The sequence below is a fragment of the Vigna angularis genome, chromosome 4 (genome assembly GCF_016808095.1).
Source record: "Vigna angularis cultivar LongXiaoDou No.4 chromosome 4, ASM1680809v1, whole genome shotgun sequence".
NCBI lineage: Eukaryota > Viridiplantae > Streptophyta > Magnoliopsida > Fabales > Fabaceae > Vigna > Vigna angularis.
Window position 1 is genome coordinate 2247108 of NC_068973.1, and position 72089 is coordinate 2319196.

General features: G+C 30.3%; 7 protein-coding genes and 1 pseudogene across 10 annotated transcripts; 2 read left to right on the forward strand and 6 right to left on the reverse strand.

Moving 5' to 3' along the window:
- Positions 1-3564: 3564 nt before the first annotated feature.
- On the forward strand, positions 3565-7097 carry LOC108330127 (uncharacterized; annotated as a pseudogene).
- An 11504-nt stretch (positions 7098-18601) lies between these two features.
- On the reverse strand, positions 18602-20411 carry LOC108331129 (uncharacterized). The gene is made up of 3 exons (XM_052876988.1): positions 19976-20411; positions 19441-19895; positions 18602-19263 (listed from the first exon to the last, which is right to left on the reverse strand). Exons 1-3 carry the CDS (start codon positions 20175-20177, stop codon positions 18646-18648), a joined length of 1275 nt encoding a protein of 424 aa, XP_052732948.1. The 5' UTR covers positions 20178-20411; the 3' UTR covers positions 18602-18645.
- A 243-nt stretch (positions 20412-20654) lies between these two features.
- Positions 20655-26379, forward strand: LOC108330149 (uncharacterized). The gene is made up of 11 exons (XM_052875971.1): positions 20655-20751; positions 22778-22869; positions 23953-24201; positions 24295-24643; positions 24712-25025; positions 25106-25326; positions 25409-25570; positions 25648-25752; positions 25821-25896; positions 25988-26083; positions 26167-26379. The coding sequence occupies exons 1-11, from the start codon at positions 20655-20657 to the stop codon at positions 26260-26262; spliced, it is 1857 nt and encodes a 618-aa protein (XP_052731931.1). The 3' UTR covers positions 26263-26379.
- Positions 26380-30421: 4042 nt separating this feature from the next.
- On the reverse strand, positions 30422-32860 carry LOC128196121 (uncharacterized). The gene is made up of 3 exons (XM_052875972.1): positions 32704-32860; positions 32463-32644; positions 30422-32330 (listed from the first exon to the last, which is right to left on the reverse strand). Exons 1-3 carry the CDS (start codon positions 32858-32860, stop codon positions 31701-31703), a joined length of 969 nt encoding a protein of 322 aa, XP_052731932.1. The 3' UTR covers positions 30422-31700.
- Positions 32287-36656, reverse strand: LOC128193301 (uncharacterized). Its single transcript, XM_052876989.1, has 6 exons — positions 36297-36656; positions 35031-35392; positions 34322-34428; positions 33302-33778; positions 33047-33202; positions 32287-32915 (listed from the first exon to the last, which is right to left on the reverse strand). The coding sequence occupies exons 3-6, from the start codon at positions 34422-34424 to the stop codon at positions 32905-32907; spliced, it is 747 nt and encodes a 248-aa protein (XP_052732949.1). The 5' UTR covers positions 34425-34428; positions 35031-35392; positions 36297-36656; the 3' UTR covers positions 32287-32904.
- A 4465-nt stretch (positions 36657-41121) lies between these two features.
- On the reverse strand, positions 41122-47551 carry LOC108330892 (ankyrin repeat-containing protein ITN1). 2 transcript variants are annotated; one of them, XM_052876712.1, is made up of 7 exons: positions 47395-47551; positions 46896-46984; positions 45599-45693; positions 43445-43921; positions 43165-43314; positions 42453-42871; positions 41122-41760 (listed from the first exon to the last, which is right to left on the reverse strand). In XM_052876712.1, the coding sequence occupies exons 2-7, from the start codon at positions 46904-46906 to the stop codon at positions 41146-41148; spliced, it is 1767 nt and encodes a 588-aa protein (XP_052732672.1). In that variant the 5' UTR covers positions 46907-46984; positions 47395-47551; the 3' UTR covers positions 41122-41145. The 2 variants fall into 2 exon arrangements, with proteins under 2 accessions (XP_052732672.1, XP_052732673.1); XM_052876713.1 differs by lacking the exons at positions 46896-46984; positions 47395-47551 and adding an exon at positions 45191-45290.
- A 4863-nt stretch (positions 47552-52414) lies between these two features.
- Positions 52415-56391, reverse strand: LOC108330891 (mediator of RNA polymerase II transcription subunit 18-like). Of its 3 annotated transcripts, XM_017565482.2 has the most exons (6): positions 56212-56391; positions 55750-55800; positions 54258-54357; positions 53391-53448; positions 52939-53295; positions 52415-52633 (listed from the first exon to the last, which is right to left on the reverse strand). In XM_017565482.2, exons 2-6 carry the CDS (start codon positions 55783-55785, stop codon positions 52531-52533), a joined length of 654 nt encoding a protein of 217 aa, XP_017420971.1. In that variant the 5' UTR covers positions 55786-55800; positions 56212-56391; the 3' UTR covers positions 52415-52530. The 3 variants fall into 3 exon arrangements, with proteins under 3 accessions (XP_017420971.1, XP_052732675.1, XP_052732676.1); XM_052876715.1 differs by lacking the exon at positions 56212-56391 and having other exon boundaries at positions 55750-55881; XM_052876716.1 differs by lacking the exon at positions 56212-56391 and having other exon boundaries at positions 53391-53444; positions 55750-55770.
- Positions 56392-56946: 555 nt separating this feature from the next.
- LOC108330128 (uncharacterized) lies at positions 56947-60190 on the reverse strand. Its single transcript, XM_017564639.2, has 5 exons — positions 60086-60190; positions 58761-59225; positions 58535-58681; positions 57923-58341; positions 56947-57626 (listed from the first exon to the last, which is right to left on the reverse strand). Exons 2-5 carry the CDS (start codon positions 59152-59154, stop codon positions 57015-57017), a joined length of 1572 nt encoding a protein of 523 aa, XP_017420128.2. The 5' UTR covers positions 59155-59225; positions 60086-60190; the 3' UTR covers positions 56947-57014.
- Between the last annotated feature and the right edge of the window lie 11899 nt (positions 60191-72089).

Consider the following 72089-nt stretch of genomic DNA (forward strand, 5'->3'; position numbering starts at 1 on the left):
CTTGTGTAATTGTTGAATGATTTGATTATATATATGCCTTTTCTATCAATTGCTAGTATTCTTGTTTCCAATCTTAAAGCTTGCATGTAATGGGAACGTTCATGGCTTGATTTTGGGGTTTTATGGATTATGGGAACGTAAGATGAAACCCGGAACTGAAATAGGAGTCCTTGTGGGTCATTGATTCTAGGAATGGAAGATGATTCACATGTTGTCTTAGATCCCAGCTCTTTAATGCGGGTTTTGCTTGTTAGATTGTCAAGGAATTGGGGTTTGATAAGGAAAACCTAGGCTCTTTCACCTAAGGAATTAGGGCTAGAGTGTTTTAGTGGATTGACTTTAGTAAATTGATAGAGAGGAGACGAAATTGGTCATACACAAGAGTGCATTGGTGAAAACTAGCCTTAACAATGTCATTTCATATCATTTCTAGTCTTTTCCATTTCCAAGTGCCTTCAATACCAAAGTCCAACCTTGTAATTACTTGTGAATTTATGTTTCTGCACTTGTTCTGTATATTGATGTTTTGTTCTTGAGTCTATATGAGTTGTTAATCGCACAATTCTCTAGTATTACGAGTCTCTTGGGAAAACGATACCCGGTCTTACCGGTTTATTACTTGAACGATTCGGTGCACTTGCCGAAATCGAGCCCAACAAGTCTTTTTGAGCTATCAAGTTTTTGGCGCCGTTGCCGGGGATTTAGGGATTGAACCCGAGTCCTAGCAACGGCTAACAAGTTAAATTGGGCCTCATCAGATCTTTCATGTGAAATGTTGCATGTAGATCAATGTGCAACTTCTTAATTAAGTCATGATTAATTCTCGTAATGATAAGATCATCAACATAAACCAAAAGAAGGATATACCAGTGGAAGACTTGTGAAATAAGAGAGAATAAGCATATTGACTTTGCTTGAAGAAGAACTGAAGTAAAGTAGTATGAAACTTCTCAAACCAAGATCGAGGAGTCTATTTAAGCCCATACAAGGAATGTAGTAGTTTACAAACATAAGTGGAGAAAGAAGTAAGCATACCAAAGGGAAGTTTTATGTAAATTTCTTCTTTAAGATTAGCGTGAAGAAAGACATTCTTCACATCCATTTGATACAATAGACAAGATTGAGAAGCAACCATAGCAAGGATTGTCCAAATTATATTAATCTTGGCAACATGAACAAATATCTCCTCATAATCAATCCCATACTCTTTATAGCAATCTAAAGAGCCATCAAATCGAAGCTTGACAGAGAAAACCCATTTACTCCCAATAGGTTTTATTGTGGGAGGACAAGACACAATGTCCCATGTGTGATTTTCTTGAAGTTCCTAGAGTTCTTCTTGCATTGCCTTTTTCCAACATTTATGTTCCATAGCTTAGGTATAACTAGAAGGAATAAAAATATAAGACAAGGTAGTTAATAAAGAAATAGGTGTAAAAACCCATACTAATCAAGGGGTTTCGAGGATCAAGTGGACCGACAAAGAGGTAAAACAAACAAACAAAGATCCAATGCAGGAGGTGGGTCAAGATCAAGTGTTAGAACATTATCATGAAAGGTACCATGAAGATGAGGATGACATCTTTCATACACAAAAACAAGCTTGAACCATTCCACAATTTGTGAAGATTCTAAAAATATGGCATAAGAGATAAAGATAGAGATGAAGGTGCAACGTATGAAGGAAATAAATATTGATTTTCAAAGAATATTACATTCTTGGAAACTCTAATGCGACAAAGTTGAGGATCATAGCAAACATAACCCTTTTGATTAAGAACATAGCTTAGAAATGCAAGCTTAATAAATTGATTAGTGAGTCCATGACGTTCATGAAGAGGAAAAATATTTTTACATTAATAGGTGATGACAAGAGATATAAAATAAAGGAATGAATTATAGGTGATTTCCTATTTAGAGAAAATAATCGTTGATAAATACTAACAACAATATATGAAAGGTAAAAAATAATCTAATAAAGACAAAAAAATATATTAAGAACCACGTCAAAAAAATTTAATAAAATTGAGTTTGAAAAACTCACTACTACAAATTCATTGATTACCGAAGGATTATTACCGAAGGCCTCTTACCCCTCGGTAAAAATGACAATACCGAAGGATTTACCGAAGGCTTTTGGCCGTCGGTATATGCATTCACTTGATAAAATCTGAATTTGGGATTTCCTCCTCCATTTTCCCAAATGCTTTTTGGGAAAGCTTCTCCCAAATTTTCACTCCCGTCCCCGCGCCACCGCCACCCTTCCTGGGATTTCCCTCTTCCATTCACCGGAACCGGACGTCCATGGTCGCAGGACGCCTACCGCAGTCCGCATCGCCGCTCCTGGGATTTTGCTCCAGCGTCCACCGCTCCTGCAGTCCGCACCGCCGCTCTTCAAGCAGCGATCATGGTCGCCGGACGCCTACCGTGATGAAGCCTGGCTCTGCCGCAAGGGAAACTGGAAGAACCGTCCCCAAGACCACGACCATCACGACCATGCCGTCTTCCTCTGCCGCATCTGACTGCGAAGACACTTCTTCCCCGCATGGCCCACTCTGCCATCTTCACCACAGGTACTTAACACTTAGCTGATCTCTTGTTTGCTTTCTATAATAATGGAAGAATTATAAAGTTTGCATAAATAAACTCAGGTTATCAAATTCTTTGAGAAATATAGATAAGGACATTTAAATCTTGGTCTTTCTATGCTTAATTTGTGTTGATTGTGATTGAAGTAGATTAAGATGTGATGATATTTTTTCTAAATTATTGGGTTGTTTGATGTGAATTAATTATGAAGGTGATAACCCCCAGACCGTGAAGACAAGACTAAGGCAGTGGGCTCAGGTTGTTGGATGTGCAGTGCGTCAAAGAAGCTGGGTTAGGATTAGAACTTGAACTTGAGTTTGCTGGGTTCTTAAATTCTTTAGAACTGAACAATGAAAAACTCACTGCTTGTACATGCCTTGGGGGTGGTTGTGAAATTTGTGAAGAAATCAGTTCTGCCATATGTTCTGCTTGTATTTGGTTATACATGATTTTGTTTTCTTTGCCATTTTGCAGGTTTTGGTGGGTATTATTATCTCTTGGAGCCACTCTGGTGTGTGGGAATGATCACAAGTAAGCTTTCAGTGTTGTTTTAATTTTGTTTTTATGCTTAAAACTTTGTTTTTTAGCATGCTTAAAACATCAAAGAAAGTTCAAAATCATTTCCTGCTTCGTATTAGATCATTGCTATGTTCATAGTGTCATCAATTCCAAGAGTCAATTATGTGTTGTTCTGTTCTGTTCTTTAAATCCAACTCTACAGAGTTAATGTTGGTTTGAAATCTGTTACTGCACTTTATTGTCAAAGGAAGAAAAGATTGTTTTGCTAACTTTGAATCTAACTTTGAACTTGATTATTGTGCAGAATTAAAGGAAGCAAAGAATGCTAAAAACACTAAGGCTTGCTAATTATTGTGCAGAATTAAAGGAAGCAAAGAAAAGTTTTCTGGTGTTGTTTCTGCTTTTCTATCATAGCATAGCATAATGTAAATTGCTTGCTTTTCTATCATAGCATAATGTAAATTGCTTACTTATGAAAAAATTATTTGGGCTAAGCATAATGAAATTCAGACTGTCAATATAAAAGGTGTAGGAGCAGATGTTGAGGTGTGAACTCTATAATAAAATTTTGGCTGATTAATTTGCTAGCATGAACTGTCAAGTTCTCTTTATTTTTAGTGACATGTGCAAGTACTATGCTTCTTAGATTGCTGAGGGAGAAAGGTTACCTTTAGCTGTTAAGGAGTTGGGCACATGTGATCTCTATCCCCAAGTGAGTTAATATGCTTTTTATATTTTGTTTCATTATATATATATATATATATATATATATATATATATATATATATTTCTTAAAAACTTTTGATTGTCCTATTTGAATACATTTTGAGTTAGAAAATTAAGAATGTTAGAAAACAAAGAAAAAAATGAAAGTGGTCCAATTTCATTACGGTATCATAATCCTAATCAAATCCATTTTATAAGTTATTAGAAAACTATGATTATCAGCAATTTCAGTCAAAATAATATTTTCAAAATTTTTGCAAACCAGGAGTATTGCAAAGAGATGGAGAAATATTCCAAGTACAAGTATTAAAGTCCCCATCGTGAGCAACCTTAGGAGTAAGTTTAACTCTTTTACTGTTAGGGACACCAACAAGCATAGAGATACATCTATCTTTCAAGAAACCAAATATCATTACAAAATATAATTTGGTCTGTCCGAAAACTATGTTCTTTTGCTGTTTTACTTTGTAGAGCTTTAGTTTAGATATATATGCATCACATTCTGCAGCACCCCAACGCTCTGTTTTTTTTTTCGCCCTTCGAAAATTACCGAAGGCTTTTGGCCCTCGGTAAATGTTAGCGACAAGGGATTTACCGAGGGCTTTTTGGCCGTCGATAAGCCTTCGGTAAATACCTTTTACCGACGGTTTTGGGCTGTTTCCGAGGACTTCTGGCCTTCGGTAATGCCCTTCTTTTTTGTAGTGACTACATCCATTCAGTTTTAAAGTTTAAAAACAAAAATGTATCAAAATTTAAAATAAGTATAAATTCTAATTTCACTTATATAAGTTGACGAACTAAAAATATTCTTAATCCAACTATTTTTTGTGCTGTAACGTGACAAACCAAAATATATTATACATTTTTTTGAGTTTGTGATATTTTTTATTCGTAACACACAGGAACGCAAGTGCATACTATCTCTGTTTCAGAGGAAGAAATGCACCCATTTTTTAAATTTTGCGCGCCCCTTTACAAATATGGTATGAAAGGTGATTGGGCAGCAGCTAAACGGATCTTAGAAAACAATGACAAACTGAAACATGCTGCAATAACAAAAGGTTGGAGTACACTGCTCCATGTTGCTGCAGGTGCTAACCATTCTCACTTTGTGGAAGAGCTGCTACGTATTCTCGACAATGAACACGTTTCACTGCAAGATAGCAAAGGCAACACTGCTTTTTGCTTTGCTGCATCATCTGGAAACATGAGAATTGCTAAATTATTAATAGAGAAAAGTCCACACTTGCCAACAGTCAGAGGTGGAGGTGGGTACCTCCCAATTCAATTTGCTGTCATGCAAGGAAAATGTGAAATGACATGGTTTCTGTATAGCGAAATCAACAGAGAAGAATTCGAAGAACCTGATAGGAAATCGTTGTTTTTCTCTAGTATAAAAACCGGCAATCATAGTAAGCATTATTTATTTTGAAGTCCCTGAACGGTTGATGTTCTTTATTAATTCTTTAAAATTTAAGACTAACATAAGCAGTGTGCTAAGTAATAAGTAGTTAAGAATTCATTTTCAAGATTTATTTGAGCGTACAATAACACAGTATGCATTCACTATTAAGGTCTGTTAAAATTTATGAAATTAGTATTGCTTTTAATTTAATTAATCTTACAAATAACTGCATATTTTTTAATCAATTTTACTAAGATATTTTAAGAATATGTTTCAGGACATAGTGATTAAATACTTATTCAAATACTTTCTAGGGTTTGCCTTACAAATGGCAGAAAAGTGGCCAGCTAGCTTGGGCACGTGATGAGAATGATGACACAGCTTTGCATATCTTGGCTTTCGATCAAACGCCCTTACATTCTTGTTCTCATTGTCGTGATATTGCAAATCCCATCAGCATCAACCCCGGTAAATTCTTACATTCACCAATAAGTGACTTTTGAATTTTTACATGTTTCGGTTAAGTAACAGATTTTTTTATGTTGCAGGAATGAAAAAGGTTGTGACTTTGCAATTGGTTAAATATCTCTGGGAAAAGATTCTTCTCAAAAAAAAGATCTCGGAAGTAACTCCAATCATAAGTGAACCTTACCAGGCATTATTTGATGCAGCAGTAGTTGGTAACTTTGGATTCTTATCAGAGCTTATCAGTGCTTACCCTAATTTGATATGGGAAGAGAACGAAGAAAAACACACTATAATTCACACGGCAGTTTCACATCGCCATGCTGATATCTTCAATCTAATACATGAGATAGATTCCCAAAAGGATCTCATAGTAACATGTATGGTCAATCTAAGTCATCCTTCACCTTCTTCACCTTCTGAAGCTGTAATGACAAATAACACTTTATTGCATTTGGCTGCAAAGTTAGCCCCCTCACGTCAAGAATTAGTTACTGGAGCAGCATTCCAGATGTGCCTCGAGAAAAGGTGGTTTGAGGTAACCAATCTTATATTTCATTAGCTTTGCATGCTTTACTTTTTCAAATGGAACTATTCTGTATACGTGTTTCAGCCCAACACCAACACATTTCAATCCTGTGTTATAAAATTCATTTATCATTTGAATTAAATTCATCACCATCTTCTATACTAACTCTTAACGTATATATGACAGGAGGTGAAGAAGATAATGCCTCCACATCTCATAATAAAGAAAAATTCTGCTTTGCTAACTTGCTAAGGATTTATTCACAAAGGAGCATGAAGGATTGCGAAAAGATGGAGCAGAGTGGATGAAACGTACTGCTGAGAATTGCATGCTCATCTCAACTGTTATTGCTACAGCAGTGTTCTCTGCTGCGATTAATATACCAGGTGGTATTGATGATGGAACAAACAAACCAAATTATTTGAACCAAACATCATTTTTGGTATTTGCAATATCAGCTGGAGCGGCTTTCATCTCATCTTCAACTGCAATATTAATATTCTTGTCTATTCTCATGTCACGTTATTCTGAAGATGACTTTTACCGGTCACTGCCCTTCAAGTTGATATTTGGACTTCTAACTCTATTCATCTCCATAGCATGTATGATGATAGCATTTGCCAGTGCTTTCTTTATAACGTACAACTATGGTTCGTGGGTTGTACCGAATTCAATTGCAGTACTTGTTTGTCTACCATTGCTTTTATATATATATCTGCAATATTCGTTATGGTCGGATATCATAAATTCAACCTTCAATTGTAGGTCTCTATTTCGTCCAACCAAATGTATGATCTATACATGATCTATATTATTAAAGTATGACATTTTAAAAAGCATATATATAAGAAACTTATTATTCAAGATGTGTATTCTTTTTATTGTGTTGTTTTATCATTATGCAAAACCTTTATGTTGTGGAGCAGACAGTACTTAATTAACGTTTGTGTTGAAATGAGGCAGAATGTGCCTATTAGAATAAAACTACAAGAAACTTTATTGTGGTGATATTTAAGCTTACATACTACTTGTTGATAGGTTTTGGCAACCATGCTTCTTCTGTTACACCACACCACCTGGTCACACTCTTCCTCTTTTCCACCTTCTCCACTCCACCACCTCACTTCACTCTTTCTCTTTCCCTCACCTTCTTCTCAACTTCCATCTAAATAACTCAACTTGCTATTTCAAACATTTCAGACGCAGCCCATAACATGATTTTAGAAAAAAGAGGTTTGCCCATGAAAATAGTAATGAAATAAGCAGTGAGTTTCGGAGCAAAGCATGGCGATTTACGAAAACATTTGTGTGTGAAAAGGAAACTCGTTGTTATGGTGCATGGCTTGTGCCACAAGGAGAGAAACCGTCAACGTATGGCGGCTTGTCAAATGCAAACGCAATGCGTGACTCCATTTAAATGATTTAGCAAACCTAAATATTTCAATTCAATTTTTAATTTAAAATCTTGACTTGAAACGTAGGTTTTACCATTTCATAAGGATTTCCTTTTGATTTCATTTAAGGTTTTTTCTTTCCATAAATTTTTCATTTTTTTATGTCTTTAAATGCATAATTTAAAGTTTCCACAAATTTGGCATCTTATGAGATTTTGGGGAAGTTGTTGAATTCAAAATTTGAAATTTGAATTCTAATAACTTGGACATTCGTAGCTGGTTTATATGTACATATATACCTTTTCTTATATATTTATGCATGTTGTAACCCTTTGGTTTTAGAATTTCTGTTGAATAAACAACTTTACTCTCTAGCAATACTGAGTCCTGAGATGGGGAATGTTGCATATATTATAATAATAGGTTTTGTCTATGTTAACTTCTTTTACTAATTTTATCTTTTTTCCTTTTGAAGCTCTTTGTTGGTTAAAGGTTCTAAAGTTCAAATGTTGTTACTATTGAAAAAAAAATGATCAAAGTAAAAGAAAAAAAACTACTTACTTACAAATATCAAAATGATTTTTATAAAGAATATTTATATATTATTTTACTAAATCATTTTTGTGTTCAAAACTTAAGATAATTTTTATGTAGTTAATATATATTAATTAAAAATATAATATAATGTACATAGATGAATTTTTTCTTACTATATATATAATACATATTATTTAATTCATATATATGATACTTTTTCTATTAAGTTTTAATGAAATATTTAAAATAATAAATTGTAATGAAATATTTATAATGCATTTGAATTTAAGTCAATATTATTAACTTTCCAAATTGAATTAACTACTATACAAGAAATATGGCTTTAATATTCTACTTGTTTTGTATGTAAAAAAATTAGCTTTTATAATAGAAGATAAACTTTGCTTTGAAGAAAAAAAAACGTGCTTAACTATTTTATTTCTAATTTATATTTTATTTCAATTATTTCTTTTAATGTACATATTCGTTTTTAAATTATTTTAATTCTATGCATTTTTCCAATGTATAAAATTGTCATTTAATTTATCAAAGTTTTAATCTAATTTAAATTATTGTGTTTATAAAAATTTTAATTTATTTTTTATCATTTTTTCTATGATATACTACACAAATATGAACTTTCTATCTCCATATATAAATATATTATTTAATTAATGGATGTGATTTTTTTTATTAAGTTGTAATGAAATATTTACAAGATAAATTATAAATAATTACAATACATTTGAATTTAAGTCAATACCCATTATCTTTGAAAATTAAATTAACTATGATGTGACATCAATATTACATTTTTTATGTAATCACAATTATTTTTAATAGTAAACAATAAACTTTTCTTTGATAGAAGAATCGTGCTTAATTATTTTACTTCAAATTTAATTTTATTTTAATTATATATTTTAGTGTAATTATTTTTATTTATTTTAATTCTATGGCTCTTAATTGGTTTATTTTATTTACATATAAAATAAAATATATAAAGATCATTTTTTATAATTTATAAAATTGTCATTCAATTTATTAAAATATATATATATAACTTCAATTAATATATTTAAGATAATATATATATATATATATATATATATATATATATATATATATATATATATATATATATAAGGATTTCTTAACGCGTGTACGTCGGTTTTTCAATTGGTACATGTTAGGAATGTGTACCAGGTTTTAGTAGACAAAAATATCCTTATATTTTAATAATTTTCATTCTCAAAACTAAAAAAAGAGAAACCCCCAAACCCTTACTCACCTCCCTTATTCCTCTCAACCCTTTGTCTTTCATCTCTCTCACTCCAACATTTTCTCTGTCATCCCTAGTAGCCTTAATTAAACACTTGCCCTTAAACAATTTGTCTTTGTAAAGAGTTGAGTCATTGACATATTCACCTTCAGGAAAAGGTTCATTCAAGATCTCTTCAATTTCACCATCTTCACTAATCTCTCTAATAATTTCATCATGTGCATATGTTGAATCATCATGTCTAAAAAAGGCCCTCCAAACCAATTACCAATTCCTTCGGATGTCATTATGCTTGTGGAAATTAGATAAAATTATATACGACAAATATTATAAAATGAAAACTCGTTATAAAATCATTTTTTGTAAGAAATTGTTTAACAATGAGTGTTTCTGATTTTTTTCAGGCCAATTTCCACCTTTGATGTCATTATGCTCATGAAAATTAGATAAAATTAGATAAGACAAAAATTATAAAATGAAAACTCATTATAAAATCATTTTTTGTTAAAAATTGTTTAACAACGAATATTTCTGATTTTTTTTAAGTCAATTACCAATTCCTTTATGCTTGTAAAAATTGGATAAAGTTAGAAAAGACAAAAATTATAAAATGAAAACTCATTATAAAATAATTTTTTGTAAGATTGTTTAACCGCCCGTGTTTCTGATTCTTTTTTTCAGTTGAAACTACCATACGATGACAGATAAGATAAAATGTTGGAGTGAGAGAGATGAAAAAGAAATGGTTAAGATGAATGAGGGAGGTAAGAAAGGGTTTCGGGGTTTCTTTTTTCTTTTTAGTTTTGAGAATGAAAATTATTAAAATACCCTTAACCTTAAAACTTAGAATTCATCCATGTTATATAAGGGTATTTTTGTCTACTAAAAGGATATTTTTGTCTACTAAAACCCGGAACACATTCCATATATACACACACACACACACACACACATATATATATATATATATATATATATATATATATATATATATATATATATATATATATATATATATATATATATATATATATATATATATATATATATATATATATATATATATATATATACATAAGCCTTAAAAATAACATTAATAAATATATTATAACATTTTTTAATATAACATTTTTTAAATTTACATTTAAGTAATGAATGATTATTTTACTTTTAATTATACTAATATTTCAATTAATATAAGAAAATTGAGTGAATAATTATAAAGATAATATAAAAAATTATTATATTTTCTAAAAATATATTTTAAACATATGAAGGAAAATGTTTTTATTAAAAAATAAAATTAAATACATTGAATATTGAATATGTAGATAAGTTCTTTCACTCTACCAAAATGTATTTAATATTTAGTAAAACAATAATTCCATCCTATATTTTATAATTTTAATTATAAATTTTAAGAAAATATTATTTGACATTTTTTATTACAACTTATTATATAACTGAAATTATATATATGAAATAAAACATCTGCATGAATTATATATAATATTTTTGTTATTTAATTAATAGAAAGACAAATTAATTCAAAGTGACATGGACAAATTCAAAGCATGAGTTTTTTTTATGTGTAAGACTTGTCAATATTTATTTTCTTCATTTATGTTTATTTCCTTTATCTCTTTCTTTATCTATTATAATTTATTTTTATATTTATTTTACTCATATTATTTGAATATGAAAGTATTATAATTTTTTTTAAGTTATGTGTTGATCAAACCCATGCCAATTTAGCATCTACCTAACTTAATCTATTAGCATTCACCAACCGTAGCTGACATTAATGTTTTAATATCTACACTTTTAGTGTCTTTATCTAACAAAATGCAAAGTTGACCTTTTAACATAGAATTTTCTCAATTTGTGTTGGGTCTTGACTGGTCCTAATAATTTATTTTCTTCTAAACTAATTTACTTATATTTGTATATCATTCAAACACTTATCTTATATAGAAATTTTTTTTATCAAGAAGGCTGAAGCATCAAGACTTGTAGTTAAGCATCCAAGAAAACCCTCTCAATAGGGAAATCTCAAGTGTCAAGCACCAAATCAAGGAACATAATTGATAAAGAAATCAACCTATGAAGAAACCTTTACGGTTGAGCGCAAAAAAGTGAGGTTGAGCACCGATCAAATTGTTTTATTAAAGCAAGGCTCTATCTCTAATTTAGGCATCAAATTTTGATAACATTAAGCCCTTCTCTCTCAATGAACACTTAGAACATATCTAAAGAGAAACATGGGAGGAGATCAACAACTCTTAGGCTTTGTTCTTTTAGAGGGATTTGGGGGAGATGATTTGAATGGATTTAAGGGTAATTTTTTTGTTGTTTTTTTTAGTGGATTTGTGGATAATTGAGAGTGGATTTGGAAGTAAAGTTTGTGAGAATTAGTGTAGGATTTGATTAATGTGATAGATTTAAAAAAATTGTTTAATTAGTAGAAATTGAAGATTACCAAAATGTCCCTAGTAATAAAAAATATTATTTGTTAATGTTATATTTAATTGTAAAAATGTTTATAAAAAGTAAAAAATTAAAAATAATAATTAAAATTAATTTTTTAAAAGTAAAAAAATTATAATTTAGTAAAATGAATTTATTAAAAAAATTATAATTTTTAGAAGTAAAATGAATTTAGTAAAAAAATTATAATGCTAAGAAGTAATTTGCAAACAACATCTATTAGAACATCAATTTTTGGAACTGCTTATCAATTATAATAATTAGTTTTAATTATATAGAAAAGCATTTGAATAAATTGATTTCATCATTTGATTATTGTGGTATAAATTACAAAATTGATAACCTAATTGAAAAGAGTAAAGGGGACAAACTCTACCAATTTAGCTCTAACAATTAACCTAAATAAAGGAAAAATAGATATACAACAATTTGCTAATAAAGACTAATTATTATAATTTAAAACTAATTATTATAATTGATACTACTGAATGTATAATTGGATTTATTCCTACGACACTACCACACCCAATAGAAAGAATAACATACCTTTAACTTAAAAATGTAATAAAAAAATGAGTTATCAAACAAGTATACATTTGGATTTAATTTCTATCATCCAAAACTTCTGTAGCTTACTAATATTTCTCAAACATACATCACCTTGTATAAGTCATCGAATCTTGAAACGAGAGAGGAGAACTCACTTATTTCCAATATCCCAACCACAGAGATTGGCCACTTCCGTCACAGCTTCTCTCCATCTCTTACCTTCCTCCATATTGCCTTTCATTTCTCTGAATCTGTATTCACCATTTTTCAAACTATGAAAACTCCAAAGTCAATGGCTTGCAGCAGCTCGGGTGCAATGGATTCACCATTTTTCACCACTTTATCATCTTTCACTGCATTGATGCTTTTTCTGCTTCCACCAGCTGCTCACATTTCAACCCAATATCCTTTCCCGTAACCAAAAAATAATGGTTTTGATATGTCTGTAACCGGTTACCCCTTTGAGGGAACCGAATACACATCTGCATACAATAATTCAGACTATTGTAACCGCATACCCAATGCCTGTAATCGATTACGCCACCTACTTTGGCACTGTTGATCATCTTCTTCGCCTGTCAAACCCGCGGATGCTTCTTCATCTTCAACCTGCAGTTTCTTCATCTCGCCACCCACATTGCATCATTGACTGGATTCTCTCCCAGCAGATCATCATCATATGATACTGGTATCCTCAACCTATCATGCACAGATATTGGTTCATGTATGAAACCACTGAATGTGAATTATAATTTCTCGTACAGGGCAATTCAGTCTTTCTATGATAAATCATCGCAAATCCTCGCATATTAGCGAGATGGCTTCAACAGTGTAATCCCGCAAATCGTTGGATTTCCATCTGAGCAAATAGTCGCAAATCCATGCAAAAGAACAACGCTGTTTTCTAAATCCATCTTCGCTTATTCGCGTGCACAGTACATTCACTCCAAACGAACACAGGCTAAAGGTTTCTTCATAGGTTGATTTCTTTATCAATTATGTTCCTTGATTTGGTGCTTGACACTTGAGATTTCCCTATTGAGAGAGTTTTCTTGGATGCTTAACTACAAGTCTTGATGCTTCAGCCTTCTTGATAAAAAAAATTTCTATATAAGATAAGTGTTTGAATGATATACAAATATAAGTAAATTAGTTTAGAAGAAAATAAATTATTAGGACCAGTCAAGACCCAACACAAATTGAGAAAATTCTATGTTAAAAGGTCAACTTTGCATTTTGATAGATAAAGACACTAAAAGTGTAGATATTAAAACATTAATGTCAGCTACGGTTGGTGAATGCTAATAGATTAAGTTAGGTAGATGCTAAATTGGCATGGGTTTGATCAACACATAACTTAAAAAAAATTATAATACTTTCATATTCAAATAATATGAGTAAAATAAATATAAAAATAAATTATAATAGATAAAGAAAGACATAAAGGAAATAAACATAAATGAAGAAAATAAATATTGACAAGTCTTACACATAAAAAAAACTCATGCTTTGAATTTGTCCATGTCACTTTGAATTAATTTGTCTTTCTATTAATTAAATAACAAAAATATTATATATAATTCATGCAGATGTTTTATTTCATATATATAATTTCAGTTATATAATAAGTTGTAATAAAAAATGTCAAATAATATTTTCTTAAAATTTATAATTAAAATTATAAAATATAGGATGGAATTATTCTTTTACTAAATATTAAATTCATTTTGGTAGAGTGAAAGAACTTATCTACATATTCAATATTCAATGTATTTAATTTTATTTTTTAATAAAAACATTTTCCTTCATATGTTTAAAATATATTTTTAGAAAATATAACAATTTTTTATATTATCTTTATAATTATTCACTCAATTTTCTTATATTAATTGAAATATTAGTATAATTAAAAGTAAAATAATCATTCATTACTTAAATGTAAATTTAAAAAATGTTATAATATATTTATTAATGTTATTTTTAAGGCTTATGTGTGTGTGTGTGTGTATATATATATGGAATGTGTTCCGAGTTTTAGTAGACAAAAATATCTTTTTAGTAGACAAAAATACCCTTATATAACATGGATGAATTCTAAGTTTTAAGGTTAAGGGTATTTTAATAATTTTCATTTTCAAAACTAAAAAGAAAAAATAAACCCCGAAACCCTTTCTTACCTCCCTCATTCATCTTTTCTTTTTCATCTCTCTCACTCCAACATTTTATCTTATCTGTCATCGTATGGTAGTTTCAACTGAAAAAAAAATCAGAAACACTGGCGGTTAAACAATTTTACAAAAAATTATTTTATAATGAGTTTTCATTTTATAATTTTTGTCTTTTCTAACTTTATCCAATTTTTACAAGCATAAAAGAATTGGTAATTGACTTAAAAAAAATCAGAAATATTCGTTGTTAAACAATTTTTAACAAAAAATGATTTTATAATGAGTTTTCATTTTATAATTTTTGTCTTATCTAATTTTATCTAATTTTCATGAGCATAATGACATCAAAGGTGGAAATTGGCCTGAAAAAAATCAGAAACACTCATTGTTAAACAATTTCTTACAAAAAATGATTTTATAACGAGTTTTTATTTTATAATATTTGTCGTATATAATTTTATCTAATTTCCACAAGCATAATGACATCCGAAGGAATTGGTAATTGGTTTGGAGGGCCTTTTTTAGACATGATGATTCAACATATGCACATGATGAAATTATTAGAGAGATTAGTGAAGATGGTGAAATTGAAGAGATCTTGAATGAACCTTTTCCTGAAGGTGAATATGTCAATGACTCAACTCTTTACAAAGATAAATTGTTTAAGGGCAAGTGTTTAATTAAGGCTACTAGGGATGAAAGAGAAAATGTTGGAGTGAGAGAGATGAAAGACAAAGGGTTGAGAGGAATAAGGGAGGTGAGTAAGGGTTTGTGGGTTTCTCTTTTTTTAGTTTTGAGAATAAAAATTATTAAAATATAAGGATATTTTTGTCTACTAAAACCTGGTACACATTCCTAACATGTACCAATTGAAAAACCGACGTACACGCGTTAAGAAATCCTTATATATATATATATATATATATATATATATATATATATATATATATATATATATATATATATATATATATATATATTATCTTAAATATATTAATTGAAGTTATATATATATTTTAATAAATTGAATGACAATTTTATAAATTATAAAAAATGATCTTTATATATTTTATTTTATATGTAAATAAAATAAACCAATTAAGAGCCATAGAATTAAAATAAATAAAAATAATTACACTAAAATATATAATTAAAATAAAATTAAATTTGAAGTAAAATAATTAAGCACGATTCTTCTATCAAAGAAAAGTTTATTGTTTACTATTAAAAATAATTGTGATTACATAAAAAAATGTAATATTGATGTCACATCATAGTTAATTTAATTTTCAAAGATAATGGGTATCGACTTAAATTCAAATGTATTGTAAATATTTATAATTTATCTTGTAAATATTTCATTACAACTTAATAAAAGAAATCACATCCATTAATTAAATAATATATTTATATATGGAGATAGAAAGTTCATATTTGTGTAGTATATCATAGAAAAAATGATAAAAAATAAATTAAAATTTTTATAAACACAATAATTTAAATTAGATTAAAACTTTGATAAATTAAATGACAATTTTATACATTGGAAAAATGCATAGAATTAAAATAATTTAAAAACGAATATGTACATTAAAAGAAATAATTGAAATAAAATATAAATTAGAAATAAAATAGTTAAGCACGTTTTTTTTTCTTCAAAGCAAAGTTTATCTTCTATTATAAAAGCTAATTTTTTTACATACAAAACAAGTAGAATATTAAAGCCATATTTCTTGTATAGTAGTTAATTCAATTTGGAAAGTTAATAATATTGACTTAAATTCAAATGCATTATAAATATTTCATTACAATTTATTATTTTAAATATTTCATTAAAACTTAATAGAAAAAGTATCATATATATGAATTAAATAATATGTATTATATATATAGTAAGAAAAAATTCATCTATGTACATTATATTATATTTTTTTAAGTAATTAATATATATTAACTACATAAAAATTATCTTAAGTTTTGAACACAAAAATGATTTAGTAAAATAATATATAAATATTCTTTATAAAAATCATTTTGATATTATACCTCCAGGACCAGATTTATCTTGACGGGAGTAAGAGTAATAATAATGTTTATAATGCTACAGCAGCACGTATAGTCAAAAAAATAATACGAAAAGAAAAAGGGGATACGAAATCACTATAGTAGATGCATTGGATGAGCGTGAAGTGATTGATATTATACCTCCAGGACCAGAACTTCTTGTTTCCTTTTTTAGAGATGATGATTCATCATATGCAGATAATGAAATTATTAGAGTAATTAGTGAAGATGGTGAAATTGAAAAGATCTTGAATGAATATTTGCCTGAAGGTGAATATGTCAATGACTTAACTCTTTACAAAGACAAATTGTTTAAGGGCAAGTGTTTATGATTTTTTCAATTAGAGCTACAATAGGGATGACAGAGAAAAGATTGGAGTAAGAGAGATGAAAAAGAAAGGGTTGAGAGGAATAAGGGAGATGAGTAAGGATTTTGGGGTTTCTTTTTTTTAGTTTTGAGAATGAAAATTATTAAGGATATTTTTTTCTACTAAAACCTGATACACATTGCTAAAATGTACCAACTGAAAAACAGTCGTACACACATTAGCAAACCCCTATATATATATATATATATATATATGAATTAAATAATATGTATTATATATATAGTAAGAAAAAATCATATATGTACATTATATTATATTTTTTTAAGTAATTAATATATATTAATTACATAAAAATTAATTTAAGTTTTGGACACAAAAATGATTTAGTAAAATAATATATAAATATTCTTATAAAAATCATTTTGATATTTGTAAGTAAGTAGTTTTTTTTTTCTTTTACTTTGATCTTCTTCTTTTTTCAATAGTAACAACATTTGAACTTTAGAACCTTTAACAAACAAAGAGCTTCAAAAGGAAAAAAGATAAAATTAGTAAAAGAAGTTAACATAGACAAAACCTATTATTATAATATATGCAACATTCTCCATCTCAGGACTCAGTATTGCTAGAGAGTAAAGTTGTTTATTCAACAGAAATTCTAAAGTTCAAGGGTTACAACATGCATAAATATATAAGAAAAGGTATATATGTACATATAAACCAGCGACGAATATCCAAGTTATTAGAATTCAAATTTCAAATTTCGAATTCAACAACTTCCCCAAAATCTCATAAGATGCCAAATTTGTGGAAACTCTAAATTATGCATTTAAAGACATAAAAAATGAGAAATTTATGGAAAGAAAAAACCTTAAATGAAATCAAAAGGAAATCCTTATGAAATGGTAAAACCCACTGTTTCGAGTCAAGATTTTAAATTAAAAATTGAATTGAAATATTTAGGTGAAGATCTTGCTAAATCATTTAAATGGAGTCACGCGTTGCGTTTGCATCTGACAAGCCGCCATATGTTGACGGTTTCTCTCCTTGTGGCACAAGCCATGCACCATAACAACGAGTTTCCTTTTCACACACAAATGTTTTCGTAAATCGCGATGTTTTGCTCCGAAACTCACTGCTTATTTCATTACTATTTTTATGGGCAAACCTCTTTTTTCTAAAATCATGTTATGGGCTGCGTCTGAAATGTTTGAAATAGCAAGTTGAGTTATTTAGATGGAAGTTGAGAAGAAGGTGAGGGAAAGAGAAAGAGTGAAGTGAGGTGGTGGAGTGGAGAAGGAGGAAAAGAGGAAGAGTGTGGCCAGGTGGTGTGGTGTAACAGAAGAAGCATGGTTGCCAAAACCTATCAACAAGTAGCATGTAAGTTTAAATATCACCATAATAATGTTTCTTGTAGTTTTATTCTAATAGGCACATTCTGCCTCATTTCAACACAAACGTTAATTAAGTACTGTCTGCTCCACAACATAAAGGTTTTGCATAATGATAAAACAACACAATAAAAAGAATACACATCTTGAATAATAAGTTTCTTATATATATATATATACTTTTTAAAATGTCATACTTTAATAATATAGATCATGTATAGATCATACATTTGGTTGGACGAAATAGAGACCTACAATTGAAGGTTGAATATATGATATCCGACCATAACGAATATTGCAGAAATATATATAAAAGCAATGGTAGACAAACAAGTACTGCAATTGAATTCGGTACAACCCACGAACCATAGTTGTACGTTATAAAGAAAGCACTGGCAAATGCTATCATCATACATGCTATGGAGATGAATAGAGTTAGAAGTCCAAATATCAACTTGAAGGGCAGTGACCGGTAAAAGTCATCTTCAGAATAACGTGACATGAGAATAGACAAGAATATTAATATTGCAGTTGAAGATGAGATGAAAGCCGCTCCAGCTGATATTGCAAATACCAAAAATGATGTTTGGTTCAAATAATTTGGTTTGTTTGTTCCATCATCAATACCACCTGGTATATTAATCGCAGCAGAGAACACTGCTGTAGCAATAACAGTTGAGATGAGCATGCAATTCTCAGCAGTACGTTTCATCCACTCTGCTCCATCTTTTCGCAATCCTTCATGCTCCTTTGTGAATAAATCCTTAGCAGTTAGCAAAGCAGAATTTTTCTTTATTATGAGATGTGGAGGCATTATCTTCTTCACCTCCTGTCATATATACGTTAAGAGTTAGTATAGAAGATGGTGATGAATTTAATTCAAATGATAAATGAATTTTATAACACAGGATTGAAATGTGTTGGTGTTGGGCTGAAACACGTATACAGAATAGTTCCATTTGAAAAAGTAAAGCATGCAAAGCTAATGAAATATAAGATTGGTTACCTCAAACCACCTTTTCTCGAGGCACATCTGGAATGCTGCTCCAGTAACTAATTCTTGACTTGAGGGGGCTAACTTTGCAGCCAAATGCAATAAAGTGTTATTTGTCATTTCAGCTTCAGAAGGTGAAGGATGACTTAGATTGACCCTGCATCTTACTATGTAATCTATGAAATCTTTTTGGGAATCTATCTCATGTATTAGATTGAAGATATCAGCATGGCGATGTGAAACTGCCGTGTGAATTATAGTGTGTTTTTTTTCGTCCTCTTCCCATATCAAATGAGGGAGAGCACTAATAAGCTCTGATAAGAATCCAAAGTTACCAACTTCTGCTGCATCAAATAATGCCTGGTAAGGTTCACTTATGATTCGAATTACTTCCGAGATCCTTTTTTTGAGAAGAATCTTTTTCCAGAGATATTTAACCAATTGCAAAGTCACAACCTTTTTCATTCCTGCAACATAAAAAAATCTGTTACTTAACCGAAACATGTAAAAATTCAAAAGCCACTTATTGGTGAATGTAAGAATTTACCGGGGTTGATGCTGATGGGATTTGCAATATCACGACAATGAGAACAAGAATGTAAGGGCGTTTGATCGAAAGCCAAGATATGCAAAGCTGTGTCATCATTCTCATCACGTGCCCAAGCTAGGTCTGGCCACTTTTCTGCAATTTGTAAGGCAAACCCTAGAAAGTATTTGAATAAGTATTTAATCACTATGTCCTGAAACATATTCTTAAAATATCTTAGTAAAATTGATTAAAAAATATGCAGTTATTTGTAAGATTAATTAAATTAAAAGTAATACTAATTTCATAAATTTTAACAGACCTTAATAGTGAATGCATACTGTGTTATTGTACGCTCAAATAAATCTTGAAAATGAATTCTTAACTACTTATTACTTAGCACACTGCTTATGTTAGTCTTAAATTTTAAAGAATTAATAAAGAACATCAACCGTTCAGGGACTTCAAAATAAATAATGCTTACTATGATTGCCGGTTTTTATACTAGAGAAAAACAACGATTTCCTATCAGGTTCTTCGAATTCTTCTCTGTTGATTTCGCTATACAGAAACCATGTCATTTCACATTTTCCTTGCATGACAGCAAATTGAATTGGGAGGTACCCACCTCCACCTCTGACTGTTGGCAAGTGTGGACTTTTCTCTATTAATAATTTAGCAATTCTCATGTTTCCAGATGATGCAGCAAAGCAAAAAGCAGTGTTGCCTTTGCTATCTTGCAGTGAAACGTGTTCATTGTCGAGAATACGTAGCAGCTCTTCCACAAAGTGAGAATGGTTAGCACCTGCAGCAACATGGAGCAGTGTACTCCAACCTTTTGTTATTGCAGCATGTTTCAGTTTGTCATTGTTTTCTAAGATCCGTTTAGCTGCTGCCCAATCACCTTTCATACCATATTTGTAAAGGGGCGCGCAAAATTTAAAAAATGGGTGCATTTCTTCCTCTGAAACAGAGATAGTATGCACTTGCGTTCCTGTGTGTTACGAATAAAAAAAAATCACAAACTAAAAAAATGTATAATATATTTTGGTTTGTCACGTTACAGCATAAAAAATAGTTGGATTAAGAATACTTTTAGTTCCTCAACTTATATAACTGAAATTAGAATTTATACTTATTTTAAATTTTGATACATTTTTGTTTTTAAACTTTAAAACTGAATGGACGTAGTTTTTCAAACTCAATTTTATTAAATTTTTTTGACGTGGTTGTTAATATATTTTTTTGTCTTTATTAGATTATTTTTTACTTTTCATATATTGTTGTTAGGATTTATCAACGATTATTTTCTCTAAATAGGAAATCACCTATAATTCATTCCTTTATTTCATATCTCTTGTCATCACCTATTAATGTAAAAATATTCTTCCTCTTCATGAACGTCATGGACTCACTAATCAATTTATTAAGCTTGCATTTCTAAGCTATGTTCTTAATCAAAAGGGTTATATTTGCTATGATCCTCAACTTTGTCGCATTAGAGTTTCCAAGAATGTAATATTCTTTGAAAATCAATATTTATTTCCTTCATACGTTGCACCTTCATCTTTATCTTTATCTCTTATGCCATATTTTTAGAATCTTCACAAATTGTGGAATGGTTCAAGCTTGTTTTTGTGTATGAAAGATGTCATCCTCATCTTCATGGTACCTTTCATGATAATGTTCTAACACTTGATCTTGACCCACCTCCTGCATTGGATCTTTGTTTGTTTGTTTGTTTTACCTCTTTGTCGGTCCACTTGATTCTCGAAACCCCTTGATTAGTATGGGTTTTTACACCTATTTCTTTATTAACTACCTTGTCTTATATTTTTATTCCTTCTAGTTATACCTAAGCTATGGAACATAAATGTTGGAAAAAGGCAATGCAAGAAGAACTCTAGGAACTTCCACTAGTAAAAAAAAGGCTTTCTACAGCGCACATTATGCCACGGTTCAACGAAAACCGCAGCATAATGGTGCGCGGTGGCAGTTCTGTAAATAAAACGAACATATATGCCGCGGTTCTACTGGGAACCGCGGCATATACCCCAGTCAACCATTGCCTTTGACGCCACGTATGAATAAAAAATTAAATAACAGAGTATATGCCGCGGTTCTCTGCACAACCGCGGCATATACCCTGCCAATTTATTGCAGGTGCTGACTGGGTCAGAGAATTTGAAAAGTTACAGGGGGTATATGCCGCGGTTCTCTGGGGAACCGCGGCATATACCCCTGTAACGTCTCAACTTCTCTGCCAGTCAGAGAATTTCAGAAGTTACAGGGGGTATATGCCGCGGTTCCCCAGAGAACCGCGGCATATACCCCCTGTAACTTTTCAAATTCTGTGAAAGGCAGTTGGGGAGACAGTTGTGTTGAACACGTTTCAGGGGTATATGCCGCGGTTCTCTGGGGAACCGCGGCATATTCTCCTATATGAAATTAATTTAATGTTCATTTGAAATATTTCGAGGTTTATGCCGCGGTTGCCCGCTGAACCGCGGCATATAGTTTGAATATAATTTCAAAAATGCCATTTCTGATAATTTTTTAAATTAGTATATGCCGCGGTTGGGGGTTAAACCGCGGCATATAACCCTTTTATACCGCGGTTAAGTAGTGAACCGCGGTAGATTCCCCCGTTCAGAGTTAAAAAACAAAACTTGGAACAGTGCATCGTCTTCCTCGCGTGTTCTCTCTGTTTTCGCGTTTCTTCTTCCTCCGAACCACCCTTCATCTCAGATTTTGCGTTTTTAACCGTTTAAACTCAAAATTGTTCGGTCATTATTCGTTTTTGACTTTAAAAACGAGTTTTAGCCGTTCAAAATCGTGATTTCCTGGCGTTTTTCACCCTCTCTGCCGCCGTTGTGTTGCGTTTTTCACCCTCTCCGCCGCCGTTCCTCTTCCAGGTATTTATGTCCATTTGCATTTTTAACGTGATTGCTTCATTAATTTTTGCATAATGCTATAGTTTTGGTAATGTATGAAGTTTCTATAGTTTTGGTATAATTTTTGCTTTAATTTTGATAGTGCATGAAATTGTTATAGTTTTGGTAATGTATGATATGGTTTTTGCTATAGTTTTGGTAATGTGTGTTGTAGTTCTTGTATTATTTATAAACCTTAAAATATTATTTATGTAATATTTAGGAATATGGATCGAAATTGGATTAATTTACCACGTATTAGTGCTGAGTACGAGAGAGGTGTAGAGGAATATACATATGATGAATCCATATCTTTATGTATGAATTTTCAATTTCTGTACTATTACATGTTTTGTTAATTTATATGATATTACATAAGTCTTGAAAGAAAATTTAATGTTGTTATTTATTTTGACAGATATATGGCTGATCATCCACATTCTTCAGGGGATGAGGCTCCCCCACCCAGATCCACTAGAGGACCCACTAGGATGAAACAACTATTAATCAGGAAAAATAGTGGTGAAAGAACTCCGGTGAATGTGAATGTCACCACGGGTGTGGCAACTGGCCCCCATGCAGATGACTTCCGATCATACCTTGGAGTAGTGGCACGTAATAAGATTAGCATTCTCATTCCATCTTTTGATCATGTGTCCGAGGGTGATCGGAACATTATTTGGCAAGATATATTGGTAAGTTAGTTAATAGCATTTGAATTATAATTTGTTTATATTGATAATTTTGTACTAATACAACTTTATTATGTTTTTTTCAGATGACATTTGACATTCCAAATGTCCCAACACTTAGAAATAAGTGTTTGTCAACTGTTGCAGAAAATTTCAGAAACTTTAAAAGCAAGTTGACATCAAGGTACATCTTTGGACACCTTAAACATAAAACTCCATGTAATGCATATAAGTCCATTGATGAGGAGACTTGGCGGGTTTTTAAAGAGAGTCGGATGTCAGAGGAATGGCATGTTAGTGTAGTTCATATTATTCAATTCCTCATTAACAAATATATATCATATGAACTCATTAATTAATGTGTATGTGACAGGCAATTAGAAGCAAAGCACAAGGAACAAGTGCTAAGAACAAAAACCCCCACCTATTATCTCGTGGTGGGTATAGGAAGCTTGAGGAGAAAATCCTCAAGCAAAAGGCAGATGCTATACCACCATCTCAGAGTGGTAGCCCTCCTCAGCCTCCTTCTCCACCGTCTAGACATGAGAAATGGAAGTTGGCCCGTATGCGACCATCGGGCACCTACTCTTCCGACACTGCACGAGAGATTTCTGAAAAAATTGTAAGTTATCACTGTTCCTAAAATAATGAATATTGTCATTATACATACTACATTAAACTATTTAAAGAATAATGGTGTTTTGTAATGTTACAGGACGCCTTGGTTGAGCAGAGCTCCCAAGGCCAATTCACTCCAGAGGGTCGCCAGGATATTCTTGCTGCTGCAATTGGACGACCTGAGCACCCTGGACGTGTACGTGCTGCAGGTCCTGGAGTAGGCATTACGGATTATTTTGGGAGCTCTTCTCGTCAGCCTTCATATTCGTACAGCGATACACAAAAGATGACAGAAGAGATCACAAAAAAGGTCCGACAAGACCTTATGCAGGAGATCAGGGCCGAGGTGAGGGCTGAATTCCAGATGCTCTACCAGGAGCAGTTTCAGAGCATGCGCCCGATGCAGTCTCCTATAGAGGAACATGTGGTCCCTCCCCCTCCCACAGGTAAACTTAATAAACATTTATGTGCAATTATTTCTATCTCTTGTATAATCTAACATTTACTCTGACAGGGAGAAGCGGCAAAGGAAGTTGTTCCGCATCAGCCATCCCAGAGGATGACATGGACGATGGTAGTCCATGTCTGCTATACATTTTAGAAGAAGATGAGATGGTGCTGGTAGCTCGTGGAACAGAGTTTAGGTCAGCGACTGTATGTCATGGTATGCAACTATTAGAGGATGAGGTGAAGGTATCAGTGGATGAAATGATCATGCCAGATGCCTCGGTTCCACTGTCCACGGAAGAGATTTTCACTGTGGAACAAGCATATAAGTCGTTTATCACTTGGCCTAAATTTTTGGTTAAACCAGTTTCTGACCCCTCGGTATGAAATTCTTCTTTACACTTCTCAATTTTAAAGGTTTTTGATGTCAAAACTTATCTTATCTTTTCATGTAACAACAGACGCAGGAACAACAGAAGATTCCTCTATCTGAGGATGACCCTCTTTCTTCATTGCATCTACTTGCTGACATCCTTGATGATAAGCCTTTGGAGGTTCAGTATGATGCTAATGTATTTGGGCATGGCTCTGAGGTCCCAATATACCTTAATAGCCAAGATGTCCGTGAGCTTGCGTCGGGAACACAAGAGTTGAATATTTCAATTATTCAACTATGGACGATGTAAGTCTATGACCAATTATTTATATATAAAATTGATTTATATATCAAGTATCCTTATATCAAAGTTAATTTTTGATTTCAGGTATATGTCTGGGGTCACTAATAAGTTGGGGCGTTCTGATGATTATGGATTCATTGATCCCCAAGACATTCATGAATCAAATGATTTTGATCATATCAACATGAGAATGATAAGCAGTTTTCGAAGGGGCAAGAAAATATACTTTTTGCCTTATATATCCGGGTAAGTGAACTTTGTTAACATAATAATGTTCCATATGTGATTTTAATATTTAATAGTTACGTTATTATGAATTTCAGGCGCCATTGGCAACTTCTTGTTATGTCTGTGCAAGACAACTATGCTTTGTGGTTCTGCTCATTGCACAGGCCTCCTCCCACACAACTCAGACAAGCAATTGATTGGTAAGAACCTCAATGTTTGGACTTTCTTTGTTATATAACTGAATGCTAAAACATTTTTTTATATCCAGTTCTATTCCAGCAAGTATGATGATGGACGGGAGATCAATTGTTAAGAGTAGAAAGATTGCTTGGATTTCTCTCAAGGTTTGACATATGCTAAAGTCATACTTTGTTATAATTGTTTTATAACAAATGTTATTCACTAACTATTATCAACTGTGATGATATATTGTAGTGTAACAGACAAAATGGGTCATATGAGTGTGGATACTATGTAATGTATTGGATGACCCATATTGTTCGTTCTCACATCACAAGAAGCTGGGAAACGGTAATATTTAACTTTAACAAATTTTGATTTTTTAACAAATGTTGAATTCATATACACTAATTAAAATGAATTGTCTTTTGCAGAGATTCAAGACTACTACACCAGTTCCTGAGAAGTCACTACTATTCATTAGGAACGCTGCTGCGAAGTATATAGTTAGATTATACAATAGCTCTTAGATTTAGATTTAAACAATGCATTTGATTAGATAGAATTTTCTTAGACTCTCTACTTTATTTGATGTTGAAATACATTTGAACATGTGTTTGTTATGTTGAAATTGAATTTCTGTAAATGTTTTTATATGCAGGTATGTTTTTGTGGTAGTGGATATCACAAAAACAGACCTGCAATTTTAAAAAACTGCAGGGGAATATGCCGCGGTTCTAACCACAACCGCGGCATATAGTGCTTCTTTTTTTTTTTTAAAACGAGACATATGGCCGCGGTTTTGACACTAACCGCGGCATACTCGTCGGCCTATATGCCGCGGTTGAACCGCGGCATATAGTGCATTTTTTAATTTTTTTTTAATTTTTTTTTTAAAAAAAAATGAATTTAGGCAGCGGTTCCCCAGACAACCGCGGCATATTCCGCAGCCTATATACCGCGGTTAGAACCGCGGCATAAAGTGTCTGCCTTACTATCGCGGCTGAATATGCCGCGGTTCATGAACCGCGACGTATAGTGAAAATCAACCGCGGTAAAAGCCCCTCGCTGCACTAGTGTTCAAGAAAATCACACATGGGACATTGTGTCTTGTCCTCCCACAATAAAACCTATTGGGAGTAAATGGGTTTTCTCTGTCAAGCTTCGATATGATGGCTCTTTAGATTGCTATAAAGAGTATGGGATTGATTATGAGGAGATATTTGTTCATGTTGCCAAGATTAATATAATTTGGACAATCCTTGCTATGGTTGCTTCTCAATCTTGTCTATTGTATCAAATGGATGTGAAGAATGTCTTTCTTCACGCTAATCTTAAAGAAGAAATTTACATAAAACTTCCCTTTGGTATGCTTACTTCTTTCTCCACTTATGTTTGTAAACTACTACATTCCTTGTATGGGCTTAAATAGACTCCTCGATCTTGGTTTGAGAAGTTTCATACTACTTTACTTCAGTTCTTCTTCAAGCAAAGTCAATATGATTATTCTCTCTTATTTCACAAGTCTTCCACTGGTATATCCTTCTTTTGGTTTATGTTGATGATCTTATCATTACGAGAATTAATCATGACTTAATTAAGAAGTTGCACATTGATCTACATGCAACATTTCACATGAAAGATCTTGGACAACTCACTTATTTTTTTATGATTGGAGGTACATCATCGATCTAATGGAATATTTTCAAACCAATAAAAGTACATTCAAGATCTGATTCAATTGGCGAGTTTAGACAGAACTATATTAGTTGATACTTCAATGGAAGTCAATGTCAAGTATCAGAAAGATAAAGAAGATATTTTACTAGATCCCACTCTTTATCGATATTTCATATGTTGTTCACCATATCAACCAGTTTATGTTTACTTTTCATCATCTTCATTTTGTTGTTGTTCGTCGCATTATTCGATACCTTAGAAAATCACCTACATGTGGTCCAAAGAGTCATCTTTACAACTTGTGACATACAATGATGCTGATTGGGCATGTTGTTCAGATACTACTTGGTCTACTACATGTTGGTGTATGTTTCTTAGTAGTGCCTTCATTTCTTGAAAAGTGTAAGAAGCAAGATCGTGTTTCCAAATTTTCTACTAACGTTCAATGTCATCTACTTATGCTGAAGTTGTGTGGTTATGTGGTCTTTTGGAACAACTTTAGTTTTCTGAAGGTATATATACACATTCGTTGATAATACAAATCTAATGTTTCATAAATGTACAAAGTATATTATTGTCATTATATTCGAGAATCCTTGACCAACACTGTCATCTCTCTACCTTACATTCCCACTAATATTCAAGTTGTTGATATATTTACCAAAGTCTTGTCTCGACAACGTTATCACTACTAGGATTTATCAGCCATTACTCTCTATGAATAGAAAATCTTCTATAATCTCTCTCTCCATTACTCTCTATAAATAGAAAATCTCTTATATTCTCTCTCTTTGTTGCATATTTCTTGCAATATCTAATATTAATATAAAAGTATTATATATTGCGTATTTAACAAAAGAGATTGCATAATACAAGTAAGCAACTCCAAACAAAGAGATCTTTCATATGTTCTCTCTTGCCTTGATATTTGACCAATGTTATATGTATTTTAGGTTTTGATACGTTCAAGTTCAAGTTCAAATGTTAATTTAGAGTCCCATTTAATATCTCAAAAAAAAAATAGTGTTATTAGATTAAAAGGTCTACATCCATTTATTTTTAAAGTTTAATAACGAAAATGTATCAAAATTTTAAAAAACAATTAATTTCACATATAAATTCAAAAACTAAAAACATAGTTAATCCAAAATAATTTTATCCAAGATGAACGAAGAAAATTATTTTTGAAAGATAAATTTTACCATTTTCTTGTAAAAATTCTTCTTGTAAAAAGGAAAGGTCAGGAGCATTCCGAGATTCTGCATTGGATATTACGGTATGGTTGGACTGTGATGTTGGAGTTGAAGAGTCCGCCATTTTCCTGTATAATTGTCTTTCTATATTGAGAGACTGTATTCACAACACAAGCATATACATTCTTAATATAAATAGAGAAAAAAAGAAAAGGAAGTAGACAGACGTAGAATAAATACAAATTTCATTATATAGTTTATTATTTTATTAATTTTTATTTAAATTATTTGTGTAGGCTGATATCATTTCCACATTATTTTATCAATTTATTAAATATGTAATAATTAATATATATATATAATGGAAAAAAATTAAAATGATAATCGTTGAATGATCAATTTTGTAAAATGATATCAATTTATATTTTAAATTATTTTAATGAATATATTGCTAAGCATTATAAAAAACATATATAACTAAAAAAAGTTATTTAGTAAAATATACGGAAAATTTAGTAGTGAATTTACGAAATAGTAATGGTTGGATAGCAAAATGTATATAAGTATGTGATGGAAAAATAAAAATTTATATAAACGTCTGTAATTCTTTTTAAACTTTTTATGTTACATCATTGTTGAGTAAACTATAAGTAATTGTACACGTTTAGAAATGGAAAATGATACTTGAACAACCATTTTTGACAACATTTAGACACGCGCACACGTGTCAAAATCTGAGTGATCCATTTTTATTTAATTTTTCCAACTAGACCACTCAGATTTTGACACGTGTGCGCGTGTCTAAATGTTGTCAAAAATGATTGTTCAATAAACATTTTCCTTTAGAAATATACAGACAACGCATGCTCTGGAAGGAGAAAAAGAACAAAAGACAAAATGTTCCGTAGCACCATCTTTATCTTTTTAGGTTAAAAAAACGTGATGAAAGTTGAATTGACTAGGTGGGTAAAAAGTTAATATACTAATGACAATTGTCCTGCCAATTGGGCAAATGTCCTGTAAATAATAACACGGCCAATGATATTTTAACATAAAGTTTTGGAAATAGTGTACCTTTCAATTTTTTAATGAGTCTAAAATACATTAACAGAATAATAAAATAATACGTGTATTTTGTATTCAAATATTTTTAAAAAAGTATGTGTGAAAATATTTTTTCCGCAAGAATTTGCCAAACAAAAGAGAGAAAAGAAAAAACTGTGAAATATATATATTTTATTTTAAAAAAAGTGAAAATATGAGAACTGTGAAATTTACCTAAAAAGAAGATAAGAATGAGTACAATAATTGAATGGTCGTATCTGACAACAATTCAAATTTGGTTTCCCACTTTCCCCACCCTTTGGCCCAATTATTGTACCACAAATCTTTCGTATATAACGACGTGTGACTGAAATTTCAACATACTTATTGATTTAAAACTCATATAAATGAGTAATTAATAGTATTTTAAATTTACACTAAAGTTACGTTTATAAAAATATACTTCTTGACTTCTACATATAAAAAAATATATTAAAACTATGTTACAAAATTTCAACATGAAAATAATAAAAAATAATCAAAGCTGCATTTGAAAGCATAATCTCTTATCAAGGCATTCTTTTAAGTATGACTTAATCATTTACATTTCATATAAAAAATATAAAAAACAATATTTTTAAACTAAAATGTCTATCCTTGAGAAGAAGTATTTTTGTAGTTTTATAATCTCATCATTAATGTTTAAAAATAAAAGAACATGAATTAAAATGAAAAAAAGTTACTTAATTAAAAGGAAAATATCATAGATGCTCAAACAACCTCTATATATAAATCTTAAGTATAATAGTAGAACATAACACTATATTTACTGTATAAAATACTAGCATGCATCATCTAACCACAATGCAACAGAAGTTGAGAGCGGAGGTTAAAAGTAAAGAGCAGAATTAAGAGGAGGAGTAATGCAGAAATAGAAACCTGAAGAAGAAGATGATGATGAGAAATAAGAAGCCTGAAGAAGAAGATGATGATGGTGCTGCGGTGTGATGTTAAATGAAGGAGAACACGGTTTATATAGTAGGAAGAGAGGTAGCTCTATGTCAATTGAAGAAGTATTCTGGAATATTCCTTTTGTATTTGTTGCTCACTGTTACTCCATGGTTTTGGCATTTACACTTTCCAGGTAAGGGATGCCTCAACTCCAAGTTGCTTCTAGACGAATATGCATAATGTATAAGAGAAAGTCTTAGTCAGCGGACGTGAAAATAAAATCCAAAACAGAAAATACAATTCCAATATATGTTTTTTTAAAAATAATCTCAATAATTTATAATTAGTTTACGCATATAGGTTTCAGGTTGAATGGAGTAACTAACATTAATAAGGGAGCAAACATAAGCTCATTAGAGTTGTAAAGAGGTTGATATAGGCTCTCAGATAAATGTACTATACGATGAATACGGAGAATATTAGGAAATGATTGACTCAAAATGATAACGTATTGGGTGGGTGGAAAAGGATGTGAGCGACCGTTTATACTTAGTGACTAAGAATTGGAAGAATATTAACAAATATACGATAAAGTGATACCATAAGTATCGTGTTGTAAGTGAACAAAATGGAAAGTGTGGAAAGAAAATGCTGGAACAGATTAAGAAGAAATAATACATAAGAAAAAGATGTTTAAGAAGTAGTCATGGGGTTATATGGTTCTTGAGACCTCTTTGTATTGCTTGCTTCGGAGGCAGATGCAAGGGATTACATTTGTCAGTAAATTTTTGCCAAGATGATGTTAAAGCTCGGTCATTGGAAGTGGTGATTATTAAGTATTTATATCCTGATACCCACATAATTTCTATAATTTGTATATAGGAAGAAGTGGTGTTTATATATAATTTGGACATCACGATGATCTCCCATAATATAATTCTTTTAATAGACAAAAAAACATATATATAAAAAAATATAATATTATTCTTAGTTTTTTTTAACAGGCACAGTCTTATTTCAACACAAAAGTTTAGTGCAGTCTGCTGCATAATGATAAAACAGCACATTAAAATCAATATACACATCGAGTAAAGAATTTATTATATATCTTTAATAGTATAGATCATACGTTTGGTTGGTCGAAATAGAGTCCTACAATAGAAGGTTGAATATATGATATCTGACCATAAAGAAAATTGCAGAGCTATATACAAAAGCAAGGGTGGACAAACGAGTACTGCTATTGAATCGGGTATAACCCTCGAACCGTAGTTGTATGTTATGAAGAAGGCACTGCCAAATGCTACCATCATACATGCTATGGAGATGAATAGAGTTATGAGTCCAGTTATCAACTTCAAGGGTAGTGACTTGTAAAAGTCATACTCGGCATAACGTGACATGAGAATAGACAAGAATATTAATATTGCAGTCGAAGATGAGATGAAAGCAGCTCCATCTGATATTGCAAATAGCAAAAATGATGTTTGGTTCAAAAAATTTGGTTTTTTTGTTTCATCATCAATACCACCTGGTATATTAATCGCAGCAGAAAACACTGCTGTGGCAATAACAGTTGAGATGAGTATGCAAAACTCTGCAGTACGTTTCATCCACTCTTCTCCTTTTTTTCGCAATCCTTCATGTTCTGTTGTGAATAATTGCTGAGCAGTTAGGCCATCAGAATTTTTCATTATTGCGTACGATTGAGGCATTATTTTCTTCACCTCCTGCACACATTTAAAGATATAGTATAAAAAATTGTAAAATATAACTATAATACATTTTATACACATTCTGGATTTATAGAGGAATAGTATAATGTGAAAATGCAAAAGCATGCAGAGTAAAAGAAGTAGAACCTCAAACCATATTATCTCAAGGCACATTTGAAGTGCTGCTCCAGAAACTAATTCAAGTTGATCTGGTGGAGCTAACTTTGCAGCCAAATGCAACAAATTGTTGTTCTTTATTTTCGGTAAAGAAAATGAAGGTCGTCTTCTTTCACAATATAAGTTAGTATAAGATCCTTTTGGGACCCTATCTCATGTATTAGATTGAAGATGCTAGCACGACGAAACAAAACTGCGGTGTGAATTATACTTTGATCTTTGTTGTCAACTTCCCATATCAAACTGGGGTGAGCACTGATAAGTTCTGATAAGAATCCAAAATTACCAACTTCAGCAGCGTCGAACAATAGTTGATAAGGTTCACTTATGATTTCAATTGCCTCCGAGAGGGTTTTGTGGCGCAGCATGGTTTTCCAGAGATACTTAACCAATTGAAAGATCATAAGTTGGTTCATTCCTGCACTACAAAAAATCGGCCGCTATGCAATGAAACATATGTAAAAGAAAAAGGAAATTTTGAAAGCTCCACTGTATATAAAAATTCAAGTTACGTGTCCCAATTTTGCTTATGTGTTTTGAATATAAGAATTTACCTGGATTGATCTTGATGGGATTTGGAAGCTGTGGAGAATGACAGCAAGAATCCATAGGATTTTTGTTTAGAGCCAAGAGATGCAAAGCTGTATCATTATTCTGATCACGTTCCCAAGCTAGATTGGGCCACTCTCTTGCCATTTGTAAGGCCATGTCTGAAAAATGTTTGATAAATATTTAGCATGCTTTACTGTAAAACAAAGGAGTGTAATTTTCTAGACACTCTATTATTAAATTTCATTAAAATTGCATACGGTAATTTCCGGTCTCGACACAGGTGAAGAACAAGGATCTTCGGTCTAAATCCTCAAATATTTCTTTGGTTTTGTCATAGAGAAACTGTGCCATGTAGCATTTTCCTTGCATTAGAGCAAACTTTAGAGGGGTGTGTCCTCCTCCACCCCTGATTCTGGGTAGGTGGAGGTTTCTTTTCAGCAACAATTCAACAATGCGCATATTTCCAGAAGCAACAGCAAAGCAGAAGGCAGTATTGCCCTTGCTATCTTGCAAATCGATGTGTTTATCACTCAGCACTTGCAGTAGCTCCTCCACAAAGTGAACATGGTTTGCACCTGCAGCAACATGCAATAATGTACTCCAACCACTTGTTATTGCTGCATGTTCCAGTCTCTTATCTTTGTCTAAGATCCCTTTGGCTTCTGTCCAATTGCCTTCTAAACCATACTTGTGAAGTGGCACGCAAAACTTCAAAAACTTCTCCTGAGAATCTCCTGAAACATTACACTTACTCTATAAGATTTTGTTTGTTTTGAATTAATTGACAATATCCTTTTTGGTTATTAATTACTGCATAACTCAAAAAATATTATTACCATTTTTAATTCTTATTCCTTTAAAGACTTTTCCTTCAAACTAACACGATAAAATATTCAATTTTAACACATTTCTCATATCATGTCAGTTTTTATTTACATTTAACGAAAACAATGATAATTACATAACAAAATATACAATTAAATAATTTCTTATTACTACGAAAGATTCTAAAATAATTAATATATAATTAATGATATACATCATTTACCACTATTATTTGACTAGCAACACATTATAGGCTGATTGATAAATATTCCAGAAATAACATAAGTCAAAATTTTAATTAGGAATCATCCCAAAAAAATTAAAATATTTAGAGATGAAAAACATAAAAATTTACTATTATTTAGCGAAAATTTTAAAATATGAGAGTTATATAACTAAAATAATTAAAAGAATAGATAAGGCAAGAAAACAAAAAAACATTTTGATCTTACCTGTTCCGTTTATAAAGTATTGGTCAGGAGCTTTAAATGGATCCGGATTTGAGTCCGTTGTATTGTCGGACAGTTCTCTTGTAGGAGTTGGTGAACCTATCATTTGCCTGTACAAATAAATATACACGACATTTAATATAACAAAGGGGATAATTGGGAGAAAAATAATAGTAAAAAAATGTAGAATAAAAATAAAGATTGAATGTATATTTACTATTTAATTAATTTATTTTTGTGGATTTTATCATTTAAATGAAAGGTTACAGGGTACAAAGTCTAAAAAGCAAAATAACATTTTTATTTCATTTTGTTGTGAAAATGTGTCATTTTAACATTTTTTTTAAATTCTATAATTAGTTTTTTAGATATTTCACATAATAATAATAATAAAACGTTATTGAAGGATACAATGATAAAATACGTGGAAAAAGTTATTGATTAGATTATTGAAATGATAAAAAAAAGTAACACTATTACTAAAATTAATATACTATTAGCATAGAAAAAATATTATTATTATTTTTAAATTTTACTATAACAATATTAAGAATATAAAGTAGTTATGATATCTCAATAAGTAATGATATGAGTTTAGAAATCTACAAAACAATCAGTGCTCTAGTATAAAAAGACAAAACAAAAAGGTAAAAGTGATCATCAGCAGCAGCACTTATCAAATACCTTAAAAATAAATAAATAAATAAGATACCTTTGAAGACCATCCCATATTTGCTTGGTTGACTTTGAAAGTGTCTGAAAATATTTCAAAAAATTCTGGACTCAAGGCACAATATAAAATGTTTTTTGCTTTTGCTTCCAATTCCAAATTCTTCATATCTTCTTCATCGTATTCATCTTCACTCTTCTGCACTTCTTCATTATCTACTAACTTTGTTGGAATTGTGGGTCCATTTTTAATCACAAGCCAAAGCTTGTAGTCAATAGATTTAATGTATACTATCATTCGCTCCTTCCATTCATCGTATTTTCTGCCATTAAAATATGGTGGCTTCCAAATTGATTGTCCTTCACTCATCATATTACTCATTAAATTTCCACCACTTGATCAACCTACAATTATATGTGTTGGTTTTGATGGTTAGATTACTCAAAATTCACCCTGTTCATGAAAAAACTAAAACGTATATTGTCTACTGTAAAAATGTAAAATGTAAAATTTATTTATATTTTAAATCATTCAGATAAATAGATGATAACTTTATTCACTATCAAAATTTGCTGTACAAAATATGTCAAATAATTAATTATTTAAGCCACAAATATACAAGTATATATGTAAAACATTATCAAAATTAAAATAATACAATTACATATATCCACCTACAAGAACCCGTGTGTATTTTATTCTAATTTTTGACCATTCAAATGAAATTTAGTATTTTATATTGATAGTCACGTATACACTAAGAAAACTTAAACATCAAATTGAAAGTTCTGTTTTTTATCAGCACATCAAATTGAAAGTGAGGCAGCATGCAATTGGCTGGGATCGAACGGTACCTATTTTATATATATAAACATTGAAAAGAAATATGGGAACTATAACAATTTCTTTTGAGTGTTCTTTAGAATATAAAATCTCTATTAAAGTAAAAGGTCAAAGAAAGATGATTGATAGATGCGTATGGACGGTTTCTTTTATTTTTTGTTTTACTATTTGATCCACTTGCACGTTGAGGAAATGAAAAGATCTTTAAGTATACCACCAAAGTAAATCTAACAGTACAACTTCATATAAATAAATGAATTTTACCACGAGAAAGAAGAAAAAGTGATATACAGCACCTAAAAAGGAATGAACAAGTAGAGTAAAACATGATGGTGTCACAAAAAACCAGCCATCAGTGAGAATAATCCAAGTTTTCACGGGTGCACTTCTTCTAGCTTTTGGCCAATTATTGTACTAAACTGATACTGACAGTTCAACCTAATGAAGAACATGTTGAGTGCGTACCTGAAAAGTGAAATTCTAGGGGGAGCTTTTCCTCCTACCGTTAATTGTCTGCACTAAAATGATCACCAAGATGCAGAGGTAAGACAGTGAGAGGAAAAAAGTTGAGGGTATGAAGGAGGAAAAGTGATAATTGGAATTGGAGAAATATAGCAGAAGAGAAAGTTGGAAGAAGAAGAGGTGAAAAGGAGAAACAGAAGCCAGAAGAAGAAGATGGTGCAGGTGGTGGTGGTGGTGGTGGTTTGTGCTTCCGTGTTAAATGAAATGGATTTCTAGCATATGAATAAAAAGGTGGAGTCCTGACAAAAGAAGAAATGATGAAGAATCTTCCTTTAAATTCTGTGTTTATCTGGGTGCATTGCACTTTCCTCGTAATGAATCACTCAAACAAACCTTAATTTGCTTTGCTGACAGACATGTGCTTGTGATGTAATAGAGCTAGTCTTCTCTCAGTCAACGGATATAAAAAAAAATCCAAAATAGACAAATGCTTAACCTATCATGCTGTTTACAATATCATAACATTCTATTAAAAGGACAAAGTTTATAGTCACGCGTGCCTATTCTATACAACTGAAACAAAACCACATGAATTATCTAATATCTAAGAGAAATTATGGATTTGCTTAATCCAGTTTCTACATAATCATCTATTTTCATATTAAAACAAGACTATTGCCTCCAACAGAAACTAAAAGAGTGGACTAATAATTGGTTTAAACATAAAATCACAATAATTATTTATATTTAATCACACATAAAACCTCACTCATTACATTTACACCGGGTTTATTTTTATCAGCAAAGAAACATTATATATTTATAAAAGAGTACTTAAGTTGCCCTTTTATAATACGTACACAACCTGATCTATAGTAATTTACATTAGATTCATATTTTGCAAACATAAGTTCTTTTGCAACACTTAAGTTTAGAATCATAATTTGCCTCTAAAGAAGAACTACTACTTCTAAAAGACAACTCTTAAGTTCAAACTTGAGTATATGTAGTTTGAGCTATAACATCTTTATTGCTTAAGTGACATAACAGACTAATTAAATATATATATATATATATATATATATATATATATATATATATATATATATATATATACCTCATAAAAATAATATTTAATTAATATTCATGACGAAATTTTTTTTTGTTAATATTATTTTGAAAACAATCATATTTTGATAGAAAAATAACATTAACTAAAGTCAACTACAAATTATATGAATATTATATTTTTTAACTATTAATAATTACTTAAAATTTAAATAATTTTGGGTTAAAAGTAATGTTGCTTAGTAATATGAAGTTGTACGGAGAACTTAGGAACAAATGGAAATGGAAATGTTTGCCTAATTAAAGAAAAAATAACATTTACGATTTCTGGCATTTATAAAAGAAAGAAAATAGATGTATTGATAATGTTTATCAATGTTGGAATTGACTCAAGCTATGTTTACATCCTACTTATAGGAAAGACTTCTTTAAAAATATATATTTACTTCATGTTTGAATTTCTGGTATTACATGAACTTTTGACCAAGTATTCTCATAATTCTATATATATATATATATATATATATATATATATATATATATATATATATATATATATATATATATATATATCATTTCTTGAGTTCTAAACTCAAAGATTGAATTTAAAAAAATTGTTTTCAAATTTTGTTTTACTTATATTAAAACATATATACTTGTATCTTCAATAATTCTTTTAATTTTAACTATCCCCGAATATGGTGAAAACCCCTCTCTTTTTTTTCTCATGTTATGAAAATTTATCATATAAATTGTGTGGTCCAGTAAAAGAAACTTCTTAGAAGCATCCACAAATTAAGAGAATCTGCAAATCCATTGGCACCTCCAACTTCCTTCATAAATAAAGTCGATGGTCTTACTCAAAAAATTGAACACCCAATAAATTAAGAAAAGAAAGTCAAACTTTGAATCAAGCACCACAAAATTATTTAACCCTTCCAAGAGGAGGAGTTTCCAAGTAATTGTTAGAACCTGACCATGAGAACAAAACTAAAATAAGCTTTTCCAGGTATATATATATATTGAATTTTCATTATTTTAATATAATATTATTATGTTAATAGAAATATAATTATATCATCATATTTGTCGAAAAACTATTATATCTAAAATAAATGATAAAAAATATGTTGAAGAAAAAATGTTAAATATATTAGTTACGGCAACACAGAGAATGGATATGATATTATTGGATGCAGATTTTCTATAGTTAATTTTATTCCACGACCCAAATTATTTTTATTTTAAAAAAATAATCTTCTCTAGTGTTGTATATATTATTAATATCGATCTCTTATAGATTTAGATTTCAGTAGATCCTATATCTATATCCATCCATCCATTTCTTTATTTATATAATATTTTAAATTTAAATTTAATACGAAACTATGATAATATAGAATGAATTTAAATTCCAGTGTCTATACTATTAATACTAAGAGGAGTTAGGAAAAAAAAAGGGATATAGGTACAAAAAAAATTTGAATTAGAAAAATATATCTAAACAAAAGTAAAGGAAATAAAAGATGACGTTGTTGAGTTTAATGAAGTAAATTTAAGATTGCATGAGCAGAGTCATCCAGCACTACACTGAAAGCAACAAACACATAAAAAGTGACTGGCAGCATAAAAATGGAATTAGAATTGTGAAACTTTTGTGGAAAACTTCAGCAACAAGACATACTTGTCAGGCTTTTGTGGGGGTCACAATGTTGTTGGTGGAAAATTAGGAAAGGTTAACTTTCCAAAGAAAAAGCATTTTCCCTTCTCATACTTCTCAAAATCAGCAGTGTAGAATTGCAATCAAGGGTCTTTATTTTGCAAGTTATATCAATTTAACCAATATAAATTATAATTTATAAGCTTTATAATAAAAAAAACGTGAGCTTAATTAAATTTCAAATATGGGTTTTTAATTAACTTTCTTTTAAATTTTTGCCTGTCTATAAATGTTTCTATTTTTTCAATTGATTGAATGACTTGATTTTATCCTGTCTAGTTATTGTATTTCGTTATCTTCACGCGTTCAAAAAAATTATGTAATTAATATAAAATAACATTAAAACAATAAAAATTATTTATTATTTTTTATTATGTATAAATTCTTTTATACTAATAAAGAATTTTCATATTTTTTAATTTTAAAAAAAGAAAAATATATAAGATGATTAGACAAAATAAAAATCATGTCATTTAATTAATAAAAAAATTAAATAATAAAAATTTAATTGAAAAACATAAAATGTGAATAATCAAAGAAAAAGAAAATAATAAATACTTAATTAAAAATATGCAAATCTATATAAATTTGAAACTTAATTAAATATAAAAGGTAAAAGACTTGTAAACCAAAGTTCAAATATAATTTCATGGAAGATTATATGATGTAGGTAATATTTTATAGGGGTCAAAGATAAACTTAGTAAATTTGTAGAGATGTTGTGTGAATATGTTTCAACAAGAAAATTTAGGGCTTTGAGTGTTTTGCTGTCTCTTGTAGTTCTCTCTGTTGAGGTTTTCATATTGTATTTATTAAATTGTTTTAGAATCATTTTGTGAAATAGTTGGAATTCCTTAAATATTTCCTATCATATAATATTATTTATTGTCGACAAAAAATTATAATAATAAATATTTTTTTTATAAATAAAAGACATACATAGATTAAATTAATAATCAAATAATAGAAAATAAGTGAATAACTTTTGTAACAAAAATGTGACAATAACACTGAAAAAATAATAATATTTGATCACTGTTATTTTATAAATTTTCAATAAATTTTATATTAGTTATAATATAAAGAAAATAAATTTATCATATAATATTTGATATTAGTAACAAAGTATTCATGAATGAAAATTTTAATATTTGATCACAATTAAATTATAAAAAATTAAAACATTTTACATTAATTATGTTCTTATTGTAAGAAGAATAAATTAAAAATTAGTCACAAATAAAATATTCAATAGTGACAAATTTTATATCATCATTAAATTTTTTGTAAAAAAATTATACTTCTTCATATTCTGATCTTAAATTCTTGACCAATATCTAGTAGATTATATATATATATATATATATATATTATTTTATGGTATTTCCTATATTTTTTTACGAAGGTGTAGTTAAATTTCATTTTCAGGAAGCACGTCTGGAACATTAGAAACCAAACCACATTTAATTGATGTATCTTAATGAAAAGTATTATGAATATATTGTACTTTATTTTTCTTCCATAGATTTACTTGAATTATGAGTTTTTTTTTTAAGAATAACGTACAATCATTTTCATAAAGGGAAATAACTTATCAAAAACTCAAATTTTCTTATTGATGATATTTAGGTTATCTGATTGAACTGTAATTGTTGTCAATAATAGTGAATTATAAATTAATGTTAATCTTAATCCACTTCTTTTATATATTGACGTTTGAAGTTTAATATGTATGTTTTTTCTCATGAAAAAAAATTGTCAGAACAAATCTTACAAGAAGAAATAGACTTTTAATTTTGAGATTTAGTAATGGTTTTAGATTCCATATTAAATAAAATGAATTTATAAATATATAAATAAATATAAAATTCATTTTCCAAGTTGATTTTATAAGTTAAAATAGACAAAACGTCATTTGAAATCAATATTAATAAAATTTGTAATTTGTTTCCCCATCTGTAAAATTGAATTAAACTTGAATTTCATAACCTCCTACATTTTACTAATTACCTATAAAATTATAATTTTTAGCAGTATAGATTCCTGAACAAAAGCTCAATCTTTCTACTGAATCATGCGTTTACTAGGTCTAAAGAGAGAATTACAAATATAGTGTGAATACACTATGTCATGCCAGAGACGAAACTGCAGGCATATAAATAAGCATATTGGTAAAAAGGCAAGTACAGCAATGGAAAAAGGAACCCCTTTTGAACCATGGTAATAGGTTATGAAGAAAGCACTGCTGAATGCTACCATCATGCTGATTATGGAGACAAAAAGAGTCACTAATCCAGAAATTAACTTGAATGGTAGAGAACTGAGAAAGTCTTGTTCAGCATATCGTGAAATTAGAATGGACAAGAAAATCAGAGTTGAGGTGGAAGAAGAGATCAATGCCAATGCATCTGAGAATGCAAACACTGTGAATAAAGGTTTTTTCAAATAATTGGGAGATCCTGTGTCATCCTTGGTACCACCTGGGACGCTGAAGGCAGCAGAAAACACTCCTGTAGCTATTAGAGTCGAAACCACCATGCAAGAACTTGCTGTTCGTTTCATCCACGACTCTCCCTTTTTCAACAAATCTTCATGTCTATTGGTGAATAGGTCTTGAGGAATAATGTCTTCATTGTTCGGAAGCTCTATATACAGTGGTTGCATGATCTTTTTCACCTCCTATGACATCAAGAGTTTGTACACAATGTCATTTATGTATATTTTAATGAACTAAGAATGCCCAAATTAAATGTAGTTAGGTTAGTTTCACAAATTAAATAATTATGTACTATATCAAGGTCTACATATAATGTCATTTATGTGTAAATTAAGGTTGTGTTTGTTTCAATAATTTGATAAATATAAAGTTTTTACACTATAAACTAATAAGAAATTATTGTTGTATAACTTTCTAGTTATATATGGCTAAAATTAAGTAAATAATTTATCATAGACAATTCTTTGTAATTAGGTAGCAATATAAGATATTGGGTTTGCCATAAATTTTGAAAAATATTTTGGAAGACTATAAAAACGATCACATTTGCTTTACTTCTTATTCTCACAATAAAATGTGGGTATCTCTAGTATTTATACCAGAGTGAAAGTTACTTTTCATAATTAAAAGCTTTTATAAATATACTTTTATTAACATTACAAAATATTTACCAAATATTCATAACGATAATATTCCTACATATATTAATAATGTGAACATAATTTTTAAGAATGCAATATTATCCTGAAATCAAACACCCCAATAAAAATGTAAAAGGATAATAACTCTATCATTATATATAAAAATAAAGTGATCAAAACATGGAAAGGAAGAAACAAATAAAAGCGTGTATTTATATAAGTATGCATCATACCTCAAACCACGTCAATTCTAACATCATCTGAAAAGCTGCTCCAGAAACTATATTAAGTCGATCTGGTCGTGCTATTTCTGCAACACAATGGAGTAAGGTGCTACCTTCATCATCCACAAATGTGAATAGAAATTCTTTGATTGGACCTAATTCATGTACTAAATTGAAGATACTTGCATGTCGGTGCAAGGCAGCAACATGAACTATACTCCGACCCATTGTATTTAACTCCCATAATAAATCGGGGTAAGTGCTCATAATCACTGATAGAAACTCGAAATTTCCCACTTCTGCAGCAAGAAATGTTACTTGTGAAGGTTCTCGTATTGCTTCCATCATCTCAGAATCCTCTAGCTGAAGAAATATTTTCCACAAGTGTTTTGTAAGTTCGAGTGCTGGAGGATCTTTCAGCTTGATGCCTAGGGCACACAATTATATAGGGCTAGTTATTAGTTACTTGTCTCCTGAAAAGGTAATTGACTCTAGTAACAAAAAAAAAAACCTTAACAGCATAAAAGTGTTGGATTTGATATTAATGCATCACAATTAACATGCATGAATTCTGAGTGTAGGTTTGGGACACGTTCAATAAAGCAACAACAAATCTTACTACCAGCAAAATACATTCTATGAAAAGATAATCAACAATTGAAAATAAAGACAACTCAATGTAATGATTTTCCTGATAGAAGTGATTATTATAAGCACTCACACTTGTGCAAGAGCTGTTTTGGATACTGTAGTAGACTTCCGGAACCGCTATTAGAAGGTTTTCGAGCTAAAATGTGTAAACCTGTCTCACCGTTTTCAGCCCGAGCAAAAGCTAACGATTCCTTCTCCTTTAGCATCTCCAGAGCCAGTTCTGCAACAAGTACGAAAGATGTGCATTTCAAACTTTGATTCCTTTCTTTGTTTTAAATCTTTCAAAGTCCACCAAGTATGAAATTTTGTAAAATAGAAAAGATGTTAACAGAGGCATGGAAAAAGCTTACCATAGAGTCCGGAGTCAATACAAATGAGGAAGAGTGTAACCCAATCATCTTCGTAGAGTATTTCTTTAGTTTTAGGAAACAAATACTCAGCCATTTCCCTTCTTCCTTGTAAAACGGCCAAGTGAAGAGGAGTGACACCTAGTCCACCCCGTATTGTTGGCAAAGATTCATTTTTTCTGCGCATGATCTCAGCAATATTAACGTTCCCCACAGCAGTTGCGAAACAGAATGCGGTGTTTCCCTTGTCATCCTGCAATTCTAAATCTTCTCGGGACATTACTTTCACGAGCTCCTCCACGAAGCGTTCATGGTTTGCTCCCACTGCAACATGGAGCACTGTTGCCCACCCTTTTGTTATGGCAGTATTCAGCAGCGTCCAATCTTCATCTAATATTTTCTTCGCCTCTTTCCAGTCACCTCTTAGTGCTGCTTTGTGAAGGGGAACACATTGGGTGAGGTACCTTTGTCTGCCTTCTTCTGTCAATTCAATTTTCTATTTTAGGGTCTAAATATTTCATCCAATCTTATCGCATACTGTTTAGTTTAATCCTACTGATGCAACAACTCAAGTGATATAATTACTGATAATATTATATATATATATATATATATATATATATATATATATATATATATATATATATATATATGCGTGCGCAATGATTACAACAATACTGTAACTTATGACTTCAAACATGTTCATTAACCGAATCTAGTACCCTTCAAACCAAAATTACTTTCGAACTCTTTATAGGTGGTTCACTTAGTGAATCAACTTAACTTGCTTTATTTATTAGTGAGTCAAAAAACATTAAATTCGATTCACCACGAGTTGGGTTAAACGATTGAGTCACTAACTCACTTAGGCTTTCTTTACTTGAATGGATTTGAAGGAGAATGATTGAGAGGATTTGAAGGTAAATATTTTTGTTGTTTATTTGAGTAAATTTGGAGGTAAATGAGAATGAATTCGGAAGTAAATATTTTTAATCTGTCACGTCAATCAAATCCTACACTAATTCTCACAAACTTTACTTTCAAATTCACTATCACTCATCTCCAAATTCACTCAAATAAACAACAACAAAATTTACTTTCAAATACTCGCAAATTCCCTTAATCACTTTCTCCCAAATCCATTCAAGTGAACAAGACCTTAATTATAAGTTTCTTTTTCAATTAAAAAAATAACCAATTTTTTCTCATTCAAATTTAAATAAATTTTCGTCCAAAATGAAGTTAAACTTCACACACACTTCAAAATCAAAAAAGTACAATACAATCCAAAATCATTATTAAATTCCAAATACAATCTATAATATTTTTCTCTCTTGAAGCACTTCTTCTTTATTCTCATCCACAATACAGTAAAAAAAGTGTTAATGAAAAATATTGAAACATAAAGTAATAATTAGATGAGTTTGTGAGCCAACCTGGCTTACACAGATTCAACTTAGGTGAATCGGTTCTTAGTGGACTAGACTCAAAATTAGTTTCATTTATTTTTTAACCAACCTGCTCCGAATTCATGATGAGCCACGTTGACTCAGATTCTAACCTATTTTAATACACCATTAGACTGGCCGCAATAAGTAACTATCCATAGGATTGAGAGGTAATTGAAACTTCAAATATAAAGAGAAAGGTCAATAACTGGATTAGTGTTGACTAGAAGAGAAACTGAACGTAGTCTTGAATCATGATTGAGTTCTTTTACATAATGAACTTGCATTTTAGGTTCTATACCTCTTCCCGTGCTGAAGTCATGATATTTTCAGTGTTGCATAGTGTACCTTCTATTGAACCTATGACCTGTAACACCGGTTATCTTTTTCCTACTTGAAAACTGAAATTAAGACAAGACATATACCGTTATCTTCTCCCTACTTGAAAACTTGTTTTAAGATGCCAAAATAAGAGTAGACTCTCAACTTAAGAGTAGTAACTGTCAATAGTGATACATACAATGCTTGTAATTGCATCAGTTATCTTAATGATTACTTATTAAGTACTGTAACTTTTAAACTTATAGAGAACTAAACATTGTTTCAGAGACCGTAACATTAGCAGCAGAAATTGTATATGATCATGAAAGTGAAGCAGATTTTTCAATGATTCATAACCATGGAGAAAAAAGTCCACTAGAAAGCTTACGAGAGGACACAAGATGAAGGAGAGGCCTCCTAAACTGAGCTGAAGCAACCCTTTGAAACCGTTGGAAAGATGTTGAGTTTGATAGGGCCATTTCTCTGCAAACAGAACATTCAAATTACAATAAAGTGACATTAATATACATTTTCAGTAATTAGTGAAGCACTTCAATATCCATGGCCTCACAATCTTTCGGTTTTTATCGTCTATTGGAGTAATGTGAATTGCTTCTTAAAGCTTATGCAAAACAGAGAAAAATATGTTCTCGTTGAGACTCTTGAGTGCCTATAGAAATAAAGTCCAACTACTACACAAAATTCCAACTTAAAGTTTGACTGAGATGTAACAGTAGGACTAACAAGAAATATACTCTCACACCATCAAAAGAATACTCATTTTAATAATCTAATAATGTATTACTATTTTATATATTTGTACTTCATGGTTAAACTATAGAAAATACCAATTAAAATATAAAACAAAAAAGCATATGAAGTTAAAGTTCATAGGTAAAACAGTTAAACACAAATATCCATAGTGATGAAAACTAGTTTTCTTTTGCTACAATAATCTCTTTCTATAGGGAGGGGGTGGGGCTCAAGAAGGAAGAATATAACACAGCCGACCAAACCTAATTAGTAAAGACAATAAAGTCAAATAAAACACTTGTTCTTTCCTAAACTCCCATTAATCTTATTAGCGCCTTCATAAATTTTAAAATGATTATTTTATCTTTCTGAACAAAGTTGTCGGGACTTATAAAAAAATTTAAATAAAACTTTTGAAATAAAATTTCTAAAATAAGATTTTTAGAACAAATTTTAAGAAACGTGAAATGTATTTTAGAATTTGTAGAGTATATGATACTTTTTTAAACAAATTTTTCAAAATAAAATTTTCAAAATATATAAAATATATTTCAGAATAAAATTTCCATAACAAATTTTTTAAAATAAATAAATTCCTTCTAGAATATAATTTTTTAAAACAAATTTTCTAAAACAGGGTGACATATTCTAAATGAGGTTCCCAAATCGAACTTCTGATGCATTTACTCTCTTTTCTATCTTAATATGAGATTGCAATCATGAGAACCTAAAAAGAAAAAGTCAAATAAAGCTACAAGGGATGCCCAGATATAATTACCATAGCAAAAGTAAATTTTTTATTTTGAATTTTTTTGAAATTAATAAGATAAAAAAATTTAAAACCTAAATTAGTGTTTACTAAAAAAATGTTGAAACACTGGTGAGTCCTGGCAAATGTTATTTATATGATAATAATATATTCATATACTTACACACTTATCATTTGAAAATGGGAAGCTTTTCCTGTCTGATTATTGTTGTTCTGCGAGCCACATGTTTCTGCACACCTGTTCCCCGTCCTCTGCAAATATAAACGAAATTCAATCACTGTACTAATTTGTAATAATTTTTTAAAATTTTAAAAAGAAACAATAATTGAAGGGTACAACAAGAAAACGAGTGGATTGAGATGAAGGAAATTGGAAAAAAATATCTCTCGGCATTTATTTTGTAATATTATTCAAGAAAATAAAATTTAAAATACCAGACGGAATAAACAAGGTTCAAATTTTACATATAATGTTCTGTCTTCAAGATTGAAGAACCAGGTGAACCAAATCCAAGAAAAGTTACTGTGTAGAAAACTGAGATAAGCAGCATCTTGAGCATATGTTTGAACAACAGAGAAAACATTAAATGTCTGAAATTTAATAAAAACAGTGGTATGTGGTTCGGCGAAATCTAAGAAAGAGCGTAATAAGATTTGATTACCTAAATTAGAAAGGTTGAGAAAAAATAGATTTGCTTATCCTCGTAGCTCTGAACAGTGACTGGTTTTGGTTCCAGAGTTCCAAGTTCTGCACAGAGAGAATGGAGTTTTGGTTGGTCAAGAACAGTCCAAGTGATAGCTGAACCAAAAATCTTATAACTTTTTGAGGTTGCTGAGTGAGTCAAGTCAATGGTAAATAAATTATGTAGATGGTGGTGGGTCAGTGATGATGACAAAGCAAGAAATTAAAATACGAACAGAAAATAAAGTTGAATTGTACCAATCACTGACAAAAGTTCACTAGGAATTTATTGTTTTTATTAATAGATTACTGTATATTTTATATGAGATAATTTTACTATATTTAATATGAAAATATTATTGTAAATAATAATTATATATGTATATATATTTAACAACTTTATTTGTTTGAGCTTTGAAATTTAAACTAAATAAACTAAAATAATTTGATATGATTCAGGTTTCCAATAACTAGAAAATACCATTTGATATTATTTTCCAATAAAATTTACTTTTTTTCTTTCAGTCATTTATTTATACATAGTAAATATAGACATTAAAAAGGTAGTTTCATTTACAGAAAGACTATAATTGTAGGCAAAAGTTAAAATGATTCAAATGTTGTATATTTAAGTGATATAATATATCTTCCAATGTTATAAATGTATGTAATATATATTAGCGAAGTTTTAATGGAGTTTAGAATTCAGTGTAGATACCTTTAGTAAGACAAAAGAAAAGTATGTGGGATTAGAAAAGGAAGAAAACGACTATCTTATTCTTAGACGACGAGACAAGAAACCATGGAGCATGCTTACATTTAATATGTTATGTTAATGGAGATAGTTGTTTATAAACTATTCTTTTAAATTTTAAAATAATTAGGTAATTAGTGTTTTTTTGAGAATTTAGGTTTTATATTATTCTCAATGTCACATGAAAGAATCAAATCAACTCAATTTGGATTTGTTTACAGTAAACTACCTAACTTATAATTTTCAATCTGATTTAAGGTGTTTAACTTGACATAAAAGGAAGGAATGTAGAAGCACGTGGAGATTGGATACATTTATCTTTTTTTTTTTTTAGAGTTTAAAATGTATATGAGTAATTAATTCCTTTATTTATGGAATTACACTTAAAATGTTTAAGCTTTTTGTGATTTTTGATATTCAGTATATTTTTGTATATCATTCTTGTATTCTATTCTTATTATTATCTGTGTAATAATTGATTGATTGTATATATATGGATATATGATTATTAGACACGATATTAGAACTTAGACTAGGATAGAACAACTAATATATTAAACTCTAGATATTGAAATTTTAATCATTAGTCATTCTTAACATCAGAATTTTGATCTTAATGCAAACTTATAATAAAATTTGCTAAGACATTAGAATTTTTATTATTACAATTTAGATTTATCCCTACAACATTAGGACTTGTTAGAAAAATCTCAATGCTAAAATAAGAATTAGAAGTGTATTATTTGGTGTTTTTGCATTGAATTAAAACATACAACTTAATTTCTGTTGAAGTCTTTACCATATATTTTATTAAATTAATTTAATTACTTTCTACAGTTATTTTAATTATTTTATAATTAAAAATTGATGTTTTTTATTACTTTAAAGTTTTCTTAACTTAAATAAATTAATAATCACAATTCAACTTAAAAGCATACTTTAAAGTACTTATTCGTATATAATCTTATTATTGTAATATAAAAGTTATTGCTTCAACATTCAAGTTCATTAGATGATATTATAAGACTAACTTTATCATAAATTTGTCTTTGTGAGACATATAAAGAAGTTAAGGAAGAAGAATGTATATATATACACTTGTTAGTGCAAAAAAGACATTTAACGTCGTCTTTTAGACGTCTGACCCTTGAATATCCAACGTAAAAATGATCGATGGCATTTTTCGTAAATAAAACAACTATTTAGACGTTAACTATAGAGGGGCCCGACGTCTAAATACTCATATACGTCGGTTCCCCCGAATAGACGCCAAAACTAAACGAAAAAGTTAAAAAGAAATAATTTTTTATTCTATTTAGACGTCTGTTATGGGGGAACCGACTTCTAAAACACTTTAGACATCTGTTATTGGGGGAACCGACGTCTAAATACACAACCCAGAAATTTAAAAAGCCACTTTTTGACTCCATTTAGACGTCTAATCCCATTACTCCGACTTCTAAAACACTTTAGATGTCTGTTATTGGGGGAACCGACGTCTAAATACACAACCCAGAAATTTAAAAAATCACTTTTTGACTTCATTGAGACGTCTGGTCCGGCCACTCCGACTTCTAAAACACTTTAGACGTCTGTTATTGGGGGAACCGACGTCTAAATACACAACCCAGAAATTTAAAAAATCACTTTTTGACTTCATTGAGACGTCTGGTCCGGCCACTCCGACTTCTAAAACACTTTAGACGTCTGTTATTGGGGGAACCGATGTCTAAATACACAACTCAGAAATTTAAAAAGTCACTTTTTGACTCCATTTAGACGTCTGATCCCGCCACTCCGACTTTTAAACACTTTAGACGTCTGTTATTGGGGCAACTGACGTCTAAATACACAACTCAAAAATTTAAAAAGTCACTTTTTGACTCCATTTAGACGTCTGATTCGGCCACTCTGACTTCTAAAACACTTTTCAGGTTCGTTTTCTTACTTTTGCACCGTTTTAAATTAATTTTACTCCCATTACATCACTCTTTGATGCATTTCTTTAATTTGAACCGATTAAAATGCGTTTTCGTTGGGTTTTGGTGAAGTTATTCTCGTGTCCTTGGGCGGCGTTCTTCGGCGGCGATTTCTTGCGTTTTGCACTCCTCCAATTCCCTCCACTATGCTTTTAAAACCATCCAATAAAAAAAATGTACAATACATTCACTTCAACTAAAATATAAAGTTGTAAACTCGAATCACCATGAGTCAGGAGCAACCTTAGAAACGTTTGACCTGTATGGATCGGACGTCTATATAGACGTCTGACCTATATAGGTCCAATATCTATAGAGTTGTCTGACCTAAAGAGTTCGGCGTCTCATTAACATCACCCATATAAACGTCAGACAGAGATCAGACGTTAAAAACCCAAAATAACAAACGTCTAAAGTTTTTTCGACACTAGTAACTACCTGTTGTGACCTATAACTTCTATTTGATGTGGAGTTTTAAAATATATCATAACAACACTCTTATCAAAGAGATGAGATCCTTAAATTATCTTTGTTAGCAATACAAAATTAGAATAGTTTAATATCACAAAATCATAAATTATATTTATAAATTTCGGTTATATAAAATTATAGTTTATGAAATTTTATTTTAAATCTGAAAAAACTATTCTAATTATGATGGATAAATATTTTATTTGTTTGATATAAGCAGGATGAACTCAGATGAAAGATTTCCAACATCTAATCGTTAACTAAATTTTGTGACCACCTTCTTCGAAACTTTTTCACAACTAATATTCTTCGAAACTTCGTTCTCAACTTTCAATGCTTCTCGAAGCATCGTTCTAATAAACTATAAACCTTCTTCGAAGCTTGGTTTCAGAATTAAAGTTCTTCGAAATTTCGTCAAGCTTGTTAAAAGCCGACAATGGTCCTTTCACTGAAAAAGCAAGAGCACGTGCAATTTTTATATGAATTAGATTACATAAAACATTCACCAATGAATGAGAGTGGTTGAACTTCTATACCAAAATTTCAAAAACAGTTTAGAATCAAATAGTTTCAGGTCAAATAAAGTTGCTGTATGATGAATATATTTTTCTTTCTTTTATCCTACAGTTTTATACTGATTAGGTAATATCTCAAATTGCTTATTTTTAAGTGATATTTTTTTTTTCCTTATTTCATGTGTGACACATTGATGACAGCATAGAAAATTTTCTTTCCTAAAATTTTCTATGCTGTGAATGACGCTACAGATGACAATTTTCTGGGCTTTCTTTATTTTATACGGTTTGAAGAGGGCAAACAAATTCTTAATATTTTTTGAAAATATGATTTTGTAGTATTTTAATTTTAATAACTTTCTCAGAATTAAAATTTGTCTACAATATTCCTTCCAATAATTATTGAAGAGAATTTGCATGCAATAATCCCTTCGCAATAAGTTAAACCCACTCAGGGTTTACATTACATAGTGTGGAAGAATCATTCACTAATAATTGAAAAATTAAACATGATGGATTATATTCAAACAGATAATTGATTATTTATGGATAAATATAATAAAATAGTTATATTTTTCTATTATAATATAGTAACAGAAAAAATAAATAAATAATACTAAAATAATTTAAATTTAATATTTTATAAAATAAGTTATTTTAATATAATAATTATCTTGGAAGAAAAAAAATTAGTTTAATCAATAAAATTTTAAATTAATTTTATAATATATTTTTAAATTGACAATTAATATATAATATTTAAATATTTAAAAATGTATTTTACTATTATAATAAAATAAAAAGTTAAAAAATTAATAAAATAAATTTAATATTTTTTAAATATATGTTTTCTATTCAAATAAATAAACTGCATCCATTTTGGAAAAATTTCAGACTTAAAAAATTCCAAAACTGCATCCACTCACTTGTGTAAAAAAAAAAAATCTGTATGCGCTAAATTAATTCAGCGCTCCTATTTTGGAAAAATGTTTCCACAACCGATAGATGCAGAAAGAACCTGCCAATGGTTTGATACCGTTTAGACCTAAATTAGATCAAATAGTTACATTTTTTATTTTATTCTTATAATTTATTTATTTTTTGATGTTTTATACCTATAAACTTTTCTTTCTCCGGTCTTGGTTCCTATATCAATCCTTGTTATTTTTTATTTGTTTTTGTAGCCTTTTATTCATTTTGAATTAAAGATACCAAAGTTCAGGAAAGAAATTTCGAAAATAAGTAGAGAAACATGGCCATATTTCACGAACAGTAAACTAATTGATTTTAACAGTTGTTTTATGTTCTTGTGAAGTGAAAACTTTACGGACGTCTCTTTGAAAAAATTAAGTAAAGTGATGTACATAAAGTGTGTTTATAAAGGTTGTACAGTATTATTACAATGTTGTGCCCCCACCATCCGACATTAGAGATGCAGCAGCTGCAGCAGCAGTAGGTACAACACCGGTTGAAATGCCTGGTTTGGACAGGTGGAGAAGCCTGCGAAATTCACACCAAAAAGTTACAAATATCAATGATCTATGTGAAGGAAGATAAGAAATGTATGGTATTTTTCTGCAGACACTCAAGGTTGCAAAACCACTTGAATTGATAATCGTTAACTAATTCTAATATGATGTTAAGACCTTAGAAAATCATGACCGAGAGATATCAACCCAGCATGAAAAGTTATTTAAATTAACAAAGCAGTAAATATGCTAGTTACTAGCAGCTCCAGCCTCTTGGAGTGTAAAAGATTTGCAATTGGTATAGAAAAATGTGCAATTTAGTATAGAGATTCTTACGGTGCAAGGTATTCACAAAAGGATGACACAGCAGCAGCAACTTCAGTGTAGGTTTCAGCAGCTGCAGGTGCTGTTACTTCGACCATTTGTATACCAGGTGTTACTGGCACCGCCTCGTCAGTTGCATGTAACTTCAGCATTTTATTGATTGACGAAACTGTTACAGTGATTTGTGCGCCCCTGTAGAAATTGAAGGAAAATCCCACCCTCAGCAGCTCATGATCTAATTTGTACCCCAGTGTATAAAACAAACGAAGAACATTTTTGCTTGTTTTGCTTTCCACCATTGACCTAACCAGAACAGAAATTTGCTCTGCACCTGCACCCCTCATTGCACCACCTATATGTCTAACCGTCCTGAACAAGCCATCAATCAATCACATATTTAATGGGTATTTGATTATGAAAAAAAAAATCCAACAAAGTTTTGAAAGTAAAGATGAATGGTTTACCACGAAGGTTCAGCTTGCTCTAGGTCACATAGGAGCCGAAGCTCTGAAGGTACACTGCCTAGAAACAAAGCTCATTAAATCATGATTAATAGGAAAACATAAAATGTTGAGGATACATGCACAAAATAATTCAAAAGTACACAAAAATGATGAGGGAATCATAAAAGAATTTGAAAATATTTCATCTCTATTCATGAAGATAAAATACAGAGTAAAACAAAAGCTTTTTAAATGAAATTGTCAGTGCGTATACTGAAACAAACATTTAATAGAGATTACACTTTACGTGGTTGTACAGACAACACTAAACAAAATTACAAATTCCTTCAATTTTATAATGGCCAACAGCTAATCATATCTGGTATGCCGGATTACTCATTGCAGGCTTTCAAACAATTCAGGGTATTTCTTCATAATTTGAAATAAATTTTCAAAATCATTTGGAGAAGGCTTAGGAGGGAGTAAATTGGGTGAGGTTCTGGATAAGAAGTGTCTTTTTTCCGTTTTGGTGGAGTTGGGTGAAGGATGATGCTATTATGTTGCTGTTACGAATACAATTGTCTCTCTATTATCAGTAGGGTTCATCTCATATGCACTCTTCTCAGGGGATTTCCTTATTCTCCTTCTTCTCAATACCGTTCATCTCATATGCACTTTTAGCTTCTCAGGGGCTTGCTTCTTAGACAAATAGCAACTGAAGCCTTTCTTGTAAGGACATACATTTCCCTGTCTTCTAATGCAAGTTATTCTGTGCTAGTTTTCCCAGGATATTCTTCCCCTCTTAGGAATAAAAACACTTTCATAACAATCATAAAAAAAAAAATTTGTTGGCCAAAAAATATCATATTATTGAAAAAAAACACTAACCCAGATGTGGACCACTCTTGAGACATATTTCATGTATCCTCAATCGTTCTCTCTGAACACCACATAGTCCTTGAAGAAGAATCTCTAAAGCCTCAACATGCTGTGAAGGATAATAAAATATTAAAAGTCAAGGTTGTCATACACAGCCTTTCCACATGAATGTTTCCTTCTGAAAAAATCTATTACTAACAGAACATATCTTGATTATCTAAGAGAACAATTACGGATATAGAGAAAAAAGAATGTCCCATTATTTCTGTTCAAGAAATAATGTGATTCTACTGCCTTCCATAAGTGCAAAAGTGTGTGCATGTTTGACAAACAGTCACTTGTTTTTCCCAAGTTGTCTGAGGAAACTGACAAAAACGAGTGATTATTTCTACCAATTAAGATGAACAAAAACACATACAATTAGAATGCTTTCCATGGGACAATTTGTCTTTCATGCGTAGATTCTAATAAATAGTTAAAAAAAGTAGGATAATATACCATCATACATACTCAAGATTCACACCAAGTGGATCAAGTTATTTCAGAGAAAGCCCAAACGAGTAACAAACAAAAAAATATATCATTCACAGGAAAAAATAGATTTGTGTAACAAAGAGAAAGACAATGAGAATACCAGGTGTCAACATATAATTTTAAACAGATATCAGAATTGTTTTGAATATTTTAGTAGAAGTGAAAAAGATCAGTTTGGAATTCTAATCTTTGAAAACTTTGTGAGAACTATGGTCTATTTATGTACGTTAAGCCTTTATTCTTGAATAATAAGCTTATTACATTCAATTATTAGAGTTGCATTTGAATACTGATATGAAATAATCAAACACTTTGGCCAATGGCAAGCAAATGTAAATATAATCTTTTTATGAGTAATTGAAATTTGATTCTATTTGCATATTACTTTGACATATTCAGAAAATCGAACAATTGGTTATATACTTTAAATTCTCATATGTCAACTTAAAAGAAGTTTCATTTTTTAATTGATTAACCCTTTATCAAAACAAAACATGATAGAAATGCATAACTACATATGTGCAAAACTAAGCTTCAGTGAATATTAAAAAAAAAAGAAAAAGTGGGTAACAGTAAAGATACAAGTGGAACTTTGCAGTTAAACCTTTAACTCATATTTTAAGTCATCCAGAAGTGTACACAATGAATTTGCAGAATTTTACCCAATGAATTTCACAAATTTCACATTCCCAGAAACAAGCTAAATTTGTTTCTTAACTTTTTATTTTTTACTTGAGGATGGCACCATTAAGGTGGCCACTCAACCCTTTTCCTTACTTCTATAGGAGAATTTAAACACTAAATGCAAGTAACACGCCGACAATGAAGATCAGCATTCTAAATGAAATATGATAACCCACATCAAGAGACCATGGCTAACCCAGATAAATTTAATTCCACAATACCTCCCCATTCTTCAAAGAAAAAGCCAGTTCCAATGAATAATTCAAATAAAACATAAACTCACCTGTGTCTCTATGATTCCCTGAACCACACATTCCATATTCGCTAAGATCACCTGCATTATTACACAAGAGATGTACGTATTATTATATACGCAATCTAACACATGCGATAAATGCATCCAACATTTATACAAACAAAACAGAGATGAAGGTTTTTGCTCCTTCTTTCACCATCATAAATATTAGCTTTTCCCAAATACTATGGCAGAAGCACTTATATCAGAAGCACCATCATTTCGCATACCGTGAACCAAAAAATCACAGAGAAGTGTTTTGTACACTCACAAGTATCCATTTTGCAAGTTTAATTTTAATTTTACTGGTAAACTGTAATAACGAAGATTGAAGAATGAAAGGGAAGCAGCGAAAACCTAAAACTCAAATCATAAAAACTTTGAAACAAGAAGCATTCATATTCTGCGATACACAGAAAGAAACAAATGGGAAATAAGAGGTTAATTGACCTGTTTAGTTTCTACTGAGATGAAAACGAAGAAAATCTAGGTCCTGTTGGAATGGTCAATTGTCAAAACGAATGATCGAGGTTCTTCAATCTTCAGAAACAACAATCTCTGTTTGTACAGGAAAAGGGGAAAATTGGAAGAAAGAGAAGGAAAGAAATGGTGAAATATTTCACTCTACGAGCACAGCTGAATTACGAATATCTTCAACAGTATGATACGACGTCGTCATGCTACAAGAGTAGAATATTGACTTCTAGAATTACCCTTTTCCTAAATTCAGCACTTTCTATATAGTTTTGTTTTTCCTATGGTATAAATTCAATTTTGTTTCTCGAAATTTTTAAAAAAAATTATTAGTTTTCAAAAATTTTAAAATGTATTTAGCTTCTGATTATCCATTTTTAAAATTTAAATATTATTTTTTAAATTGTTTTTTCTTAAATAATCAATTTAAACTATTAAAATAGTATTATTGTTATTCCAAATTTGAGTTTTATTTTTAATTTTAAGGATATAAGCCAAATTTAGTCTAAATTTTAGAAACGAAAATCATAATTCAATGTTATTGTCGCCTTTCTTAAAGCAATTCAAACTATAACTGAAGAATTTTCAAAATTATATATGTAATAAATAACATTTTGTTATGAGGGAAAAGGATTGTGAAATAAAAAAATATGATAATTTTTTAGTTAACAATTGCTAGAAACACGCAATCGAAAGTGAAATTTGCGAGGATAACATTGCAAGGGATAATAAGTACTTAAAATACAGTACAAAAATCATGATTAAGGGCCTAAGATTTCCTAGTACAGAACGTGCTTATTTGGGCGAAATATAGACCTAGAGAAATAGGCTGAGTAAACAATGTCTGACCATAAGGGAAAATGAAGAAATGTGAATAAGGTGATTGGTGCAAGTGCAAGTACAGAAATGAAGATCGGCACCCATTTTAGGCCATGAGCATATGTTATGAAGAAAGCACTGCTAAATGTCACCATCATGCTTGCTATGGAGATAAACAGTGTAACCAATCCACATATCAGCTTCATTGGCAGTGACATGAGGAAGTCATCCTCTGCATACCGAGCTATGGTAAGTATGGACAAGAAAATAAGAATTGAGATTGAGGATGAGATCAGTGAAGTTGCATCTGAGATTGCAAATATTATGAAGACGATAGCATTGCAGTTGGGGTTTCCACTTTTATCATCACCGCGTGGAATGCTGAATGCTGCTGTGAACACTACTGTAGCAATAAGTGTTGAAACTATCATGCAAGAGTTTGCCACGCTCTTCATCCAAGATTCTGCTTTTGTCAGTAACTCTGCATGCTCCTCTGTGAAAAGTTCTCGAGGAGTTTTACCATTGGAATTTCTCTTCTCTATGAAACAAAGTGGCATGACCTTCTTCACCTCCTGTAATATCAAACCTATGTGATGTTCTACTATATGAAAGCTTGTCATAGCCTATGATGAATCAGTATGATAGACACGTCGAGAGGCAAGAACAGATTGGACCATGAATTATTATACATGAAATTTCAGTGTTCGAAATTTGTTTGTATACTTTTGATGTTTGTTTAGTATGAATTTGACAATTTGTGAACTAAATTTTATGCTCACAAACGGTTTATGTTTACTTAATGATGAAAATGTATAGATGCAGAGGAAATAAACAGAAGATTGAGCAACATGCATGAGCTTTGGAATACCTCGAACCACCGTAACTCACGCATCATCTGAAAAGCTGCTCCAGACACCAAGTTAAGTTGGTTTGGTGGTGCTAATTTTGCAGCACAATGCAGTAAATTGTTTTGATCTGCATCCTCATATGTTACCACAAAATTCCTGATCGATCTTATTTCATGTATGAGATTAAATATGGCTGCATGACGATACAAAACTGCAATGTGAAAGATGCTTTGATTTTTGTCATTAACATCCCATGGGAGATCTGGGTAAGATTTAGCCAACTCAACTATAATCTCACAATTTCCCACTTCAGCAGCAATGAATATCACTTGAGACGGCTCGTTTATGACTCGTATCAATTGTATCTCTGTGCAATCAAGAGAAACAAGAGTATCCCAAAGACACCTTACAAGTTGGTGAGCCAAACTTGGATTCTTACCTATCACAAATAATTTCACATGTCGGTTAACTATATTATGATAAACCAGTAATAACTATATCTAGAATATGAAGAAATATACTAAAAAATTAACCATTTTTTCCTGCAAAGATCCTTGTTAAAAGTACAAACGGATAACAGGTATATGGATATGTTTATGAGGTTTTGAACAACAGTGATTACAAAGACTCACGTGAGTTAATGAACTGATTTGGATACCTTCTACCTTCACAACTAAAAGCAGAAGATTTTCGTGCCAAAACATGCAACCCTGTTTCCTTGTTCTCATTCCGAGCGAGTGCTAATAGCGGATTATCTTGTAACATCTTTAAAGCTAAATCTGCAAAATTTCCAAGGGTTTTGAAGAAATTAAAGAAAGGAAGAGGAGGAGCGGGAGAAATATATATGCACATGCGTACCATAAATGGAAGTGTTGATACAAAGAAAGAACAACAAATCCCAATCTTGAGCATGGAAGTTGTGAACTGTATGAGGGTAGAGATACCATGCCATTTCACATTTTCCCTGTAAAGCAGCCATGTGAAGTGGGGTGAGTCCTTCTCCACCTCTTATAGTTGGCAAACTGCTATTTCTTCGGGCCATTGCTTCGGCAATTTTGACATTGCCAACTGCTGCAGCAAAGCAGAAAGCTGTGTTGCCTTTGAAGTCTTGTAGTTCCAAGTCATTTGGGTGGAGTTGTTTCACCAGCTCCTCTACGAAATGCAAGTGATTTGCTTCTGCTGCTACGTGAAGCAGTGTGGCCCATCCTTGTGAGATGGCAGCAGTAGCCAACCTGCTATCTTCCATTAACATGGCTCTTGCTTCTTTCCAGTCCCCTTTAATTGCAAGGTTGTAAATGGGAGCACATTTGTTCACATAATCCCCTACAGGAAACTATGTTAGATGCATGACCTTTTTATTTTTAATTCATAGTTATCAACTTTTTGAAAAAATATTGATGAAGTAGACAATAAATTCATGACCTTTGCACGCATTGTCTATTATAAGTTCTACTTACCGAAAAAGCTTAAAGAAATCTTTTGGACAATTTTTCAAAACTGAGTTAATTTAATCATCAAGACTCACTATGATTTTCAATTTGAACTAAAATTGTAAGACGATTGATTTATGATATATTAAAATCGTCATTATTCATTATGACTTAAATTATATTGAATTCTTTTTCGAACAACTAAAATCATCATAAATTATGACAATTTTAATTCAAATTAAAAATTATTATGAATCTTAATGACTTTGATTCAACGAATTTATGCAAAAGTCATTATGGAGTCTGGACAACTTCACTTTCTCACTGGAAGAGACCTCAAAATTCATAAGGACTTACTTTAAATATTTAAAAAGAAAATCAATTACTCTTTCTATAAATTAGGGATAAACTATCCTAGTTTTGAAAATTTGCCAATTTTTCCTCTTTTATTATTTATCTTATGTTTTCTAATTGTATGAATTTATTTATTTAGTAGATTGCACTTACATATGATAGTCATGTATTATTAAATTGAGTACTTTAAAAATATTGAATTATTTTCTACTATTTGGATTAATTACAACAGTCTTTTTAATATGAATGAATTTATTTTAATGGCATGCAAATGTGGGTGGAATTGAGGAAAATAGAGACCACCAGAAATGTTTAGAAAAGTCACTTCTAAAACAATTAAAAAAATATGTATATGTTGTTGACTATTATTTTAAGAGAGTGAGAGAGATTAGGAAGTACTTGTATTCTGTAATAGATCAGATGATGGACTTCTGCATTGAACTGAAGCAAATCTATGAATCACTATCTGTAGTTCTTCTGGATTTGTTGTAATTCCAACTGCCATAGCCGTTTCACTGTAAAAAAAAAAAAATAGTTGAAGACCTTTATACTAGAAGATCTTGCGCCATAGATTTATTTATCTCTTTCGTTAATTAATTTTAAGTGCAGTGTTGAATTATGGTTTCTTAATTAAATATCTTATGTTCAAGCTCTAATACATACTTTATATGCTTCTATTTGGTTTATCAATCATGCACATTTAATTACAAAAAAGAAACCATAACCTAATTAAGCAATGGTAAACAATAAATTAACATGGAAAATAACTCACCTGCTGCCTATGTGTCTTAGTTAAAATGTAAAAAGGGATTTATTTATTTTAAATGGATGAGTCCGTAATTTAAACTTTAGGAATAAATAGTTTAATTTCTTCAAAAAAGAACATAACATAAATGGCAATGAAAATTGAAGCTATTTTAAAAAGAAACTAATGTTAATATCATCTAAGGCGGAAAATTTACTAAAAGGGACCAATGTGTACATCATTATATAAATATTTCTAAATTTAAACAAAATTTAGTATAATTTAAATAAAACGAAAAACTATAATACACGTATGTAATTAAATTTAAAAATAAACTATATATTTATTTATAAATTTCGTTCTTTATTTTGGTTTTTTTTTTCTTCCTACTTTCTTCATCAATAAAGTACACTTGCTTAAAAGTCAGATTCCTCAACTATTACTTTTTCTATCTATTGGAAAACCGAAAATTGTTTTTTCATCATAATATTGGGAGTGTATAATTAAACTTAAATATGAATTAAGTTAATTGTTAAGTTAAAATATATAAAAAAAATAATGAAAATTAAAAAAGGTTGAAGAATGTGATATTAGGATGCAAAGAATGTGCAATTTATTATTTTTAAGCGAAATGATATATGTAAATCTTCATTTTATCTATATTTATTATATATTTGTTTTCTCTTTTTATTTTTATTTTTTCATATCACATCATATAACTTATAAACTTATCATTTTTACTCACTTTCTAAATGTATATTAAATATTAATTAATGTACTATGTTATATATATATATATATATATATATATATATATATATGAAACATTTTTTTTATTAACTTGTAAAGATTTTTAGTAAATAAGAAAAATAAAAATAGGTAAAATTTTAGAGTTTAGATTGAAGAAAGTTGATAAAGAAACTAATTAATTTTGGACAGATCCTAGTTTCTGACGAATTTAAACCAAAACACAGAATTACAAAACGATAAACTAGAGGTTGCTGTAAACCTTAAAACTGACCTAATTAGTTTGGATAAGTTTTTTCTTTTCGGAAAAAAAAAATCAATAGTCGTTTTTGTCTTACTTTCAGAAAAACAAAATCAAGTTAGATGTTTATTGCGTAATCATATATTATTTTTGTGAGGAAATGAATTTGGTCCTCAGATTCCATCATGTAAATCTTTTTTTTATTATCTAATGAACATAATAGTATTTTAAAAATATTTATGTTGTGGAAACTGACAATTTAAAAAACATAATATTTCATCAAAGATAAAACATACATTAAGAAAAATCGTTAAATAACAATTAAATTTAAAAATAAAAATAATTAATCTTTATATTAATTAATTTAAACACAAATTTATGAATTAAAAATTATCAGTATCTAAAATAATTTTTATTATTAATAAAAAAAATTATAATTGATTTGTTAATTATAGTTTAATCGTCTTTAACATCAATTATTTATTATTATTGATTCTAAATTAAATATAACTTTTAATTTAGTGACTAACTTAAAATCAATAATAATATGTAACTAAAATTTTGATAATTAATATTTAGAGATTAGACTCCAATTCAGAAATTAATTATAACTTTTTATTAATTATAAAAATCATTTTAAATATTAATAATTTATAATTTATAAACTAATATCTAGTTAATATAATAAATAACTTTTTTTATTTCTAAACTTAGCTGCTGATTAATAAAAACAAATTTATCGTTAAATTTTCTCAATTCTAATATTTCAGATTTTTTTTTCTTAAAAAGTAAAGTAAAAGAACCACCCTGTAATAAACACTAACAAATGATAAAGTATTAAAAAATCTAAATTAAATCATCACAGAATCAACTCCAATTATGAAAGTTTGAGATATCATGAAAACACTGATATTGTTGTGCAATTGATGACGCAGACAATTTTTCAAGGCGCAGTCCAGTGTTGTTGACTTTTCCCTTAATTTCTTGTTCTTCACACTACTTTTTGCTGTTTGTCTTTCCTTTCTTTCTTTTATTTTTTTTATTGAAAGAGAAACTTCTGTTTTTTTTAATGATCACTAAGGAAGAATTACTATTTTTATATGTGAACTTATAGTATTCAGAATTAATTTATTACCTTATTTATTGTTGGAAGTCCCACATCGACTAGAAATAAGGCATAAACTCACTTTCTAATATTTATATTGCTTTGCCAATTTACTAGCATTATATGACACCCATCCATATGTATAACTAAATTTACAACAGAAAGAGTTTATTTTTCTGAAAATACGACAGATGAGTATTATCTATTTTATGATGAAAGATTATATATAGATTGGTATTATAGGTTGAGACATTCTAAATATTTCATTCTTTTATTTATATATTAATAGTTGTTAATTATTCACATTAAAGAATACGATATCTTAACTATAGTAAAAAGTAAATAAATTTAAAAAGGTTAGTCACCTTCTTCATAAACAATTTTACGAGAAACATCACTAAAACTCACTTATAAAAAGTATTTTTTTTAATATTATATTTAAAAAATAAATAAAACATGAAAACAAGTAAAAGTTAGATTTAAAAACTAAAAAGAAATGTTACAAGTGATCTTAGATTACCTAATTATAATTTCTCCCTTTTTTTACACGTATTTCTTATCATGCCCTTTTGGTCTTACCCATGCAACACTCCATGACAAAACAAACAATGAGGTAACTACGTGGACGACACAAGATTCCACGTACTAATTTTGGTCGTTAAAATGCCATATATATAAAAGTAAACTATGAATAGACACTTTTTTCAAAAGTGGATTAGAAAACGCGTTTGTTCCCCATCTCATCAAAGCAGCTACGTGACAGATAGCATTCTTAATTTCATGAAAAAGAAATATATGTTCTTGTTTTTGTGTTTTTTTATCATGTGTTATTAATCATATGCGCATCTAAAATTTTCATTTGTAGTTGTTTGATACCTGATTTTTCCAAGATTTTCACACAACCTTTTTCTGCTTCACATGCCAGCCACAAAGATAAACAAATGATATTGTCAGCAACAAAATCTTTCAGAATACAGATAGAGAGGAACATAAGGAAACTGTGTTGAATACTACAAAAACAAGAAACAGAATGAAAGTGTTTGTAGAGAAACTAAGAGAAGAATGTATTGACAAAAAATAAAACATAAATAAGATTTGTTTACCCTATGTTGTTGAATGAAATCTGTATAAGTTTCCTAGGTAATGCTATGAGCATGCGTTTGCAGGAGAGAGATCTTTAAACTTTTTCCGTCATACATATAATTGATGACAACAAGCAAAGAGTAGAGATAATGGGAAGAGATGATTAATAGAAGAACCCTAATGAAGCGAATAAATTTCTATATATAGTACGATACAATTGAATCAAGCATGCAAATTAAAAAAGAGAAGATGAAAGAAGAAAGAAAATGAGAAAGAGAGAATAGTAGGGAGCACAGCAAGCTTACACTTATCACAAGAAGAAGTGCAGTGGAATAAGCAGAACTGAGAAACAGTTTTTATAGTAAGAAACTGGAAATTTTCACGAAACTGAGTGCATTCCTTTTTTATCCTTTGTCCATTGCTGTCGAAAAGAGACAAGACAAGCCGTTCTAAGCGCAATTACATATTAAAAAATACTATTGTGTAAACGTAGGACAAAAAATAATAATAATAATAATAATAATAATAATAATAATAATAATAATAATAATAATAAATATTTAGTGTCAAATCGATGTTAACAAGTAACATATATACTAAATTCCATAGCGTTACATTTGAGTCGAATGTACTGAGACTATGAAATTCAAGATGCTATAGCGTTAACTTTTGAAAACTATCTAAATAATATTGATTAAGCCGATTATAATTCACCGCTAATTTTTAAATTAACTTTTAATTAAAAAAAATTCGTGTTAATTAAGTTAATATTAAATTGAATAAATTTAAAAATAAAATTGCATTAACGTCATTCATATGATATTAGAAAAATATTGTACAAGACTTCTATCTTTAATAAAATAAAATATAAACGAAAAGGTAGGGAAAAAAAGATATAATTGAGATGAGTGTGATATAAATGAAGACCAACATAGATGAAAAAAGACTCCAAAAATATTTATATTAATTAAAAAATATTGTTAGTCAAAACAATTGTATAATTTTATAATTATATTAATTGAAAGAGATGACTATGAAGATAACTAAAAAAATCATTTAATTTAATTTTATAATTATAATTATAATAGCAATAATAATAATAATATATTTATAATCATTTGGAAAGTCACCGATTTTGCTACATTCCCTTACAGAATTTTGGATTTTTCCTTATTCTTCTCCCTCTGCTTCTGTAACTTTTTGCTGTTTCCAAGTTTGGAAACTTTGTTAATGTTACTACCGTGTTGGATACAAACAAAGTATCACATTGGATAAAATATGAAATAGACATGAATTTATATACACATAAAATACTTTTCTTGGTAAAAGGCCTTTTTGAATGGTACCAAAAGCAAATCCGTGAGAGCTTAGCCCAAAACGGATAATATCTTACGAGTGTAGAGATCATATGTGTATATATTGAACCTACACAACATACATTACGTTTCAATCCGTCGCACATCGTGCATTGCATGTAGAACTGCCACTACTACTCTAATGTCACAATTGGGAAAAAATTTCACAATAATTTAGCTAAAAAGTAATCCTTAAAAGCTTCTATCTTATGAAAGAAAATACGGATAAAATAATAAGGGAGTGAATTTGTTAAAAAAAAACACACATCTTGTTATTAAAAGAATTGTTCTTAAAACTTTGATGAAGAGAGAAAAGATAAGTAATGAGAATTGTAAGACCTTGGAAAATAAACACCATAACCCACCTGTCAAATCAAAATTAATGCACCAAAACCCTGCTAAGACCATTTAAAACGCACTCCCAAACTTTGCACATTGACGCCAGGTGTCAAGAATGTGCGCGTTCGTTTTGCCTGGGAAAGAAAAAATGATTTTTCTGAAACACTTCTTCCCACTCTCTGCATGCACCATTCTTCCTCCTGAAACCTGACTTTTCATTTTTCTCATCCTTCTCTCTAGAAAGCTTTCATCTTCTCTCTATTGTAACTCATCCCTCCTTTCTCCGATCCCATTTCAGAAACCATAGAAGAAGTCCCGGCGTTGTGAGCTTCATTCTGAACCGAACAACTTCAGAGTCTGTGGGGGGTAAGTCGCTCGTCCCTATTTGTTGTTTGTATGAACATGCAAACCAAGCCTGATTGCATGCATTCACTTTGTTCTAATCAAATCTTGGTTCTGTAAATTTGTTATAGTTTGAAAGAATTAAGTGGTCGTTGAGGGTAGAAAACGTTAGTTGGACGAGCCACAAAACCTTGCGTTTAGGACAATTTGCCCACGAATCCAGGTAAGGGAAGCTTATTTGATTTAATTCATATTTTTGTTTGTGTGAACGATCGCTGTATGATTTAACGAATATGGTGTATGTTGGTTGACCTGTATGATAACGTTTGATATTTTATGTATGTGAATATGATTTATCACTTTGAAGTATGAAGGAATAATGTGAATTATAAAGTATGTAAATTGATATTTGATATGAATTTATAAAGTATGAATTGATATGTTGAATCTTGAGTTATAAATAGACGAAAATCTAAAATATGGAATTCCCACTATGATAATGTAAGTTCGTTATCGAACGATCATTTACCGTTCGGTTTTCTAGTAAACTGTTAAAAATGGAATTCTTTCATTTGGAAAGAACTCTGGTCGAGAACGAGCGTCCTCCTATAAAATACTAGGTTTAAACGATCGGCTCAGCCTAGAGGTATCCGTATGTATGAAATAAAATAATAATATATTTATACCCTCGTACTTTAAAAGAAAAATAAGTAGCGCTCGGTCTTATACCTAGCGTTCGTAATAAGTAGCGCTCGGTCCTACACCTAACGTTCGCCCAAATTAGTGTTCGGTCTTACATCAAACGCTCGTACTATCGTAAAATCAACCTTGATAAAATAACGTTCGCTCAACTATAATAATATTTCCCTTTTACCCATGTTCGGTCATATACTGGCATCGGACTTCCGTATGTGAATTACTCCAAAGATAGTTCTCAACATTCTTGGTTCTTCTCCTTACATTGGATCCGGTCTAAAGTCTCCTTAATGGAATCATTCTTTAAGTAACAGTGTGAGCTCAAACGAGTTAGTTCATTTAACTGACTCACGTGGAAATTAACGTTCGTCATAGATTTCCTTAGTTTATTCGGTCCTTTTTATCTACCAGTACTTCTCTTAGTCTTATTCTATTCTGAACAGGAAAATCATTGGTATCATTCTTATCGTTCGTCCTCGTCCTTCAGAGGGCTGGACGTTCGTTATTTTATGTCCATGTAACTAATGAGGAAAATAATAATAAAGTAAAGGATTATAAAGGGTGAACTTTATATGGAATGAATATACGATTATGGAATTTGAACGAGCGTTCCGGGGAGGAACGACTCATGTATTGAATATTGGAATTAGTAAAGTATGACTGTGGTTATGCTAATGCTGGCTGTTCATCCTGATGTTCCGTGAGTACTCGTCCTCACGTAGATGGGGTAGGTCATGTGTGGGAACGGCAGGAGGTCCTAGTCCTTAGGGGTACTTTGGATAGGGCTAACCTAGGGTGGCAGCTGTCGAGTGTATCCCAGTTACTACATCACCCAGGTGCAAGAACGCTTGTAGCTACACAGATTCATACAATCCGGACGGTCCGTCTAGTGATAGATTTCGTATGATTATACATGTTAAACTATATGCTTGTGTGTTGTTTGGAATGTTTAATTTAAATGTTGATGTATGAATTAAATTACATAAGTTTACCCTTCGTTTTTCTTTGTGTTGTCTCTCGTCCTTGTACGTCCGTCCTGTCATTGCAATGATCATCCGTGTGGATGTGAGCAGAAGACGAGGTATTGTTGGAGGACGTTATTGAAGAGGAGAACTTGGTGGACGTTGAAGTTAAGGCCGAGCCTTAGGTCGTCCAGCTGACTTTAGACTTTAGTGTTTTGTAGTGATCGTTCGGTATTTATTTTGTAAATCGTTCGATCCTAGTGCTTCGTTATTTCTGTTAAGTTACAATCTGCTTCTGTACTTTATGCCGCTCGACTTTGTGAGCGTTGTTTTAATGTAAGACTGCACTGTGTGACTGTTAATTGTAATTAATTCTAATTTATGGTTATTACTGTATTTTGGGATGTTACAAGAATGATTCCAATAAAACCAGAAAAATCAAGATAATATAGTCAAGATGAAAAAAAAGTACACACAAAATTTTGTACTATCTTTATTTTCACTATCTTGAATGATTCACTTACAAGAATTCATATGATTAAGATAAGGAAACTTATAACGCTTCTTGAAAAGCCTTCCAAGAAGAAACACATAAAAAATATATATTGAAAATACTCAAATACCTATAAATACACCACATTGGTACAAGAAAGAATAATACAAAATCAAGGAAAACTCAGTAACAATATTCCTCAAAATAATTGCAATAGAAAACCTACAACACTTTCAATATCAATAGATGATATTGAGTAATTATATTTATTTAAAATGTTACAACTAAAACCTTATTTGAATATAGTAATTCTTAAAACATTCGAATGTTTGCCTTTTAAAAGAAATTTGAAAACCAAAATGGTTACTAAGATAATTAATTACTTTTAATTATAATTGTAAAATTTTCAACTTGTAAAATTAATTATTATTAAAAACAAGATCATGTATATGCTAAAGTGCAATTTTTCATATTGCATAATACAATCTGTTATTTCTTTGGATAGTTGTTCATTTGAAAAATTCATGAAACTAAATTTGATCAATATGACTAATCGAGTAATTGTGAAACATTGAAAACAAACCTTTGGTAACAATCGATTATTATGTAAAATAATCCATTAACTATGAACCAAATGAAAATCAATTTTAGTTCAACTTGCGAGTATCAATTATTAATTAATATATTCGATTATACGTCATAAAGAAATAAAAAAAATTAATGTTAGTTTGTTCAATACTTTTAAAAGATTGATTCATGTTCTACATTTAATCAAACAAAAAGAATGGACAAAGGAGAGTGTAGCCATCAATTAAATGTGAAATTATCATCAAAAGAACAACACATTATGCTTGTCAACATACCATCATTAGTAAATAAATTGCTTTTAACATTGCACAATAACACAAGCATAAAAGAACCATTATAAAAAAGAAAAACAACTGTGACAAAATTATAAATATTGAAAGCTTTTTAATTAACAACGATTATTTATATAATCATGGTAAAAATAACTTTGGACACATATGACAACAATTTATGTATGAAACGTTGTTAAGACTCATCTAGTGCATTTTTAATGATGTTCTTTGCATGTAGATGTTGTTAAAAGATGGATAATGATACTTTGACAATATTTTAACATCATTTAATTGATGGATAATAGATGTTGTTAAAAGATGGATAATAATACATAGACTTATCCTAACTTTAGTTCATTTCTTATAGATTTTTAACACACATAAATAAACATTTTGTTAATATATATAACAATTTATAGTAGTTTAATAAAAGAAAACTATATTTTTATATTAAACTTTGTTTAGAATATTTTGAACTGTTGTACTCTCCTGTTAAGCTACAAAATGGATTTTGCATATGAAAATTTATACAATATCTTGGTTTTAGACAAAACCACTTCATAGTTTTTTTTTTTAAAAAAAAAGACTTATAAAGATGGTTTTAGTAGAAACTGACATGATATATGATATTTTAATTTTTGACGACAGTTTTGATAGAAAGTCGAATCTCGAGTCAAAAAATGTTTTTTGTTTAACACACAAAAATTAATCTAATTGAATATTATATATATATATATATATATATATATATATATATATATATATATATATATATATATATATATATATATAGATTAAGCTATATAACATTACATAGTGTACTTGCAGAGTTCGCTCGGCATAGATCGAGCGACCAGCCATTCGGTAAATGGACGCTCGCCCATGATGTCAATGAGAACGAACGTCTAGCCATTCAAGAACTGGACGTCCGCCCAAAAAGGGACGCCCGCCCAAGATGATTTTCAGGACGAGTGTCCAACCATTCATGATCGCGGGCGTCCAGCCATTCATGAAACGAACGACCGCCTAAGAGCGTTCGCCCAGTGTGACAGGTAGAACCAGGCGGGCGCCCACCCAGGGTAACATCCCTGACTGACCACCATTCCCAACCGACCATCACTTTGCTGATTACACGGTTAAATACTAATGACACATTAAAGTCCTTAATAAAGATTAAGGTATTATTGGGCCATTTCCAGGCCCCCACAAGACAAAAACCCATTACAATCAGTATAAATAAAGGTCTCAGGTATGATTTCTGGCCAGATTGCTTAGAACGCAACATATGCATGCATTATATAAAGCTCTGTCATATTACTGACTTGAGCGTCGGAGTGCCTTTAGCAGGTACCCGGCCCCTCCCCAGCTTGGAGCGTGGAGCAGCGTCTGGAGAAGGAGGACGTCCGCCCGACCTTGAGTATGAGGAAGTGCCAAGGTGGGCGCCCGCCCGGCTTGGAACATGGAGCAGCGCGTGGAGTAGGAGGGCGTCCGCCCGGCTTGGAGTATGCAGTTCGCTCGTCCGCCCTTACCGTCTGCGACCGCCCGCCCGTCTTCGGCGAGTACCCGACCGCCCGGCTTGGGGTGAGGAGCGGCGTTCGTCCATCACGGCACCGTCCGCCCGGTCTGCATCAGCTGGAGAGAAAGTGTCCGCCCGTTTCCAACGTTCGTGATCGTTCATCCGCCTGTCTCCAGCGTTCGCCATCGGTCGTCCGTCCACTCAAGTGTGTTTTAACAGGGTCCGCTCGGATTCAGTCGAAACACATAGTAAGTTAGAGGTCAAACCAACTACAAGGAATTTTTTTATCAGCAACTATAACATGGAAATTGATCTTTTAATTATATATATTAGACAAAATTAATATGAAAATATGAAGCATATTTGTGTATTGAGAAATTGCGAGGCAACTAGGGTGGAATGAATGTCAAAAAGAAAAGAAAAGCTCCCCGCCTTCTTTCTTAGTTATGAACGAGTCAACGAGACAATTATTGTAAGCCAGCGTGCATTTATTTCCAATCACTTAGTTTTGGTTCAATGTATGTAGTCCATCTTTAATCCAAGAGACATTAAACATAATTTTCATTTTTAATTTCTATAAACTAATTTTAGGTTACCTAAAACCATATTTTATGTTATGTTTATATTTTTTATGGAAAAATTATTCAAACAAATTTAGTTTTGGTATTCTCACCACATATTAATTGGATAATGTTTGATTATAGTTTATTTCTAAATCTTATTTTTGTTGAATTTAGTCAAAGACTTATATGAATCTAAACATTTACTAGTTAAATTTGGATCATATTGATTTAAGAGTTGGTATCGGCCAGAAGTAATATAAAGAACTTTTAAAGCTTTTGAATTGAGTTTGTTGGAAGTCTCACATAAATTAGAGAAAAAGTCAAATTATAATATATAAATGAGACACAAACTTCATCTTATACAAGCCAATTTTGTAGAGTTGAATTCTCACTTTATAAAATTAAATATTTATGTTAAATGCAAAGTGATGTTGATTCATTAGTTGTGTAGTAATATGTTATAAACTTAATGCATTGTTGTCAGCACTCTTTCTCACTGAAAACGTTGAAAATAAAATTGAGTAATGATAAAGTGACAATATATTTATATTTATTTGACACATATTATAAAAACAAGGATAAAATTATTATAAAAAAATTAATTTTTATTTTTAAAAAGACAAAAGAGAATAATATCAAATAAATGTAAAAAACGTATATGTATTGACAAAAATAAAAAAGAAAATTTGGAATTAAAGTGGTGGAAGCTAGTTGATGGATAGAGCATGGGAGCCATGATATAGAAGGTTAAAAAGTAAAGATTTTGTTCATAGATGGAGACGGTCCACTCAATCGTTCCATATATTTTATTTGTTTGATTACAGAATCTTATCATCGCCACTAATTCTTTGTTTAACATAGTGGTCGAATGAAGTAACACTTATAATACTATCTCAAACAACTTTTTCTAATTCTACTGTTAACAAGCACACTTTGGATCCCCAAATAATTTTCAAAAGTTTTCAATACAAATAATCAAAACTCTCATTATGTTCATGAAGAAGTTAGCGTTTCGAAAAGAATAAAATTAAATTTAGAAAAATATAAAATAATTACAGAAATTAGCAAAAGAAATTTAAATAACTATTTTAATCAATTTATATACCAAACTTTTGAAATGGATATATATCAACCAAAATTAAAAAAAATTGCAGGGACCCATATAATTTTAGTTGCTATGTATGAATATTTTATAAATAATTACACAATTTGATTTATTAGTAACAAAGATTTATATATATATATATATATATATATATATATATATATATATATATATATATATATATATATATATATATTATATAGGATAGTTAAATATCTTTCTTAGATTCAATGTTGAAATTTGAGTGAAAT

What these genes read in the sequence shown, in the direction of transcription:
- LOC108331129 (XM_052876988.1), bottom strand. Translation starts at nt 20,177, where the DNA reads ATGTTTCAGGACATAGTGATTAAATACTTATTCAAATACTTTCTAGGG. An exon ending in TCCCATCAGCATCAACCCCG is followed by an intron (nt 19,896 to 19,975) that starts GTAAATTCTTAC and finishes TTTATGTTGCAG; the next exon opens with GAATGAAAAAGGTTGTGACT. An exon ending in TCGAGAAAAGGTGGTTTGAG is followed by an intron (nt 19,264 to 19,440) that starts GTAACCAATCTT and finishes TATATATGACAG; the next exon opens with GAGGTGAAGAAGATAATGCC.
- LOC108330149 (XM_052875971.1), top strand. Translation starts at nt 20,655, where the DNA reads ATGCAGCAAAGCAAAAAGCAGTGTTGCCTTTGCTATCTTGCAGTGAAA. An exon ending in GAGAGATTTCTGAAAAAATT is followed by an intron (nt 24,202 to 24,294) that starts GTAAGTTATCAC and finishes GTAATGTTACAG; the next exon opens with GACGCCTTGGTTGAGCAGAG. An exon ending in TTGCTTGGATTTCTCTCAAG is followed by an intron (nt 25,897 to 25,987) that starts GTTTGACATATG and finishes GATATATTGTAG; the next exon opens with TGTAACAGACAAAATGGGTC.
- LOC128196121 (XM_052875972.1), bottom strand. Translation starts at nt 32,860, where the DNA reads ATGCTGCGCCACAAAACCCTCTCGGAGGCAATTGAAATCATAAGTGAA. An exon ending in AGTTGACAACAAAGATCAAA is followed by an intron (nt 32,645 to 32,703) that starts GTATAATTCACA and finishes CTAATACATGAG; the next exon opens with ATAGGGTCCCAAAAGGATCT. An exon ending in TTGAGATAATATGGTTTGAG is followed by an intron (nt 32,331 to 32,462) that starts GTTCTACTTCTT and finishes AAATGTGTGCAG; the next exon opens with GAGGTGAAGAAAATAATGCC.
- LOC128193301 (XM_052876989.1), bottom strand. Translation starts at nt 34,424, where the DNA reads ATGATAGGTTCACCAACTCCTACAAGAGAACTGTCCGACAATACAACG. An exon ending in ATACTTTATAAACGGAACAG is followed by an intron (nt 33,779 to 34,321) that starts GTAAGATCAAAA and finishes GTAATGTTTCAG; the next exon opens with GAGATTCTCAGGAGAAGTTT. An exon ending in TGTCGAGACCGGAAATTACC is followed by an intron (nt 33,203 to 33,301) that starts GTATGCAATTTT and finishes AACATTTTTCAG; the next exon opens with ACATGGCCTTACAAATGGCA.
- LOC108330128 (XM_017564639.2), bottom strand. Translation starts at nt 59,154, where the DNA reads ATGTTAATGGAAGATAGCAGGTTGGCTACTGCTGCCATCTCACAAGGA. An exon ending in TATCAACACTTCCATTTATG is followed by an intron (nt 58,682 to 58,760) that starts GTACGCATGTGC and finishes GAAATTTTGCAG; the next exon opens with ATTTAGCTTTAAAGATGTTA. An exon ending in GTGAGTTACGGTGGTTCGAG is followed by an intron (nt 57,627 to 57,922) that starts GTATTCCAAAGC and finishes TTGATATTACAG; the next exon opens with GAGGTGAAGAAGGTCATGCC.
- LOC108330892 (XM_052876712.1), bottom strand. An exon ending in TATTGACTCCGGACTCTATG is followed by an intron (nt 43,315 to 43,444) that starts GTAAGCTTTTTC and finishes TACTTGTTGCAG; the next exon opens with AACTGGCTCTGGAGATGCTA. An exon ending in AAAACAGCTCTTGCACAAGT is followed by an intron (nt 42,872 to 43,164) that starts GTGAGTGCTTAT and finishes TGTGTGCCCTAG; the next exon opens with GCATCAAGCTGAAAGATCCT.
- LOC108330891 (XM_052876715.1), bottom strand. Translation starts at nt 55,866, where the DNA reads ATGCATTTATCGCATGTGTTAGATTGCGTATATAATAATACGTACATC. An exon ending in CAAGAGTGGTCCACATCTGG is followed by an intron (nt 53,449 to 54,257) that starts GTTAGTGTTTTT and finishes CTTTGTTTCTAG; the next exon opens with GCAGTGTACCTTCAGAGCTT. An exon ending in TTTTGTGAATACCTTGCACC is followed by an intron (nt 52,634 to 52,938) that starts GTAAGAATCTCT and finishes TGAATTTCGCAG; the next exon opens with GCTTCTCCACCTGTCCAAAC.